Source organism: Phycodurus eques, chromosome 4 (genome assembly GCF_024500275.1).
Source record: "Phycodurus eques isolate BA_2022a chromosome 4, UOR_Pequ_1.1, whole genome shotgun sequence".
Lineage (NCBI taxonomy): Eukaryota > Metazoa > Chordata > Actinopteri > Syngnathiformes > Syngnathidae > Phycodurus > Phycodurus eques.
Window position 1 is genome coordinate 10,846,447 of NC_084528.1, and position 71,045 is coordinate 10,917,491.

General features: G+C 40.4%; 6 protein-coding genes across 11 annotated transcripts in view; 4 read left to right on the plus strand and 2 right to left on the minus strand.

Moving 5' to 3' along the window:
- cmtm8b (CKLF-like MARVEL transmembrane domain containing 8b) overlaps positions 1–7,000 on the plus strand; it is a 9,630-nt gene extending 2,630 nt beyond the window's left edge. Inside the window, exons 2-4 of the mRNA XM_061673923.1 lie at positions 1,345–1,518; positions 1,810–1,929; positions 6,503–7,000. Of these exons, the coding sequence (XP_061529907.1) occupies positions 1,345–1,518; positions 1,810–1,929; positions 6,503–6,589 (381 nt within the window). The 3' untranslated portion in view covers positions 6,590–7,000. The remainder of the gene's footprint in view (positions 1–1,344; positions 1,519–1,809; positions 1,930–6,502) is intronic.
- On the minus strand, positions 6,879–8,651 carry LOC133401921 (zymogen granule membrane protein 16-like). Its single transcript, XM_061675451.1, has 5 exons — positions 8,634–8,651; positions 7,498–7,616; positions 7,347–7,383; positions 7,068–7,160; positions 6,879–6,963 (listed from the first exon to the last, which is right to left on the minus strand). The coding sequence occupies exons 1-5, from the start codon at positions 8,649–8,651 to the stop codon at positions 6,889–6,891; spliced, it is 342 nt and encodes a 113-aa protein (XP_061531435.1). The 3' UTR covers positions 6,879–6,888.
- Positions 8,652–19,461: 10,810 nt separating this feature from the next.
- LOC133401219 (nuclear receptor coactivator 7) lies at positions 19,462–23,440 on the plus strand. 2 transcript variants are annotated; one of them, XM_061673924.1, is made up of 7 exons: positions 19,462–19,576; positions 20,500–20,665; positions 21,418–21,567; positions 21,695–21,847; positions 21,940–22,035; positions 22,125–22,198; positions 22,383–23,440. In XM_061673924.1, exons 1-7 carry the CDS (start codon positions 19,551–19,553, stop codon positions 22,519–22,521), a joined length of 804 nt encoding a protein of 267 aa, XP_061529908.1. In that variant the 5' UTR covers positions 19,462–19,550; the 3' UTR covers positions 22,522–23,440. The 2 variants fall into 2 exon arrangements, with proteins under 2 accessions (XP_061529908.1, XP_061529909.1); XM_061673925.1 differs by lacking the exons at positions 19,462–19,576; positions 20,500–20,665 and adding an exon at positions 20,929–21,156.
- Positions 23,441–25,710: 2,270 nt separating this feature from the next.
- hint3 (histidine triad nucleotide binding protein 3) lies at positions 25,711–31,848 on the plus strand. The gene is made up of 5 exons (XM_061675552.1): positions 25,711–25,882; positions 26,204–26,321; positions 27,683–27,752; positions 29,376–29,502; positions 30,024–31,848. Exons 1-5 carry the CDS (start codon positions 25,745–25,747, stop codon positions 30,069–30,071), a joined length of 501 nt encoding a protein of 166 aa, XP_061531536.1. The 5' UTR covers positions 25,711–25,744; the 3' UTR covers positions 30,072–31,848.
- A 101-nt stretch (positions 31,849–31,949) lies between these two features.
- Positions 31,950–33,231, minus strand: si:dkey-29b11.3 (actin-binding Rho-activating protein-like). The gene is made up of 2 exons (XM_061675553.1): positions 33,102–33,231; positions 31,950–32,927 (listed from the first exon to the last, which is right to left on the minus strand). Exon 2 carries the CDS (start codon positions 32,914–32,916, stop codon positions 32,410–32,412), a length of 507 nt encoding a protein of 168 aa, XP_061531537.1. The 5' UTR covers positions 32,917–32,927; positions 33,102–33,231; the 3' UTR covers positions 31,950–32,409.
- Positions 33,232–33,672: 441 nt separating this feature from the next.
- On the plus strand, positions 33,673–52,928 carry trmt11 (tRNA methyltransferase 11 homolog). Of its 5 annotated transcripts, XM_061673929.1 has the most exons (13): positions 33,673–33,779; positions 34,350–34,415; positions 38,521–38,594; positions 38,758–38,839; positions 38,923–39,015; positions 39,372–39,506; positions 41,478–41,634; positions 41,711–41,791; positions 41,957–42,121; positions 42,348–42,420; positions 42,497–42,631; positions 45,351–45,471; positions 52,361–52,928. In XM_061673929.1, the coding sequence occupies exons 1-13, from the start codon at positions 33,702–33,704 to the stop codon at positions 52,505–52,507; spliced, it is 1,407 nt and encodes a 468-aa protein (XP_061529913.1). In that variant the 5' UTR covers positions 33,673–33,701; the 3' UTR covers positions 52,508–52,928. The 5 variants fall into 5 exon arrangements, with proteins under 5 accessions (XP_061529913.1, XP_061529912.1, XP_061529911.1 ...); XM_061673927.1 differs by lacking the exons at positions 33,673–33,779; positions 34,350–34,415 and adding an exon at positions 34,434–38,440; XM_061673928.1 differs by lacking the exons at positions 38,521–38,594; positions 38,758–38,839; positions 38,923–39,015; positions 39,372–39,506 and having other exon boundaries at positions 33,697–33,779.
- Positions 52,929–71,045: the final 18,117 nt, after the last annotated feature.

Sequence of the window (71,045 nt, forward strand, 5' to 3'; positions counted from 1 at the left end):
ATATAAACAAACAACCATTTGTGCTCATATTCACACCTACGGGTAATTTAGAGTCTTCAATCAACCTACCACAAATGTTTTTGGGATGTAGGAGGAAACCGGAATACCTGGAGAAAACCCACGCAGGCACGGGGAGAACATGTAAATCCACACAGGTGGGGCTGGGATTTGAAGTCCGGTCCTCAGAACTGTGAGGCAGATGTGGTAACCAGTCATCCACCGTGCCACCTGGGATTTCTTCAATGTTATTTTATCATTTACTTTCACCACATGGGACACAATAACGAGGAATCCAACTGGCAGTGTCTTTGATCACTGCTGGGTGGGGGGGGTGATCATTTTCCATTCATAAGGAGTAAGTGACCATGTTCAATTGTTCAACAATCAACAATCAATTCCTTCCCCCAGTCGCATTGTGGGAGTCATAAGGAACTTGCAGACTTTCTTGGTCATCCTGGGTGTCTCCACAGTGAAGACTTCCTTCTTAGGTTTTGCAAGGGGAGAAAGACCAAGCTTTATCTGGATAAGTGTCAGTATGTCATCCGGTGACACGGGGCTCTTGTCCAAAGGAATAGGTCAGTCTTTGTGTTCATGTTCATGTCATTTTTGTTTGTACTTCTCAGTTAGAATCGCATATGTATGTGAAACACCATTATGAAACTAAACTACGATTTTGAACAAACATAACCTTAAACAGTTAAGAATTGTTAAATCAAAATATGTAAAACTGTTTGAAACTGCACTATTGTGTCAAGATTTGGCATCTTGAAGAAAAAGGGAAATTCAAACTTTTAATTTTTCTCAAGTTCAGCACATTATTGGGAGACGTACTATCTATTTTTAATAACTTGCTCTTCTTGTGAAATGCTACTTTTATTTCGTAAATGAGAGAACATTATTAAGAGAACAGAATTTTATTGTGGTTAATGCTGTAAACATACTTCCTGTGCTCGTGTACTGTATTAAAAAAAGAGACTGAAATAACACTACAAATCTAATGGTGACTTTCACCTTTTTATCAAAATAGTGTATTGTTTTAAAAATCGGTCCAAAAACGTGAAAAAAGCAATTTCTGTCTTGGTTGGCTGTTTATGAAATGTTGTGCTGGCACGACATTCGCCTAACCCCTACATCCTGTGCATTGCCTGGGGGCTAAACCACACCTATCCATAAAACGTAGTGACACACCTGACAAGGCATTTAAAAAAAATATATATCTAATTATTGGCTCTTATGGACTAAAACTTGACTGTTACGGGTCCACCTGGGTCCAAATTTTGTTCAATTTTCTTCAAGTTAAGATGACAACCCAACAGTCTCCTCCTCTCCTCTCATTTCCTGCAGGTCTGTGGGATGTTGGTGTGGATTCTGCTAGCAGGCACAGAATATTTTCAGCTCTCTGCTCTCTGCTGGGTTATGTTTGTTTCCATCTCATGCTGGGTCATGACCATTTGCCTCTTTATTATCTATCTCACTGGAGTCCAAAACAGGACACCCCAAGTGCCCTGGACGACACTGGTAAAACACAATTAACTAATTCACTAACAGAGCATCTGTGACGTTTATGTTGAAATCCAAGACTGCAAATGATACAAAAAAACTGTGCAGCTTCGGAATATGACTTTGGGTTTATGTTATGGTTATCATTCTTCGGGAGAAACAAAATGTACGATTGTTCTAAGACTAAGCTGCATTCAGTCAGTCTAATAATATGTTGAATGATATACTTTCACAGTGATTGATGGTCCTGATTTGATATTCAAGACTAGTTTTGCTTTTCATCTGTGTTTTTATGTGTGTCCTTTCTAGTCTCTGTGTTTAAACAGCAGTGCCACAGCTCTGTATCTGCTGACAGCAGTGCTGGAAGTCCTCTCGCTGCAGAGTAGCGTTGCTGGGCGACACACCTACAGCTGCTGGACTGCATCTGCAGTAAGAGCTACTGTGTCATAAACATTTGAATGACCACGCTATACGCCATAGTCTACATACTGTACATAGCAATAGAGTCTGAAGAGACAAAGGCAATCTTTCAACAAAGGTTTTCTCAAAGTGGATGTACAGTAGATGTATTGGATCGCTGCATTCATTTGCTGCTATTCAAAGCAGTTATTGCAGTGAGAATAAAGGAATTCTTGTTAATATTAATCAGGGCGAGCAGTGTTTTAATATCGTTTACCAAAGGGCCGTGACTTAAAGGAGTAGTGGAGGGGGTCCTAAGGGATCAGAAAAAAACAAAAACAAACAAAAAAAACAAAAAACACTGTGATCATTGAGCTACTGTACAGTACAGCTCGGATAGATGTGTTTGTGGTTAGTTAACTATTTGGTTGGTTTGATAATTTCGCTGGGGAACAATTTGAAAAAAAAAATTGTTGTTAGCTTTTCATGCTGATTAAAACTAAAAATTTGGTATGCTGATTCCAAAATTGCAGTCAGTTTTTTTTTTCGAGCACGTCGAGTCTTTTCTCCACATCTTACCCTCCAGATAAGCAAAATTCCACTGATTAACTGTAGTAAGACTTGCCAGCTGATTACGATTGGACTCAGCAACAGCTACATGGCAACTTGTTTGTGCAGTCACAATTGAGACAGTGCTGTGAGAGGTGTGTGCAGCTCCCAATAAGTCAGTACTATCAATATCTGCAAACAGAAAGCTAGCATAGTAGGAATTAAGATAATTAGTGCTGGCCTTTCTCTTAACCTTGTAACCATGGGCATACCGTTGTAAGTTCTATTTTGTTTTATGCTTTTTTTTTTATTTTTTTTTTTTTTTTTTTAGTTTTCAAAGCATTTCCATCTTAGTGTTTTATTTACATAGAGTATGTATAGACTGTATTTCCTTTGTTCCACTTTGTTCTCACTTTGTTCAAAAACTTGACAAGATAGAGAAAAACTGAGATCAGTTTTGGATATCGCACACAAAAAAAATTGTTACAAACAGCTGTCAGACCTAACTGAACAAAAAATTGGTTCCCCAGTGTAATCAATGCAGGGCAGTTTTCTGTTTGATTTTGAAGAAGTTCTATTAGAATAAAATGTTGAAAGTAAAAATACATTAAATCAGTGACCTATGGAGGGGAAAAAAAAGTCTGGAAAAAAAAAACCTTTTTGTTTAACTTTTTTTTTTCCTATGTTGCCTTGGGGTCCCCACAGTGGTTTTTGTAAGCGGAGTCGATATGTTGTGTGAATGAGAATTGCATACTGTAAATATTCACAAAGACTGTTGTGAAAAAGCCTAAGCCACCGTTGGATTTGTTGTTTTAGCAAAGCTACAGCAACATTGATTGTCTATACCTGAGAATAACGTTTCCATTGGCTTAAGTGACAAGAGAAAGTATTAATATAGGGATAATGACAAAATGATGGATTGCCTATGACGTCACCACTTGGCACGCTGCCAGCGCACGTGTCCGATGACATCATCACTTGGCACGCTGCCAGCACACATGCGCAATGACGTCACGTCCGATGGACACAAAATGACGTCACATCAGCTGCAAAGAATGAGGTCATCACGTGACTTGTGCACGTGACATTGGGTGTCCGAGATTTTTGAGGGTAGTGTCCAGAGGTCACAACCCCACACCTGTAGAGAACGAGGTACTCACGTGGCTTTAGCAGGTGACATCGGGTCTCTGAGATGTTAGAAGATCTGGAAAAAAATGAGTATTTAGCCACGAACATGTGTTTTCTCTGAAACGCTGAGCGGGCCATCAGTCTCAAAAAGCATCACTGAACAAGCCCAGACATGTTCTCATTTTCAAGGCTCTTACCAAAAAACATGTCCAAGTGTAAAGCATTAGGTGATGAACATAAAAATCTAAAGCATAAACATGTCAGTTCTACATTTCATGAGGGAGTTTCCGAGGTTCTTATCAAAAAGCATGCCTAGACATGTTTTTGTTTTTCAAGGACATCTTCTCATTCTCAAGGCTCTCATCAAAAACAAGTGCAGGTGTAATGCGTTATTCCAAAGGATCTAAAGTATAACATTTCATGAGGGAGTTTCCGAGACTCTTATCGAAAACATGCATAGACATGTTTTTGTTTTTTGAAAACATGCCCAAACATGTTGAATCTTTTGGGATTCATCCAAATATCTTCACTCTGTTAGGAAGAGGGTCTCCTTTTTTAAATTGCACATGTGTGTGTGTGTCTCATTTTCTTTTATAAAATGTTGAAACAAGTTGTTTTATGTATTTAGTGAAGATACATTCCAAAGTTTAAAGTATAGTTTCATTTTTTGCACTTCATTACCACCCAGTACAAAACCTGTGTGTGTGTGTGTGTGTGTGTGTGCGCGCGCGTGCGTGCTTGTGCGCGCGCGCCTGTGCTAATCGAGATGTTTAGATTTTGTTTTTCCTCCATGAACCTGTATGCATCATCTCATGTACATGTATGATCCGAAAGTCATGTTGAGTGGTGCTTGTGCTTACACAAGGTGAAGCGCAAACATGAACTAACATTCACGATAAAACACGTAATTAACTGTAACTATTTACAAATGATGTCACTGATGGTGTAGTGGTGCACACGTCTGACTTTGGTGCGGGCAGCGTGGGATCAGTTCCCACTCAGTGACGGTGTGAATGTGAGTGCGAATGGTTGTCCGTGTCTATATGTGCCCTGCGACTGACTGGCGACCAGTTCAGGGTGTAGTCCGCCTTTCGCCCGAAGTCAGCTGGGATAGGCTCCAGCGCCCCGCGACCCTAACCAGGATAAGCGGTGTTGACAATGGATGGATATTTACAAATGGGCGGCACGGTGGACGACTGGCTAGAGCGTCTGCCTCACAGTTCTGAGGACCCGAGTTCAATCCCCGACCCCGCCTGTGTGGAGTTTGCATGTTCTCCCCGTGCCTGCGGGGGTTTTCTCCGGGCACTCCGGTTTCCTCCCACATCCCAAAAACATGCATGGTAGGTTAATTGAAGTCTCTAAATAGTCTCTAAATAGGTACGTAGGTATGAATGTGAGTGTGAATGGTTGTTTGTTGATGTGTGCCCTGCGATTGGCTGGCAACCAGTTCAGGATGTACCTAGCCTCCTGCCCGATGAGAGCTGGGATAGGCTCCAGCACGCCCGCAACCCTTGCGAGGAGAAGCGGCTTGGAAAATGGATGGATGGATATTTACAAATGCAGCGAGGCATGCTGGGAAAGTCCTTCTACTCTTCAATTTCAAATGTCTGACAAACTAGTTGCATTACCGCCACAGCCACCTGTGAAATCTTGATGTAAGGTACTGTAAAGCAGTTAACCCAAACAATTTCTCATATTTAAACTACCGCATTTCACGACCATAAGGCGCACTTAAAAGTCTTACATTTTCTCCAAAATGGACTGTAGATGTCGTTGTGTGACTTGATGAGCGCTCCGCTTTACTGACTGGGAGCATTTCCTGCCGACACGCTGCTTATATAGAGGCGTGTTTGTTGGCGAAATTGCCCAGCTGTTCATTTCGGATACAGAAGATGAGGACTTTGATGGATTTGTGGATGAGGCTCGATAAAAAAATAATAACGTGAGTACATTGTTAAATTCTTCAATAAAGTACAACCGAACCCAGTTTTGCTCCCGCTGCCTTTTGAAAAACATACGCTAGCATGAATGCTACCATATGTTTTCATCTAGCGTATGTTTTACCATGCCTGCGCCCAATAATATGGTGCGCCTTATGTATGCGTTAAATACAGAAATAGACCCCGTAACTGAGACTGCACCTTTTAATACGGTGCGCCTCATGGTCGTGAAAATACGGTATATATTGCAAAATTTTAATTTAGTCAAGTTTCATTGGTTTAGCAATTCACAGAATTATGCAGGTTTTAAGGCATCTGGATACATCATTGAACTGAAATTAAATGCGTAGATGTAGATACTTAAAAATAGACGATACCAACATGATGTCATGTTCGATGAACACTCAGGCTCTCTAAGTTACTGTATTTTAATGTGGTACAATATAGTGGTAATGCAGAACTAGGTTTTTTTATGGTGGTCAATGGTGTAAAAAGGTTGAAAACCATTGGCATATTAATATAAAAATGTAGAGAAATGATGGTGATATGTCCAGAAAATATGTATCACACACAATGCATAGATGCTTTATACAGAAAATCAAGAGCAACTGGTAATAAAAGATTTTGCATCAACAACTTGGTCTAGAAAACGATTGGGAAATTGATCGTGCAGGTTATGATTTTGTTTGTTTGTTTTGATGAGCGAGAATAAAATGGTTCAGACAATAGGGTTTTGTGTTTTAACCGTTGAGAAATACTGTATCGGGACAAAAGTTGTGGGCTACCAAAAGTGAAACTACAGAACAACAAAATATAGGAATGATATTTTACAGACCTGGCTTAATGCACTGGGGCTGAGTCATGTGGAAGGAAAGGGCATTTTCCAAACTGATCCTCACAAAGTTGTCTGCATAGAGCTAGTATTATTAACAGGAACATTGTATTGTTTTCTTAAAATAGTTTCTTCATTTTTACCACTTTTTCAGTGTTTTGCCATCCTGACTACCGTGTGCTATGGAGGTAGCAGTCATCTCAGCTACCAGGCCTGGAAAACCACCAAAGAAGAGCTCTAATGTCATGTCTTCTTTTCTGTCTTTGTCAGGCGTATCATAGTCTTAACCTTAACAGCTATCATAACTCATATTTACTGATTGTTTTATAACATTATGATGTAAACATTATTTGTACCAGCATATTTGGTAAACTATAAATAAAAGTGAATTTATGCAGTGATTATGTAATTAAACACGAGGTCAAGTTTTAAAAGCATGATTATATTTAATGCCTGATGGACAAGTATACATTTTATTCATCATTACTTAAGTCAAGCTGGCATACTTGTTTAGGTTAGTGGCATTTATCGGCATGCTTGTCACTCCCCAATGAGCTCCCATTGCAGTAATCCCATTTCCGTTGAAGCGGCCACTGAGGAGTCGGAGCTCGGCATCTGGAAAGATTGGATAAAAGTTAAAGGAAGTCTGCAAAAATACATCAAAAGTTAATATGGAGTTGTTGAGATTAATTTTAATACTGTGTTTTGTTAATCATCACCTTCTCCTGTCCCCGCTGGCAACAAATCAAAAGGCGGCCTTTGCTGGTCACGAAGATCAACTGCAAGCTGAAGTTAGAGTATTTCCCAGACACCTAAAATACGGAAACCAATGTCAGCATTTCAAACATGTGAGCCCTGAATAGTAATGGAGAAGTAGTGGATTTTGAAACAAGTTTGAACCAGGGCTTCAATACAAAGTTAGTCCATGGAAAATGAATCTGTGAACAATTGTTTCTCCTTTGTGCAAATGTATTTCTTGCGGGGTGTGTTTGGCCCACCACATTGGTCCACACGTATTCACAGCGCAGCTGAATTCTGGAACAAAATACAAATACATAAATAGAAACACATTTAAACACAATTGGGATGTTATCGTACAGATAAAACTGAAGCGCAAATTTTGAGTCAATTGAAGGAGAAGAGACCTACCCAACGATGAAAGCTTTGAACGCTTCCCAAACCCGAACTGCTGTTATTCTGCCTATTCCTTCTGTTACGAATGTGTTCCCACCACCACTTCCAACAGTAGGGGAAAATGAGTGGTGGTCCTGGACAGTTGCAGGGTGAGTTACACAATCGAGGCGTTAAACTATTGTTGCGTCTTGACACAAATTCATTAACATCCATCAATTCATTTTCAACACCGTTTATTCTGGTTAGGGTCGCAGGGTGCCGGAGCCTATCCCAGCTGACAACAGGCAAAAGGCGGACTACACCCTGAACTGGTCGCCAGTCAGTCGCAGGGCACATATAGACACGGAAAACCATTCGCACTCATAGTCACGCTGCCCACACCAAAGTAAGGCGAGCGTACCGCTACACCATCGGTGACCGTTCACTAACATTAATAACTATTTTTAAAATAAATTAAAAATATATTTTAAAAAATATTTTAACATTCACTTTGAGAAAAGTGAGGACGTGCCAGGCAAGTTCCACAGAGCATGATAAGGAACATGTACAAAATCATTGTGGTGGTTGCAGCGGCTCAGCACTGAAAGAGTCAGTAAACATCACCTTTAGTAGAATAAGTAAAATAATCCTTCAATAAGATCCCAGAGTCATTCAAACAAACAAAAGCAAGCATAGTTCGAAGGAACAGTGAGATGCATTACAAACAATAAACTATATATTCATATTTAAATATATACATGTATTACAAAGTTTAAATTTTACCTTTGACTCACGTGAATAAAAAATACAAAACACTTGAAAAAAAGTGAACCAGGTGGCAGAACAATGGGCTCCAATCAACTGCCTCAGTACAGTTAATGCGCACTCTTACACCTCAGACCCTTTCAGTGCAAGAGCATACACAAATCCAAACATAAATACTTTACCACATCCTGGGAAAATATGCTGTAACAGGAAACTATGAACTGTATGACAGACGAAGGAATTTAACTCAGGCTTTTGTTGTACCTGGTTCTACTGGAATAAGCATCTTGGCCTGTGTGCATGATTCCACACACCCAAGTGGAATTCTTTAACTCCTGCTTGCATTCTACTTTACAGTCATCCTTGTCATATGTCACGTGGCCTTTGTCATCGCATGTTATCGTTACCTCCTCAGTGGTTTTCATTTATATAAAAAATAATAATAATAAAAAAAAACATTTCAATGCTTTTCACAAGACGACTCTAGAGGTCAGTGTTTGATCATTGTCACTAGAGATTGCATGCAAATGCATATCTGGGGGGGCTGTTACTGTCACAATACTGACACACTGCAAAGAGAAAAATAAGTTTAAGTCTAAAACCCTGGTTAATACCTAACAGCACATCATGGCAATTCGCTTGCAATAATGTTCCAAGTGTACTGGTGGGCCAAGACAGAAGTCTGATTGGATGCTTGTTAAGTCCCTGGCAATGCTGTGACATCATTGCTGCATCAGTTTTCTAATCTTCTTGCACAAGTCTAAAAGTTTGGTACCGTTAAGAGTTTGGGATGAGAGGAATAACAACTCAAGTTACGCCTGACAAGTGACACATTTTGTTGTTTTACGATGGGGAGGAAGACACTCACACAAAAAGACATTGTCCTGAAGTCCTATTAGCTGTTGCGTAATGCAGCTACAGTAATCACCCATATAGCATACTAATCTGTAGTTCTTCCTTTTGATCACGTGGTGTCAGTATAAGGAGCAATTCCTCCAGAACAAAGCAGCCAATAAATATTTCACTAACCAACACGTTTTTTTTCCATCTTCGAATAGGGCAAAGAACAGAATGCGTTTCACCTATAAAAGGAGTAGGTTTACTTCACTGTTTCATCGCTGGAATGTTTTATTTTAAAAACGGAACAGAGCTCTCACTTTTTAAAATGGGAATAGTAAGTCATCTTATTCTTCCAAATACATTCTAATTGCATCGTTTTGATTATTTCCTACAGGTCATTCTGGTTTATCACGGTACGGCAAACTGACATCAAAAACCCATTTTCACACGGACACAGACCTCTCATTCTTCCAAGACGAGGAGAAATCTGACACCCCATTTCCACGAGTTACATAAACGAAAAAAAAGTGATGTTGCGTCATTGCATGAAAGTGTTTGTAACTTTGGCGTCTAAAGCAGACCGCAACATATTCAAGATCATTTATCCCATCATCTGTCCTGTAGGCAAACCTTAACAGGATTTAAAATGGGGCAATAAATGAACCAAATGTTTATTCAATGTTCAGTCAGTGAGTTTTGTTACCATGATTATATTAATGCGTTGACCATTTTAATCAGGTTGACATATTAAAGTAGTTTTGTTGGTAAAAAAAAAAAAAAAAAAAAAATTCTCAAAGTTCTGGGATTTCAGATGATTTGATTTGACTATGATGTCTTTGTGAGAGAATTAAGAAAACGCAACAATTTGCTTGTTACAGATCAGTATGATGACAAGAGATTCTCCATGTTTTCCTTTAATAACTCTGTGAAATGAGGTACGTATTTATTCTGTGTCTATCATAAATCAAATCACATACAGGGAGTGGGTTTGTACAGGGAGTGGGTTTATCATAAAGTTGTACAATCTAGTGCCATATTAGGACTGGCCTTGGTGGGGACAGCATTGTACGGTAGTGGGTAGCACCTCTGCCTCACAGTTGAGAGGTCCTGGTTGATAATCTCAGGCCCTCTTTTGAAAGGTTTGCATGTGTCCGCATTTGAGTGGGTTTTCTCTGGTTTCCTCCCACATTTCCAAAACACCTATATGCACATTCAGCTAATCAAATGCGACCAGCATCTGTCACATTATGAAAGCGGAAAGAGGTGCGTCATCGTCTTTTAACCAATAAATTAGAAAAGAAACACCTGAAACAGAATGTCCCTGTGTTATAAGGAAAGAAGACTTTTCTCCATTGAGTACCTATAATCTTCCTTGTCTTTCAATTAGTCAATGAGCAATAAACTGTTGTATTTATCCATCCATCCATCCATTTTCTGAGCCGCTTCTCCTCACTAGGGTCGCGGGCGTGCTGGAGCCTATCCCAGCTGTCATCGGGCAGGAGGCGGGGTACACCCTGAACCCGTTACCAGCCAATCGCAGGGCACATAGAAACAAACAACCATTCGCACTCACAGTCATGCCTACGGGCAATTTAAAGTCTCCAATTAATGCATGTTTTTGGGAAGTGGGAGGAAACCGGAGTGCCCGGAGAAACCCCACGCAGGCACGGGGAGAACATGCAAACTCCACACAAGCGGGGACGGGGATTGAACCCCGCACCTCAGAACTGTGAGGCTGACGCTCTAACCAGTCGTCCACCGTGCCCCCTGTTGTATTTATTTAGTGTTTTATTTCTTTATAATAGTGTGTTTTCACTCATTTCTATATAGCACTATATTTTTACCCACACACTGATAAAAAAGGTAAATATAATTTAATTTTGGGCCTGGAACGGATTAATTGCATTTCCATTAATTCCAATGGAAAACATTACCTCTGGTTCAGAACGTTTCGGGTTACAAACGGGGTCATGGAACCAATTAGGTTTGTAACCCGAGGTTCCACTGTAAATTTAATTTCATATTCTTAGTGGTTGTTCATTTAACCTTAAAACGTGTGGATATACTTCTTTTGTGATGTGATCACTGAAAAAAAAACGATCACTCCAATATATTTTGTGACGAAGCAAGACTATTTACGACTCGCTTAACCCAAAAAAAAAAAGACCTGACTCGACTTGTTTGAAATTTTGTGGGAACTTGACTTGCTTTTTTTTCCCATAGTAAGTTGAAACTTGAAGGTTAAGACTTGAGACGACTTGCAACAACACAAAGTGACAACTCCCACCTATGCAGAGAACTGTTTCTAAAATGTCTGATGACTGTCTGGTGGAGCTCAACAAGCCAAACTTTTAGAAACGACGATCACTGTGATGCAGTGCTGCTCTTCACCGGTGCATACAACACTTACATTAATAAAGATTGTTAAATTACAACCTCTTCGATATCATTTTAAATGTTCTTTTACCTTTGTAAAGGTAAACATTATTATTATTTTTTTCTCCCCATTGAACTCTTTTTGGCGCCACGGTGGACGACTGGTTAGAGTGTCTACCTCACAGTTCTGGGGACCGGGGTTCAATCCCCGGCCCCGTCTGTGTGGAGTTTGCATGTTCTCCGTTCTTCGCCTGCGTGGGTTTTCTCCGGGCAGTCCGGTTTCTTCCCACATCCCAAAAACATGCATGGTAGGTTAATTGGCAACTCTAAATTGCCCATAGGTGTGAATGTGAGTGAGAATGGTTGTTTGTTTCTATGTTTCTATAGGAGTAGCGGCTCAGAAAATGGATTGATGGATGGTGAACTCTTTTCAATTGTGTAAGTGGTCATAAGCTTGTGACCGGTTAATGTATGATGAAGCAGAAGCAGAGTTCACCAGATCAAATACGTATATGACTGTATCACACAGGACGCAAATGTAACAAGACTCCCTTTTCCTGAAAGTTACATTTCATCAAGTTTGTGGCACAATAAGCTCAATTATTTACCTTGGGCCTTTGTTTTATTCAAGCTGCTTATATAGGAGAAAAGGGTTTGCGGAGAAGAACGGATGAGACGAATATAGAAGTTGAATGTAGAGTATGTTGCATTACTTTATTTGGCCTGCTAATGCAGTATCTACTTAATGTTTCTGAATGGCTGTATTTTTAGAATGGCAGAAAATCTTTACCGAAATTGGAATTTTTCTACACTTTCAACAGACACATTTTTTTCCACACTAAATGCCTTCTTCAACTTCAATAAGTTGATGATAAATTGAACAATAGTTACATACTTCTATATTTGTAATGTAATGTATAGTTGTACCACAAATCTGTATGAAATATAAAAAAACAAAGAAAACCAGCACTGACCTTTGGAGAGGATCTGGTTAAATTTTAGCTCTCGTGGAGCAAAGCAAAGCAAATTTATTTATATAGCAAATATCATACACAAGGTAACTCAATGTGCTTCACATGATTATCCATCCATCCATCCATCCATCCATCCATTTTCTGAGCCGCTTATCCTCACTAGGGTCACGGGAGTGCTGGAGCCTATCCCAGCCATCTTCGGGCAGGAGGCGGGGTACACCCAGAACTGTTTGCCAGCCAATCACAGGGCACACATAAACAAACAACCATTCGCACTCACATTCACACCTACGGGTAAATTAGAGTCTTCAATCAACCTACCACGCATGTTTTTGGGATGTGGGAGGAAACCGGAGTGCCCGGAGAAAACCCCCGAAGGCATGGGAACAACATGCAAACTCCACACAGGCGGGGCCGGGGATTGAACCCCGGTCCTCAGAACTGGCTTCACATGATTAACAAAGAAAAAAAAGCATCTTAGAAAAAAATAAAACAAAGAGAGAGTTTATAGACCCGTAGAAGAACTTTAAATCTATTTTAAAGCTGACTGGGAGCCAGAGTAAAGACTTTAGAATTGGAGTAATATGCTCTGACTTCTTTGTTCTGGTCAGAACCCGAGCTGCAGTGTTCTGAATGAGCTGCAGCTGTTTAATGCTCTCTTGGGGTATTACAGTCAGAAGACCATTACAACAGTCTAGTCTACTTGACATAAAAGCATGGATGAGCTTCTCCTGGTCTGCTTGGCACATGTAAGCCTTCACTCTGGATATGTTCTTCAGATGGTAGAAGGCAGTTTTAGTAATTGATTTGATATGACTGTTTAATTTATCAGTACACCAAGGTTTCGGACGTGGTCTTTGGTTTTTAAAGAGAGTCACTGCAGGTATTTACAAACAACAATCCTCTTTTCTTTCTTGACAAAAAAGATTATCTGAGTTTCGTTGTGGTTTAATTGAAGAAAAGTTCATCCATTTATCCGTTCATCTCTTTTAGACAACGGCACGACACCTCAATTGGACTATAGTCATCTGGAGAGTTCTGAAGCATTTGACCCAAGGGTAGCATCTAGAGGCTGAACAGAAGGGGTCCAAGAACTGACTCTTGAGAGACCCCATAGGTCATTGCCATTCGATGAGATTGAACACTTCCAACGGTTACAAAATAACTCCTTTCCTCCAGGTAGGACCTGAACCATTTAAGGACTGTTCCATTTAGTCCTACTCACATTTCCAACCTGTTCAGCAGTAGATTATGACTTACTCGAGGCTGTAGACTGGCACATCAGGAAAACACGCTTCTGTAAATGTTTAATAGTTTTACACATACTTAACATTTATGAGTGTGGAAAGACAGAATAAGATCTGAAAGTATAACAGCCTACGTGAGTTTGGAGTCCACTGCATCCCGCAAATGGGTCACAGTCTCTCGAAGACTGAAACCCAGCACACAAACACACACAGACTGGAAACTCTCTGCTGACTGCTCTAATTAATTTGGCTAAATACTTGGTTTTGTAATCCCCTTTAAGAATATGGAAAGGGGAGTGTACTAATTGGCTGCATGTGCTAAGAAATTTCTTTGGTAAAACCACCCTTTTATCTGTAGCCACAAACATTTTCTGTGAAGCAGAGGCTGTGAGAATACGACATACTTTCTTTGTGTCACTGAATAAAATTGTTCTGTATAAGAGTCAAGTGGTTGCTGCTGCAAAGGTTTTGTAACATTGTCATGACATAACATTCATTAAAGTTCAGTATCATCGCAAAGTGCCAAGTAAGCAGTTTATTTCAGAGGGTGTTAGGGGTAACCTTGGGACGCAACAGATAGTACGGTCCATATAGTTTTCCGTTACTGAGAAGAGTCATCGCAGTCCCATCCTGTTTTTTACCCCCCAAATTCCTGTTGCATAAACCTAAAGCCTGCCAAGTAGGACAGCCTTTCTGGCTGACTTCAGCTTTACCACAGATGGTAGCAATTATCTCTCTGCACTTCATTCTCCTGCTCCAACAGAGTGCAATTTTCGACCGGACTGCACTGACAGTATGTGCACGAATACACTTTGTGAGTTTTCGGTGAAAATCAATACCCCCCACAAGCTTCAACTGTGGTAATTTATCTTTAACCTTTAAACTGACACGTGCAGTCTAAAAAATAGCGTGTACAGGACATTTGTGTTATTGCACGATCAAATGCGAAAGCATGAGCTGCATCCATATTCATATCTTTACAGTCTACAATGCAATTTGACTCACTGTGTTGTAGGTATCACATTTATGTTGCTCCAAAATATAAGTACAAACCAAATTGCTTACAGCAAGTGTTTAAGCACCAGAATGTGCACAAGCATCTGTGCAATCCTAAATTGACTTCTGCTTTTGTTTTTTAAACCTGCATGTGCGTTTATCAAATTAGATTTATTATAACGATATCCTCCACCCAAAAGATGTGTGCTAATCCCTTCCTTGTCATTCACAGAATGAGACAAGTAAGAACCGGTTACAAAGGATTACAATACCCTGAACGAGAGCCTATGTAAAGTCTTATTCAGACTGATAAAACCTCCCAAATTATCTTTAAATACCCATAAATTATCATACTTAAAAGCACATAGAACAAATTTACCACAAAACAAAGCTTCCATTTTTGTAGCTATTTCGATTTTGTTTTTTTGTCATGCACCTCTCAAATAAATAATGGTTAACTTAATGTACAAATCAATGGAAAACAGTGTGTTTTCACGACAGGGTCCAAAAATCAAATTCCTGGGAAAAAAAGACAAATAAAATCTAAAACATTGAGGGATGCCAATGTGGATGTGTGTGTGCCAGCATGTCTGCCCTAGTGACTAGTGTGTCTTGTACCCAGAGTGGTGCATGTGTCGTATTCCTGTAATAATTTTTTGTTGATGTTTGATTGACTGTGTGCATGCAAGTTAGGGAGGATTTGCAAGAATTGGAGAAGAGTACAGAGAACACAATGATCCAGTAAGATCTGCTCCCAAAACCTACTGCCAAGGACATTATGAGTGAGGGTGTGTTTTTCCCAGAGATCCATATTAAAACTATATTTGCTGAAACCATTTTGTTGGATGCATTCATTTGTATGAAACACATTTACTAACTTCAACTTAAGTGACTCAACGTGACTTTTGTTACAGTTTGTACATTTTGGAAATACAAACACAAACAAATAATAATAATAAATCTGTTATGCCTGACAACCCTCAAACAGTATGCTTCTTTGAGTTTAATATAGGGTTTCAACAGCAAAGTTACAGGTGCATTTCAATAAATGTTGAATATCATGTAAAGCGTAATTTAGTTAGTTAAACTGAAAACGTGCAACTCATGACACAGTATATAGATGTATATGTATATAGATGCATGAAAAAATATGTGAACCCTTTGTAATGCTGCACAAATTGATCAAGAAATTTAATCACAACAAAAGACAGACAGTATTCCGTTTCCATGTTTTGACGCGACCCTTGTGAGGATAAGCGGCTCAGAGAATGGATGGATGGAAGCCTTAAAGAAACCAGTGGTCCGTTCACCAATTCTTATCCTTTTTTTATTTTTTATTTTTTTATCATCAGTGAGGTAGAGAGTGAGGCAGAGTTGAGCAATATTTTTGAGGTGATGAAGGAAAATCTCGCTGAGGCATTTGATACGGCCCTTGACTGTCTGTTGCAGGTCATATCTAAATTCAAGGCAGAGTTGGCACTGGGTCATGGAACCAACTTGCCAATGTGGCTAAACCGTATAAAAATCTCCTGGCCACACTTGTGTGTAGTTAGCCACAACATCATGTACAGTATGTTTATGTGGCTAAACCTTTAGCCATACTTAGCTAGTCCTTGTCACTAGGAAGCCGAACAGCTTTTGGGGTAAGTTCATTTTTCAGGATGATTCACTAAACACAACAAAATAAATTATTCTACAGTGTGACCAACACGACATTGGATATACAGCCAACAAATAAACAACTCTTTCCTGTTGGCCAGCACGAAACGGTATGAAAAAAAAGTCTTTATTTTACCAGGGGCTTTGTCTTACTGAAATAAGCAGGGGCGTCCATGAAAAAGACGTTGCTCTAATGGCAGCATATGTTTCTCCAAAACCTGTTGTATGTACCGTTCAGTATTAATGGTGCCTTCACAGATGTGTAAGTTACCCATGCCATTGGCACTAACACAGCCCCATACCATCACAGATGCTGGCTATTGAACTTTGCGTCCATAACAGTCCGGATGGTTCTTTTCCTCTTTGGCCCGGAGGACACGACGTCCACAATTTCCCAAAACAATTTGAAATGTGGACTCGTCGGATCACAGAACAGTTTTCCATTTTGCATCAGTCCATCTTAGATGAGCTCGGGCCCAGAGAAGCCGGCGGCGTTTCTGGGTGTTGTTGATAAATGGCTTTTGCTTTACATAGTAGAGTTTCAAGTTGCACTTATGGACGTCGTGCCGAACTGTATTTACTGACATTGGTTTTCTGAAGTGTTCCTGAGCCCACGTGGTTATATCCCTTACACATTGATGTCGGTTTTTGATGCAGTGCCGCCTGACGGTTTGAAGGTCACGGGCATTCAATGTTGGTTTTCGGCCTTGCCGCTTACATGCAGTGATTTCTCCAGATTCTCTGAACCTTTTAATGATATTTTCTACCGTAGATGATGAAATCCCTAAATTCCTTGCAATTGTACATTGAGGAACATTGTCCTTGAACTGTTTGACTATTTTCTCACGCACTTGTAAACAAAGAGGTTAAGCTCACCCCATCTTTGCTTGTGAATGACTGAGCAATTTAGGGAAGCTCCTTTTATACCCACTCATGGCACCCACCTGTTCCCAATTAGCCTGTTCCCCTGTGAGATGTTCCAAACAGGTGTTCGATGAGCATTCTTCAACTTTCTCAGTCTTTTTTGCCACATGTCCCAGCTTTTCTTTAATGTGTTGCAGCCATAAAATTCTAAGTGAATGATTATTTGCTAAAAACAATAAATTTATCAGTTTGAACATTAAATATCTTGTCTTTGTATTGTATTCAATTAAATATAGGTTGAACATGATTTGCAAATCAGCAAACAATAACACAATGTCCCAACTTCATTGGAATTGGGGTTGTACTTTATCTGTTGTTGAATTTCAATTTCTTTGTAATTTCATTTTAATTTTTTTTTTGATCTTTTGGCTGCCTTCATTTTGTCAAACAGGTTCTATTTCAGTGATTTCTTGATTTAACAGGTTGGATGAGTTCAGTGGAAATGAGCCAAAATAAATGTGAATAGCTGCAGTTAATTCATGGTTCAACAAGAGAGGGAATTACTTTTTCCACACAGGGCCAGGTACCTTTGAATATTTTTTCCCCTCAATACTTTACTTAGATTGTATTTGTTTGATGATCTAAACATTTAAGTGGTAAACTATGCAAAAATATATGAATTTGAGAAGGAGACCCATACTTTTTCACAGCACTGTAGAGTGATATGGGTTACTTGAAATCACAGTAGATTCACTAAATCAAAAGGGGCTATTAAGAAGTGCAGTGTAAATATAGCAGCATTAATGACTGAGGAGTAAAAATGTTGTGCATTAGTAAAGGAAAAGAGGAAATCATACAGTGTGAATGACCAAAATGGAAATGGATCAAATTGAATACAAGCAATTTAGCAACAGTCAACACAACAGTTTTCTGCTATCTCGCATGGAAAGGGGATTGTTTGAACTTTTGTACACTAGTATTTACTTTAACAGTAGATAGAACGTGAACAAGTACACGTATCTCTCGTAGTCCCATCCCCTTTTTGCTCCCCACCCCCCCCCCCCCAAAAATATCATGAACCTTACATAAGGTTAAAATAAAAGTCTCTAAGGCTAGCACTCTGAGCTCTGTCTTAGGCTGCAGACCTCAGCCACCACCCTCTCTTCTTCTCCAACAATATATCATTTTCAACAGGCTGATCTTTTCCCCCATGCTTCCTTTGGGTCCTTTTTCAGCCTGAAAGTAGGACAGAAAGAACTTAGAGACTGCAAGAGAAAAAAAAAAAAACACAATGAGAAACAGACGTGCTCACTCGTTACAAATTACATAGTATGGTGTTTTTCCTATAATTGGAAACCAGGGCATGTATTTTTTGAATATTGTTTTTTAATGTATCATACACCTCCTGTCCTTCCTGGTTGACATACTGTATCTGTGTGTTTACCTGTACTTTGATTTTCTGGTGAAATCACAAGCATCTAATACTACACTGCGACTATTGTCACTTAAAACGAGTCTGCTTACTGTGAAACCTCCCAAATTATTGAATGCACTGAAAGTATTTTCTAACATACATGAGTCTGAGAGAAGAAACCAAAGAAGAGAAAGAAAAATTGACTGTTGTTCTGTCTAACAGAGCGGAATTACCTCATGATGTAAGGACTTGGCTGTAACACTTATCTAAGTCTTGACTTGGAGAGTGGAAAGAGGCTAGTATAAAATCCCACTAGGAACAAAAAATGTGTAAGATCCAGAGGACTACAAGATCGACTAAAAATTCAGAAATTGTGATTGCTTGCTGGAGTGGTGCCAGTTCCCTTTTGCTGCGGTTCCCATGAGCAAGCCGTTCCCAAATTTGACTACTTGAGGGGTTGGTTTCCAGCCTCCTTACTCTAAAATGTGTTGCCCTCTTAGTACATGGATGTGTCGATTCTGGTAAGTACATGCATGAAGTAAAACAGATCTTTCAATGTAAATATGATGTTAAAAGTATTCAGGGATTGTTCGTCTTTACCCACTACACTCTCGCTTTGCAATGTCACTCAGTCCCTGAGCCACAACCTTGACACATTAACTGACTGAACTCCATTTTACGGACAGCGCATGTCGAGTTAATCACTAACATATGTTTCGAGCCCCCATTGTGAAATACTTGTACAAAAACTCAAGTGGGCCAAGTACAGCTTTCAGGGGGAAAGGGAGGGTTTATGGTAAAAGGGGCTTAACTCAGCAATGGTCCAATGCTATAAAATGGGAGCTCCCACACAAGCACAGTGTGGACATGCTGCTCCAGCATTGAGCCTCCAATCACCATCTTTTGCCTTCTCCTCTTTCCACATCACCGTCATCTCTACTTTTCCAGTCAACCATGGGAGTTGCGTACAGCGTTGGAGAGTAAGTGAAGAGCATATTTGAGGACAGTGGAGACATTTTTGATGGACTCTGAATACTTGTTGGGAGCATCTGTGGATCAGAAGCACATGCAAGTGGGAGTTATTTTTGCCAGTGCAAGGTCGTTGCAGAGCACATTGCTTCTACGGAATGACGATTGCATGCATATGCGCACAACCAAAGAGCTCTCTTTTTTCAATGCGCAAAGTATAATTGCCATAAAACGTTGCAATTGTTTCCTCAAATGGGTATGATTCATTCTTAAGGCATTTAAGGCGTGCCAGATTTTTCTGCAATATGCATGTCTCAACAGATGTTACAGTCAGTTTTAAATTTTTTTCTACCAGTTTTCATTCAATAGGTTGAGAGCACACTGTCATCATTGCTTTCACATTTGAACGGTAGTCACTGTAGTTTAATTGTTTTAATTCACACATGTAATAGGTTATGTCACTTATAATTAATGCCGTATCAAAGTGGTTGTTTATAAGAAAAAAAAATGTCTCCGCCATTTAAGATGAAATGTATATTGCTTTGTGAACAAACTTCGCACGCTAGTGGCCACAACATTAGGTACACCTGCAAACGCTAATGAGAGCCAATGCAATAGCTGCCTCCAAAATTCTGTCTTTATCAAGAGAATAATGTGATATGTTTAGATATGTATTGATTCATAAATTAATAAATGATGGATTATGTTCATGTTTGTAGTTTGCAGAGGTGTGAGATATTTTGATTACCTTATTTAGCTACATGACAGGAGTAATATACTAGAGTATTAGAAATGCCTATTATCACTGTACTTCATGTTATGGCTGGAAAGTGTATACCATAATGGCTACTACTTATTTATTTATTTATTATTATTAGGAATATTCTGTGTTTCCAGTGTGGTAATCAGGCCCATTGTCCTTTTACCTCTATAGGGTTGACCACCTCTTCACCTTCTTTGTACAATGGTCACCAGATATGTGCACAAACAGCAACAAGAAGAACAGCAAACCCCACTTTCAGAATTGGTGCCATGTAGGAAAGAAGAACAAGGGGGCTTCAAGTAAACAGCTAAGCAATCCCGTAGCAACAAATTGGGGGGTAAGGGTTTGTGCAAACACGTTTATATGTTACTTAATGTTTGTTTTGTTACAATGAGGTCAGGAGAATAAGCACTCACACTGTATTTGCTTAGTGTGTACCAGTTATAGTGCCTTTAGGCATTGTTGGCTTGGCATTAATCTGAGCAGTTGCAACTCCCACTCTCTCTTAATATGGACATCCTTGCTCTTGACTACTTCCCATCATAGACAAACGACAACCCCCCCCCCCCCCCCCCCCCCCTTCCTGGTTTACAGGAAAAAGCAACTGTGTAGTGTGGCTGCAGTAACCAATGATATGAGCCCTCGTCCTTTCATTTCACCAATGATGTACCACTCTGAAAGATAAATTTATTGAGAGAGCAGCACATGGTGGGTGCAGGCGTTTGGCGTTTCCAGCATTTGACAAAGAAATCAGGAGCTATGAACTCATTGCCAGACAATGTCAAGGTGTTTTACTTTGCCAGTGACCATATGGAGCCCTATGTACAGGTACTGGATTTTATCATGTTTTGGGTTAAACCCTGTTCTTCAATAAAAGAGGAAGGGGCATATTTTACAAATGTCTTACTATTGGTTTTTATCATGTATACGTCATTTTGGAATGATATGTTACATCTTAGATATTAAGTTTTTAGCTATAATGTGAGTGGCATACAAGGGGGACTGAAGACAATACAAAACTCATACAAGCTACGACAATATATTTTAACAACTACTTTAAATGACTTTCTGCCTTTTACTCTGTTCCAGATTCTCACAGGAAAAGAACCAAAACGCCGTTTGAGTCTGTGCAGCTCCGACTCTGAAACAGAGGAACCTGAGTACCGGGGGAAAGTTAAGGCTATTCTTCCTGTCCTAAGTGACTATAGCGACCTCCTGGATGACAGACACCTGATAAGTGTAAGTGTTACCTTTCACAGACCACAAACTGAAGCATAAGGTAGTTATTGGGACCATTAAGAGTATTTTTCTGATGTGTTTTAATTATAAGCATTGCCGATTTGATCGATGCCCTATTTTCTCACAGCTGGCATCTCACATGCCAGAAAGGACACAAGGCTATCGGTGGCAACTGGTCTACAGCACTGCTGTCCATGGAAGCAGCCTCAAGACACTCTACAGAAATATGGCAGGTTTGGACAGTCCTGTGCTGCTGGTCGTCAAAGATATGCAGAAAAAGGTTTGTACCAGGGCTGTGCTCTTCAGATAATTTAAATACACAGCAGCTACTGTAAAAACTCCACAACCTGCTGTCTGTCTGATGATCTTCAGGTTTTTGGAGCCTTTTCGTCCGATCCGTTTAGAGTAAGCAAATACTGCTATGGCACAGGAGAAACTTTTTTGTTTACCTTCAACCCTGATTTCCAGGTACAAACTCCATTTTTAATTTTACCAGACTAAGCGGTGAATGGCACGAGTGCAAATGTCCCATGTCTTTCAATTTACCATTCATCCAGGCTTATAAGTGGACTGGAGAGAATTCCTACTTTGTGAGCGGCAACCTGGAGTCTCTTCATCTTGGAGGTGGAGGGTAGGTTGGCATTTCCTATAACATACAGTAGGTGAAAAGTTCTTCAAAGTAATAGGTGCATATGATAGCATCACAATTGAAGAAACATGAGTGAATAACAATTATCTTTGATGGCTATCTGGGAGGTGTCAAAATATGAGTTAAATGTCAAGTCTAACCAGATAATTTCTATTTGCTTTTATAGGGGAGAATTTGGCCTATGGATAGATGCTGATCTATACCGAGGTTCCAGTTTTTCATGTCCCACATTCCACAATGCTCCACTCTCCACACAGAAGGACTTCATCATACAAGACCTCGAGGTCTGGACAGTACGGAACTGAACAAGAACATCTGGGGGGAAAAAAGGGAAACAAATTAGAAAAATGTGTGGGTGCTTCCACCACCACAGCTCTATGTAGCCAGCAGTAGCTAAATGTCTGTGGGTGGCACCGAATGAGCAGGGCTGTTATACTGCCTCTCAGGCTGGTGTTTCCGGTCTGAGGTTATTGCTACTAAAAGAAAAGGGGTTGCATAAAATCTTGTGATTCTGGCCGCTGTTGCCTTAAACTACTGCCTGCCATCAGAAGCCTACACTAAGCTTTAAGCCTTCCTTGTCCTGTTTTTTTGGAGAGCGTTGCAAGTCATAGTTCCGAAACCTGTTGGGTAAGAAACTTCTTGAAAACAAAGCACCTTGAGGATGAAAAGAAATGATGAATACTGCACTGTATGTTTAACAGGCATATTAGCGTGTAACTTGTTCAAACTGTGTTTACAATATGTGGACATGAGCTTACTGTTTTAAAAATGGATTAACCCTTTCAAGGGAAAATGATACATGGTACAACCACTGTAATGATGTGCCTCAAAGTGGTTTGTTTTACACACTGAGTGTCATTCGAGTATCAGTACCAATCTGCATTTAAGAACTACACTTGCTGGTGACGGCCTATAAAGTCAGATTAAATAATAAAAGTTCTCAATTTCACAAAGACAGTATATTATATGTGCTGTGTGCCATTTGAATTGGAAATGTATCGCACTGTCGATAATTTCTGCATTTGTTGTTTTTACTGTGACCTTTCTGTGGGTAAAATGTTGACAAAACATTTAATTTCTTACTTACTGTCTTTTTGCATTTGAACAATTAAGGAATATTCCCTGGTGGTGCTGGTACTGCCAGTGTTTTTGTTTAGAATTACTATCAAAGCTCTGTCTTTACTGCTGACACTGAATAAAATAGCATATTTATTTGGACCACAACTTTTGTATATATCTAACTGAACTGGCACTGCCACATAACACCTGCACCATTAATAAAACAAGCCCCATAATACACTGGTTTCAATCAGTTTAAGAGTTTTTTTCCCCTAATGACACAAATCACATTACCATGCGGGTGGTGGACGATCGGAGATGAATAACACACAAGGAATGTGTTTCGGGTAGTTGGAGCCGCTCTAGTACAACAACAGACAGCCATTTGACAGAAAATACTTTTGCAACATAAAAACACAGTACAGAGAGTCACTGAGCAATGAAAGGTTACCTGTAATTTGGTAATGTCGATACATTTATTTATTTATTTATTTTTGGATAATTGTGCAAATGAAACTGAGTCCAATTTAGATCAGTTTGAAAGAACTAATAGAGCAATAGTCTGGTACAGTGACCATTGTCCAAATGGCAGAAAGACTTCAAGAAATTGAAGCAGTTTAAAGTGACTAGTGTTGCGATAATCTGGAACCGTGTCAATTGTGCAAATGTTGCAGATACTTCTCAAGCACATGAGTGGCCAGTATTGGTCAACAACAGATATGCAAATAGTGCTGAGTGACAAGACTCCAACAGTGAATGCACGAATAAGGTATAACTGGCCCTACAGAGATTTGACAACAGTCTCAAGACAAAATTGGCACCATGTTACAATGGAATTGTAATTTAACTGTTTAAGAAGTTATGGCAAGAGGGAAGAAGCTGTTGCAATGTCTGCTAGTTTTAGTTTACATTGTTCGATCGCGCCTACCTGAGAGAAGGAGCTGGAAGAGGTGGTGACCATGGATGTGGCAGTTCCAAGAGAATTTTGCATGCTCTTGTCTTAGTTCTGGCAGCGTGCAAGTCCTCAAGAACAGGTAGGGAGGTACCGACACTTTTTTCAGAAGGTTTGATTGTCCGTTGCAGTCGTAGTTTGTCGTTTTTTGTTGCAGCAGCAAACCAGACTGTATGAAATAATTGACCGACAAGGGGAGGTGTTGCCCCCCTGCCAAATGCTCAGGGTCCCTTAACATTGTCAACTTTTTACTCCCTGTTCAACGCGCCTTTTACCACATAGGCCTACTCTACTGTATACAGTGGCACCTGGAGCTACGAGTAACTTGACTTACAAGTTTTTCGAGATACAAGATGTCATTTGGCCGAATTATTGCTTTTACTTGCAAGTGCAAACTTGAGATACAAGTGCTTTATGGTGGCAGTAAACTCAATTCAACTCACTTCACAATAAGCACCACTTGAACAAATGATGAACATTTCATCAAAAAAGAGAGGTTTCAAGCTGTTTAACGCCACTCCACAGGTTGATTTTGAAAGTGACATTGCAATGTGTTTTTCATTGAGGTATTAAACTATGCCCCTTGCGAAGCTCCAGGAGTATGGGGTCCAGAGCCTGCTACTACAAACCATTCAACCCTTTTCAAACCGGAGTATAGAAGCTTGGATCACATTGCCATGTTGGACATGTTCTCAGTAGATGTTGGACTCTGCCAAGACTGTTCATTAACTTCCATACATTTTCTTTACCACTTATCCTCACTAGGGTTGTGGGCTGCTGGAGCCTATGGGCGGGAGGCGGGGTACACCCTGAACCGGTCGCCAGCCAATCGCAGGGCACATAGAAACAAACAACCATTCGCACTCACAGTCATGCCTACGGGAAATTTCGAGTCTTCAGTCAACCGACCACGCGTGTTTTGGGGATGTGGGAGGAGTAAAACCACACAGGCACGGGGAGAACATGCAAACTCCACACAGGTGGGGCCGGGATTTGAACCACGGTCCCCGAAACTGTGACGCAGATGTGCTAACCAGTCGTGCCGGCTGTTCATTAACTTTATGGACAGAATTTATTGGCAAAGCCAGAGTGTAGAGTTTCCAGTATGGTGTCATGAAGATGTTGTCTCTAGAATGCGAAATGCAAGAGCGAAATCTTGCTTTGCGTCAAGGAATTTAAGTATAGTGTTGTCCCGTTCACAAGTGAGAGCAGGATAGAGCGAGATAACAGTAGACACATTGGTGCACTGTCTGCAGTGATGTGGCACTGGTGGCCTCATCAGACATCTAGTAAAGGACGATAATATTCCGTTTCCTGAAAACCTATGACATTAGTTTCTTTCTGCTTCGGCTGTAACTGGTACACGGTTCCATTTTAAAGGCTCGTACTTATCGCCCTCTGGCGGTGACATTGTATGATTAAATCCATACCATTCGACTATCTGTGTTGTGTGCTTCCCTTTCTTAGTTCGATGACTTCTGGGATCGACTGTGTTGGTTTTCTTATCTGACACAACAATGGAGGGAGCCAATGTCACCGTGACACAATCTGTCCAGGATATTTCTAAAGCTAACGTTTTAGCTGAAGGATATGACAAAAAATGTATTTTTTGCAGGATCGTTAATCATGAAGTGGACACGGAACTTCTCCACTGTGTGAGAACATTTGAATGGTATACTTGACAGCTAGCATGTCGATAATAGTCTCGTTATCGCACTCGACACTAAATTGCGTCAATTGTAAACTGTAATCCACATTACCTTTTCATTTTACGATTTATTACAAACAATGTCTGGCTCATAGTCTGTCCTTACATTCACTTGGGGGGTTAATGCGCGAGTAGGGACATGCTAGCCCTCTCTTGTTAAAATACAGTTAGCGTATTGTTCCCACTGTAACAAGTATCTTTCTGGTTCGAATGCAAGTTGTAATGAAGTTATTATGGCTCTGTCTGCATGCTGCTGCATTTACCACAGGATGAGGAGATCTCATGTTTCAGAGACATCAAGCCTGGAGCGCCGCACCATTACCTAGTTGTCCCGACTAAACATGTTGGAAACTGTAAATCACTCCGCAAAGAACACCTGCCTTTAGGTAAAGTGACATTTTTGTGGTGTAAAAATGCCTCAACTCAAATTATAGAAAAGCAAAATAAAAACGTGCCATAAGCTGGTTTCATAAATATGCACACCCTCACACTAAAACTTTGTTGCAGCACCTTTCGCTTTTATTTCTGCACTCAGTCCTTTTTGGATAGGAGTCAGTGGACCTTATGCATGGTAACGCATTAAGCATTTCCGGTGGAAACGTCTGGTGGCAGAGCAGTTTCCGCTGTCAATGTGTTACAAGCTACTGGAATTCCATCTGACTGAAAAAGGACCTTTTTTTGTCGAATGTGTGACAGCCTGGGGTAGTGGAATAGGTATATTGTATAGTTTGGTGCAAGTACTTCAGGTTTTTATGAGCAAAGACAAGCAAACACTGCAGTAGGGCGCTGTCAGCCTCAACTCGGTTTTGAGTTTTAACACATTTCTCATGTTGTCACTATGTGTTTACATACTGCCCGGAGGTTAACATGCCACCTTACACAAAAATGCTGTGTCATTGCGTGCATTGAGTCCCTCAGTGTGGCACAAATTCTCCCACTCTTTGTTGCAAAAATGCTCCAAATCTATCAGATTGCGAGGGCATCTCCTGTGCACAGCAAACTTGGGATTACTCCACATATGTTCAGTGGGATTCCGGTCTGGACTTTGCCTTGATCGTTCCAAAACTTTAATCTTCCTCTGGTGAAGCCGTTTTGTTTGATTTGAATGTGCGCTTTGTGTCATCGTCTTGCTGTAAGATGTAGTTCCTTTTTCCTTCTTCAGCTTTCTAGTAGAAGCCCGAAGGTTTTGGGTGAACACTGACCAGTATTTGGAAATGTTCATAATGGCACCATGTTACAATGGAATTGTAATTGAACTGTTTAAGAAGTTAATGGCAAGAGAGAACAACCTGCTGGAATGTCTGCTAGTTTATTGAACATTGTTCGATAGCACCTACCTGAGGGAAGGAGCTGGAAGAGGTGGTGACCAGGATGTGGAGGGTCCAAGAGAATTTTGCCTGCTCTTGTTTTAGTTCTGGCAGCGTGCAAGTCCTCAAGGATAGGTAGGGAGGTACCGACACTTCTTTCAGCAGTTTTTATTGTCCATTGCAGTTGTAGTTTGTCCTTTTTTTGTAGCAGCACCAAACCAGACTGTGATGGATGAACACAGAATCACAAAAATGTCACAAAACCTGGTGTCTGAACAGTGTAGATTTATATCCACTGTACCCACCATTATCAGCCTACTGTGTTTGTACTGAATTGAACAGCTTGGTAGTTTAAGGTATGTGTTTGTTCAAAAATAAGTTTTAATGGTCAGTCATGTGATTGAGGACAATTGTGCTTGTTGTCAACTTGTCAAACGCAGTAAAACGCATGGTGGAGATGGGAAAGGAAATCCTGCAGAAAAATGATGTGACTGATCTCAATGATGTCAGGTGAGCTCCATTTAAGCACTCAATTTTTACTCTACACGGTCAAATGTAGTCCATGGTCTTCAATCTTTTTTTAAGAGTGCTTTTAACGTAAAACTAATGTTTATGGAAACACATTCATTCATTCATTGATCTTCCGTTCCGCTTATCCTCACAAGGGTCGCGGGTGTGCTGAAGCCTATCCCAGCTATCTTCGGGCAAGAGGCAGGGTACACCCTGTACTGGTCACCAGCCAATCGCACGGCACATATAAAAAAACAACCATTTGCACTCATATTCACACCTGCGGGCAATTTAGAGTCTTAAATTAACCTACTCTATATGTTGGGTGTGGGAGGAAACCGGAGTACCTGGAGAAAACCCATGCAGGCACGGGGAGAACACGCAAACTCCACACAGGCGGGGCCGGGATTTGAAACCCGGTCCTCAGAACTGAGAGGCAGATGTGCTAACCAGATTACAAAAAATAAATTACGAGGCAGCACGGTTGGCAACTGGTTAGCACATCTGCCACACGGTTCTGAGGACTCGGGTTCAAATCTAGCCTCGCCTGTGTGGAGTTTTCATGTTCTCCCTGTGTCTGTGTGGGTTTTCTCCAGGTACTCCAGTTTCCTCTCACATTCTAAAACAATGCATGGTAGGTTAATTGAAGACAAAATAATCCGTAGGTGTAAATGTGTGCGCGAATGGTTATTTGTCTTTTTGTGCGCTGCGATTGGCTGGCGACCAGTTCAGGGTATGCCTGGCCTCTTGCCCAAAGTCATCTGAGATAGGCACCAGCATACCCGCGACCCTAGTGAGGATAAGCGGTACGGAAAATGGATGGATGGAAATTAATACAACTCACCATTACTCAACTTGAAGCAGTTTTGAATGTATTGTGGTCTCACTGGTTACCTATCTAGTTGCTGCATAACTAGTGTTATTTCTTTCTTTTTGTTGGTTAGTGTTATGGCAAGCGATTTGAGTGTTTATTCGCTATCCTTGATATGGATCTTAAGGTTAATGTACGAGTACGCTCTCTAGTAGTACGATCTGTCCAACTTTGTCATACAAGTACCCGGTAGTTCAACTCCATGTTACTATTGAGGCAAAACCGTGCACAAGTTAACATCTGCTTGCTACTAGTGCTACCAGTGAAGCTCTAGATGTTCACTACTACTAGACGTTCACTAGTACTGCTATTACTATGCTGGTGGCAGCAAGTGTGCAGTTTTGTCTAACTAGTCAAATGTAGATGTCCTACTAGTTTACCTACTAAGGACAAAGAGTGTAACTAGTTTGGTGCACAGTAGTTTACCAGTAAGGTGTAATTGAATAGTAGTAGCCATAAAGTGGGATGAGGAGTCGGTAAAAAACATGACTTATTTCCTAGTTCATCCTAGTCATTCTACTACTATGCAGAATTGTCTTACCAGTGAGGAAAAAGAGCATACTAGTATATGGACAGTAATTTTGATCAAGGATAATGAATAAATGCTCATACAGCTTTCCATAATATTGGGCTTTTTAGAAATGGTCTGCGACGTTATTGTTGTTATTATTTTTACAATTTAATTATGTGTGGCTTAAACACTGCATGACACCAAAAATGGAACTTGTTTTTTAAAATCCAATTCTCTACAGGTTTGGGTTCCATTGGCCCCCATTCTGTTCGGTCACACATCTACACCTTCATGTTCTGGCACCTGCCAGCCAGATGGGCTTCATGTCTCGCCTGTTCTACAGGCTGAATTCTTACTGGTTCATTACGGTAAACTATCCTCTACGCAACTATGCTATGTTCTTTATCAGATTTGGACATGTGAGATTATTACATTAGTATTCCAGCAACACATAGGGGTGGGGTTAGTTAAGTTCTTCTTTGGCTACTCCAGCTTTCTCCGACATTCCTATAACATGCATTTTAGATTAATTGAATGCTCTAAATTGCCCATGCAATAGTCCTTCCATGAATGGTTGTTTGTCATCATGTGCTTTGCAATTGGTTACCAGTTCAGCTAATCCACAGTCAGTTGCGACTGTTGCCCAAAGCACCCTGACCCTGACCCTGACCCTGATAAGAGGTAGTTAATGCATGGTTGGTTGGATGGATTATAAAATATGTATCTACAATGTGATGATTCTCTAGTACCATTGTCATATTATTAATAGCAATTTTCTCTCTGACTGGACACCTACTGTATGTTAATATACTCTCATATGCTACTGGAGTTTTACTGTTAAGCAGAAAGAAGTGGCAACTATGCATTACTTTATTTGCATCTTTTCCAGGTGGAGCAACTGATAGAGCTTCTCAACTCTAAAGAAGAAACCAGCTGATTATGTACTTGGGATCTATCACAGAGTTTGTTTCCATGTGCCTACTAATAATCAGTGTTTAAATTGAGGAAAATGATTAGACATTATATCTGCATCCCCCCCAAACATAAACTAGTTGGAACGGAAATGAAACCAACTCTGGATTTTACACCAGGGGTCATATCTGCGTCATTAGTAGCATCAATAGTGGCAATATTGTGTTATAGAAATGACTCATGACATTGTTTGAAAGTACTGTTATATTAATGGTAAAAAGCTTTAAATAATGTGATATTTAACTGTGGATCATCAGACTTAAGCATGACATAAAGTAAGTGTCGAACAAAAACAATGACTACCTCAGCTATGTGGCATAACTGCTGGGTATTTTGTAACATTGGAAACAAGAGTTGGAGCATCGAGTAGCATCTGCATGAACTATTTATGAGCAAGTAACTTCAGGTTAAGGACAGTATTTCTAATAACCCTTACAACCAGTAAATAATCAAAAGCTTTTATATGTGTAAAGTTTAATTTATTTTTTTCTCTGTAAATTAGTGATATGGTGAGTAGTTGTATTATACAGTGCTCAACAATATACAGTGCTGTGAAAAGGTATTTGCCCCCTTCTCATATTCTTACTTTTTTTTGCAGTTTCCCCACTTTGTGTAAGATCATCAAACATATGTAAGTATCAGACTAAGGTAACCCAGGTAAACATAAAATGCTGTTTTTAGATGGTTATTTTATTTATTAAAGAAAAGAGGAAAACATCTATTCACCTACTTTTTCTCATCTGTTTGTGAATTTCTTTGGATTGTGGCATTTTGTTACAGTTTTTAAAAAAAAATTTTTTTTAGATCTTTTGGCCAACTTCATTTTGTTAGACAGGTTCTTTTTAAGTGATTTCTTGATTGAGAAGGTCTGGAGGTAATCAGGATTGGATGTGGTCATTGAAAATGAGCTCAACTTTCCTAAAAATGTGTTTAAGCCACAGTTATTTCATGATTTAACAAAGGGACCATTTACTTTTTCCACAGAGGGCCAGGTAGCTTTGAATAAATTTTTTCCATTAATAAAATCACCATTTAAAAATTGCATTTTATGTTTACATGGGTTATCTTTGTCTGATACTTACATTTGTTTGATGATCTTAAACATTAAAGTGGGGAAACAATGCAGAAAAACAAGAATTTGAGAAGGGGGCAAATACTTTTTCACGACACTGTAAATGAGTACACGGCCTTTAAAAAGTAAACTGATCGATTTTGAGTGATTCTGATGAGTAGTTGTATTAGTGCTTAACAACATAAATTAGTACACGCCCTTTGAAAAGTAAACTGATCAGTTTTGCAGGGAACATGAACAATTTTAAAAAATTGGTGATTAGACTCATCTGTGGTGGAATCTTAAAAAAAAAAAAAAAGTGATTCAAATGTACAAATTTTTCAATATTTGTAAGAAATATTCTACATTTAGTGTTCACGTTGGCAAATCAATTTTTTTTACAGCATAGCAATGGACCAACATTTGTGGAAGTTTAGTATTGTATGGCATAGAAAAGATTTATTTTTCCAACACCTTTGTTGTGGTGTAGCCTACTTATTTACAGTATGAGCGCTGCATGTTAACAGAATGTAAAGGCAGGGGATCATACTCTCTTTTGTATCAATGTATGCACTTTAAGAAGCATTAATATATTGGGATTAAATATTTAAATGCACTCTTCTTACTGGTTATTTAACATTGGCGCTCACAGTCACAAAACAAACTGCATTTTCGATCACTATTCAAGCATACATGATTAAATGATTGAACTTCCACTAATCCTCTAACAACCGAAAAATCCACTCGGGTCCACTAACTAGCAAGACAAATACTTGCTGCTTTATTCAGCAGTTATTGGGTTGTAAAACATTGCATGCCTAATGTACAAACTTACAGTAAAATATAAAAATGTAAATTGTAGCACCAAGTATTTGTTACTTTGACTTCATTTAAAAAGGTAACGCATCTACAGAACAGATAGGAACCAAAGTCTAGTACTGTGTGTTTCATGCATGAAGCATTGCGAACAATGCTGGCAAATGAGAATTGGCTTTGACTGCTATCATATATAAACCATCTTATGATGTACTGTACAGTATTAGTATTTGGCTTAACACCTATGTTGGTATGCTTGCATTTGTTTTAATGATATAGCAATCATGATAACTACAGATCTAACCATTTTGCACACTTATCTTCCACTATGATTTTCAGTCTCATGAAGAAAATAAAAGCATTTCCATTTTAAACAAAGTAGTTTTGTGCAACTACAACAAACAATGGCAACATGCAACATGACCTTTTCTGCTCATCACAATAACGTAATCACAACATGATCATCCTTCCCTTGCCACAGCATCTCCCCCTCAAAGTCAACCAGCTTCTGCTTCCGGGCTCTTAGAAGAATACCCACCAGTTTGTTTGAGATAGTGACGTAATGCTCAAACAGCTTGCCAAATTCTACCGAGATATTGCTCCCACCCCCATCTTTGTTTGCCTGTACCCCAATGTCTTTTATCACCTCATACAACTCCTGAACCTCTCTGCTGATATGTGTGTGAGCATCTTCCCCACGTTGTGCTGTCATTGAGCCCTGCAGGGGCTTCCCATAGTCATTGTGACCCCTATGAGGGACCACTGCCACGGGCCTGGTGTCATGACTGAAGGGGTTATGCTTCTGGAGTTCCTGGTGATTATCAGACCACTTCTGCCAGTTGTTCTTCATGCGTTTGACGGATACGATGCACACTGCTTTGTCATCTGTGAACTGAGCAGGAGAATTATCTTCATCCATGATGTTGGGTCTCATCTGTGACATTCCAGGAATTGCTTTGTTAAGGAGGAAAACATGTTTTAGTTAAAACTTAAATCAAAGTCAAACTTACAAGACAGTAGTAGTCTTATATCATTTGAACATTCATCCCGTTTTCAATGGACAAACTACCTTATTATAACTAACCCTTTGAAGGATTCAAAATGGTAAACAAATGTGATGAAACTTACATCTCAAGCTGTAAGCGTCCCGTACAATACAAGTTGAGTTGAGCTAAAGTGCATAGTGCCCACTGGTATTAAAACCAGCGCCTGTAAACAGTGCAGTAGCATTGCTGACAATAGCAAGTGTACAGCTACTTTCCTGTGCCAAAGCAAAACCGCTGTGATTGACCGTTCTTTACCAATGAGCTCTTCCAGCTGACCCGTCTAGCCAATCGCAGCGGAGAGAGGGCGGGGCAGACAAGGCGCCTGCCCTGTTACGGTAAAGCAGATTACAACCCACAATGAACTAGTTGATCTTGACACAGAAGTGGAGGGCAGTGTTAGTTACTTTGGTTATTAATAACGTATTAACGATCAAATGACATGTCTTGGGGGAGCAATTCAAAACCACACGTTTACCCGTTATTAAAGTTAAACCCCATTATACACCAGTTTGAATACACATCTAATTGGTTTCCACTTGTTATCATGTTCGTACAGTACGCATTTACAAAATCACATGTGGCATTGTAAAACGCACAGAGAATTATTCAATTCTTCCCTGCAATGGGTCGTTCTTTCCTCGACTTTGTTTCTAGCCGGACGTATTTTGAATCAACAATAAACATGGCAGCCCCCAGTAGACGATCAGGGCTTCAATATTTATTGCATCTTGCTCAAGATAACTTGGAGTTCAGGTTACCGGTAAATCTGCATAAACTGGCATCAATTCCATCCCGATCTTTTCATGAGAGACAGTACATGGATTTATAGAAAAGAGCAAAGCCATAGACGACATCCTTCTGTCGTGTGTTAGCTGTCCGCTAATACAATCGGAAGCTTTTAGGGAACGTTGGAATCAAGCTTGAAGGCTTTGGTTATGAGCGTTAGTGTATGATTACATAACCCGAATGATCTTAACACATAGAAGTAGGAACGGAGCAAATCCGTTGAGAAATAAGGAAGTTTTAGCTACATTTGTAAACATTTTTAATTTCAGGTTAAACTTTTTTTTTGTTAGCTAAATCGGTGAGCTCTTGAGGATGAGAGTAGCGCTTTATCTAAGTTGATCGGAAATGACATTTGCACATATTTTAACAACAGTGATTTTGTTCTCATGCAGCAGGATCTAAGGACAGAATAGTGCAGTATGCTTTATATTTGCGAAAACAATGTCTTGTGTTTTTTCATGATACGGATTTGCTACTGCTGCAGCATTAACACTTCTAAAATATGTGTAATTATAAGTCATTATTTATGTGTTCATTTCTCCAGGAAATCAAGGCACTGCTGGCTCTCAGAGGAAAACCTTTCAGTCCTGGGTTGAACTTTAAAGAAAAGGTATCCATAACAGTAGCAATGTGACAAAATTACCCAAAAATAGCAGTCTGTAAAAAAAAAAAAAGTCTGGTTGGAATGGCCAGTTCAACCTGAGTACAATGCTGCAAGAATTTTGATAATCAGATGATGATTTTTTTGTGTGTCGGAACAGGGAACGTTTTTGAGTGCTATTTGCCTGTAGAGAATTTACTCAAAAACGTACTTAAAATTAGAATAAAAGAGTGTGACTTAATTACAGTGCTTTGATAAAGTATTCATACCCTTTGAACTTTTTCACATTTTGTGACCTTACAATCACAAACTTGAGTGTATTTTGTGGAAATTTGATGTGATAGACCAACACTAAGTAGCACATAATTTTGAAGTGGAACAAAAAAAAATGATACACAGTTGTTAAAATTTCAAGCAAATATAAATCTGAAGTGTGACGTGCATTTATATTCAGCCAACTGGACTCTAATTCCCCTGAATAGAATCCAGTGCAATCAATTGCTTTAAGTCACCAAGTTAGGAAATATAGTCCACCTGTGTGTAACTTACTCTCAGTGTAAATACACCTGTTCCGTGAAGGCCTTAGTGGTTTGTAGGAGAACACTAGTGAACAACAGCGTCATGAAGACCAAGGAACTCACCAGACAGGTCAGGGATGAAGTTCTAGAGAAGTTTAAAACAGGTTTAGGTTATATATTAAAAAAAATAATAATTAGCCAGAGCATTAGTGATGGTCAGATGAAGCTTCATGAGGCATGTTAACGCTTCAGTGAATTGGCTGGAGTAATGGTTAATTTCTTGATGCTTTATGTGCACACGAAACCACCTGCTGGCCATGCGCATAACCACAGGAAGCTGTTCTTAACCACATTATGTGGGACGCATTGCATTTCTGCCTCTGTTTTGGCCCTTGTCAAAGACATTGTATTACAAAACAATTTTTGACCAAAGAATTTCTCGGCACAAAGTGTATAATAGATTATTTTTAAGCATATTCTCTGTGTGCGTAAAATGTTTCCAAAATGGTAGTATCATATGCTATGTCAGGTTGTATCATGTTTTTCTGTCACTTTAAGCAGACAGGACTGTGAAAGTGCTTGCGGAACCAGGACGAAGGCACTGCAATTGCTTGTGTAACTTGGACAATGGCGTATAGAACGGGTGAATTTGTATTCAGAAATAACAGCTTCTCAACAGTTCTTTTGTTTCAAGTGATTCACCAAAGAGCAGGATTATATAAATTGCCGTACGGTAATTTTTCCTCTCCCGTAGTGTTTCTTCTACCCATTTGCTTGGAACAAAATAGACACATCACCTTTGAATTAAATAAGAAATTGTAGGAAAATACAGTTCTTGATAAACAAACGTAATTTATGTTTGAAGTAATGATAGTTATCTATCCTGCACGGTGCTGCCTGAGGTTCGAAATTGCACGACCACTGAGTGACATCTGGTACTGTGCGAGCTGTAATCCGTTACAGTCGCTCGCTCTCTCGACTGTCCAAGCTTTCCATCCATCCATCCATTTTCTGAGCCGCTTATCCTCACTAGGGTCGCGGGCGTGCTTGGAGCCTATCCCAGCTGTCATCGGGCAGGAGGCGGGTTACACCCTGAACTGGTTGCCAGCCAATCGCAGGGCACATCGAAACAGACAACCATTTGCACTCACAGTCACACCTACGGGCAATTTAGAGTCTCCAATTTATGCATGTTTTTGGGATGTGGGAGGAAACCGGAGTGCCCGGAGAAAACCCACGCAGGCACGGGGAGAACATGCAAACTCCACACAGTCGGGGCCGGGGATTGAACCCGGGTCCTCAGAACTGTGAGGCTGACGCTCTAACCAGTCGTCCACCGTGCCGCCTGTCCAAGCTTTCGCCAAACACAAAAAATAAACACATTTTAAATGGAGAGCCCGCATGAAGGGTTTATATTGCTGTCAAACGTCCCGGCAAAATCTGAAGCACTTCCCGAATCGGTCACGTGGTATAGCTGGGAAGCGAGGTTTCAGACGTCATCATTTCCGTCTCCTCGCCTAAATGAAGCAAGCCTCGATACGCACTTTGTGGAAACGCCCCATCCATTACCTGACACATGCTTTGAAGCGTAACATCACTACCAAGCTTTGAACATCTCAAAGGGCACCGTTCAAATCCATCATACGAAAATAGAAACAATATGGCACAACTGTTAATCTACCAAGACATGGCCGTCCACCTAAACGAAAGCGAGCGAGGAGAGCATTTGTCAGAGAAGCAGCCGAGAGGCCCAAGGTCACTCTGGAGGAGCTGCAGAGGTCCACAGCTCAGGTGGGAAAAATCTGTCCACAAGTCGTGTACTCAACAAATCTGGCATTCATGGAATAATGGCAAGAAGAAAGCCGTTGTTGAATAGTGCCGTTTGCAGTTTGCTACAATCCATGGAGGGGTCACGGCAAACAGTGACGAGCAGTGTTCGTTTTCTGCCACACATTATCCCCACTGTGAAACATTGCAACATCATGCTGTGGGGATGCTTTTCTTCAGCTTGGACAGGAAGGCTGGTCAGAGTTGATGGGAAGATGGAGTTAAATACGGGGCAATCCTGGAAGAAAACCTTTTGGAAGCTGCAAAAAACAGGGAAAATAGATTAATCTTACAGCAAGACAATAACCCTAAACATAAAGCCGGAGCTACAATGAAATGGTTTAGATCAAAGAATATTCATGTTACAATGGCCCAGTCAAAGTCCAGAACCAAATCCCATTGAACATTGTGGCAAGACTTGAAAGACAGACGCTCTCAGACGCTCTCCATCCAATCTGGCTGAGCTTGAGTAAATTTGCAAAAAAAGAATGGGCAAAAGTATCAGTGCCTAGATGTGCAAAGCTGGTAGAAAGGCAAAGCGGACGGGGTGTCGAACTGTGGGAAAAAGGGAACAACAGTCTCAGGGCCATGAGCATTTGAGGGCCCCTAGCTGTCCGGCAGCCCCACCACTCCCCTGTCGACATCAAATATATGGTGGGAAAACTATGTCCAGCCCCGGTTGACAAGTATCTGGAAGGAAAATTCTCCAACCCCCCCGACGACTTGATGACTTTTGGAGGGGGTTCTCCATGAAGGTGTTATTGATGCAGGGGGCTGAATACAAATGCACAACACATTTTTCAGATTTTATATTTGATAACCCAGGATAGATACTGTATGCTCATCCCTAGTTTATGAGATTAGTCGGCAACTGAACACAAGTACCTGCGCTTAACATGGGCTTGCTTTTGGCGAGCTGTGACCTTTTTCGGGTGGCAGCTGGCTCCTGCGTTTGGCCCTTTTGGTGGTTGCTCTCCAAGGTTGGTAAAAGTGGTGGCATCGGTGGGGTGCGCGGGGTGTGGGGAGTGGTGGTCCGTTACCCTTGGCCCTCCCTTTTGGACTGTTCGGGGCGCTTCAGTTGGGCTGGGGGACCGCCCTGGGTCCTGGGGAGTGAGTGGCGTTCCCCTGCCTGGGTCCCCCGCTGGATGGGCTCACTGGCTTGGCTCTCCCTTGCAGGTGGAGGGGGCTGGGCCCACCCTTCCATAATGTGGCGGCTCAGCAACTCTGTAGAGGTTATGGTTTTAATTCATTAATTAGTTTCATAGACACGCTATAGGTTTTAATTGCTTGTTCTGGGACCACGAACAATAACACAGGTTATATTAAGATATCAAATCATAGGTTCTTTCAGATGTTTAGAAACTATAAAAGTATCCCTCTGCACCACTCATCAGTAGCACTGCCTTGCTCATTTCCCACATCCTGTCCTCCCCTGTCATTTTCTGTTCTCTCTCATCATGTCCTATTGGGTGTTGCATTGTCGAGAAGAGATGACAGTGCATCCATCCATCCACTTTGTATATTACTTGTCCTCGTTAGGGTTGCGGGTAAGTTGGAGCCGATCTCAGCTGACTGGTAATCTATGTGTGTCCTGCGATTGACTAATGACTAGTCCAGGCTGTAGCCTTTCCCCAGTAGTCAGCTGGGATAGGTTCCAGCTCCCCGTGACCCTGAACAAGATGATATACGGTAATTTTAATGATACAAAACAGCAAAATATAAAATTTTAAGTAAAGTAGAGAGTTAACAGTACTTTAACTCTCTCCAAGTGTCCTTTCTGGTGTCTAGATGATTTGACAGAGGACGATATCTGCTGCGTCATGGCCCGATCTGTTTGTGCAAAGTAAGAATTTTTATGCTTGCAATCAAGAAATCAATATTTTTCATGATGTACATATTGCACCCAGTACAGTGTTTTCATGTATTGCCGTTCATGAGGTATTTTTGAATCATTCTGGGGTTTTATGCACAGTAATATTTGTAGTTATTATTAAACATACATCAAGGTCTGCGTTTGAGCTATGGGGCCATGGACCAAACCACAGTGAGCTCAGAACATCCTTACTGAGCTACCCAGAACAGAACATGGTCAGTGGTCAGTTTTGCTGTATAATGTTAAACAATCTTTATGGTTCTACTAAAACCTTCATTCTGTGCTTTCTCTTTGGCAGTTGCCATTCTTGCACAAAGACTCAACATACAGAATAAATGTTTATACCTTCAATAAAACCTTGGACTTCACAGAAAGAATTAAACGAATTGATGTAAGTGACGGAATTGTTACATGAGAGTGTACATTTCAATGAAATAGGTTGCATTTCGATCAACTCAACCATTCACCCAACACTTTGCTTTGTTCTTGCGTACACCAGTACAATCTAATGTGATCCAATACAAGATTTAAAAAAACAAAAAAGGCATGTACAATGATTATAATACTCAGATGGAAAGTCTGTTATAGTTAGCTGCTGTTATGTTCAAGTAAAGTACAAAACTACATTTATTTTTTAGATCATTTTTGACACACCTATTGTGCAGTATTGGATCTCATTAGAGGTGTGGCTGTACCTAAAGTTAAAGTGACTGCATGTTCACAATATCATGTTTATTCCCTGTGCAGGCAATGGATTACCTGCCATTTCAGGGTGTTGTAAATCTAAAGAACCCTCAGCACATCTTCTGCTTACTGGAAGATTATGGCACTGACCCAAACAACATCCCTGAGCATCCAGATTACATTTATTTTGGCCGATGGGTGAGAAACTGGAGAGGTTTGACGGCAAATGACATCGACAGTGCTGTGAAAAAGTATTGGCTCCCTTCTCTAATTCTTTTATTTTTGCATAGTTTCCCCACTTCATTGTTTAAGATCATCAAACAAATGTAAATATCAGACAAATATAAAATGCTGTTTTTAAATGGTGATTTCATTTATTAAGGGGGGGGGGGGCGGAAACTATTCAGTTACCTGGCCCTGTGTGAAAAAGTAATTAGCCTCCTCGTTCAATCATGAATTAATTGTGGGTAATCACAATGTTTGGTTAATTTTCACTGATCACACCCAAACCTGATTACCTCCAGACCTGTTCAATCAAGAAGTCACTTAAACAGAATCTGTCCCGACAAAATCAAGTTGGACAGAAGATCTAAAAAAGCTGCAACAAAATGACACGATCAGAAGTAGATTCCAATACATCCATCCATCCATTTTCTACCGCTTATCCGAGGTCGGGTTGGGGGGGCAGTAGCTTTAGCAGGGACGCCCAGACTTCCCTCTCCCCAACCACTTCAACCAGCTCTTCCAGGGGGATCCCGAGGCGTTCCCAGTTCCAGCCGAAAGACGTAGTCTCTCCAGCATGTCCTCTAGGACAACTTCTAAAGAACTGCAAACCTCTGTTGCCTCCGTTAAGGTCAGTGCTCATGACACAACAAAACCACTGCTAAACCAAAAAGAAGATAAAGGCTCCTCTCACTTTTGCAAAAAAAAAAAAAAAACATCTGAATGATTCCAAATATTATATGGACTGATGAGGTGAAAGTTGAGCTTTGAGGCGGGTGTGTGTCTTGTTACATCTGGCGTAAGTGTAGCACAGCATTTCAGAAAAACATAATCAAACTAACAGTCAAACATGGTGGTGGTAATGTGATGGTCTTGGTGTACTTTTCTCCTTCAGGGCCTGGACAACTTGCTGTGATTGATAGAACCATGAATTCTACTCTTTAGCAGAAATGTTCAGCCATCAGTTTGTGACGTCAAGGTGAAGCGCACTTGGGTTCTGCAGCAGGATAACGATCTAAAACACATCAGCAAGTCAACTTCTGACTTCTGAATGGCTTAAAAAAACAAAATGGTTTTCGCGTTTTTCTACTTAAAGTCCAGACTTGAATATGATTGAAATGCATGACCTTAAAAAGAGCATTCATGTTCGAAAACCTAAATTTTTTGCTGAATTCAAACAATTCTGCACGGAAGAGTCGGCCAAAATATCTCCACAGAGATGTGAAATTGTCAGTTTGTAGAAAATGGTTGATTATAGTTGCTGGGGATGGCTCAACCAGTTATTAGGTTTAGGAGGTCAGTACTTTTTTTTTTTTTACACAGGGCCAGGTCATTTTGAATAGTTATTTTTCCCTTGATAAATGAAATCACCCTTTAAAAACAGCATTTTATTTTCAGTTGGGTTACAGTCTGATATTTACATTTGTTTGATGATCTTAAATATTAATGTGGGGAAACTGCAAAAATATAAGCATTTGAGAAGGGGGCCAATACTTCTTTCACGGCACTGTATATTTTAACAAACTGATTGAACAGTGATAATAGTGAATTTAAATCAGAGAGGATCTAAAACAGTAAAGGACATCTCGGACATCTGAAAGTGTAACAAGGAAAACAGTATCTCTGTCATTGCTATGACGTGAACCATGTTGATATAATTTCCCAGTAAATGATTATTTCAATAATATACAATGTTATATTGAAAACAAGGTGTTAGCTTGCTTTCCTTTTCTTTTATAAAATTGTATAATTTATCAAAATATTTTTACCACAGTGGTTTACAAATACATTATACTACCCACCAGAAGGTGAAGTCTGGGAGCCAAAATTATTGACACCAATATATCAAATTGCAAGGTTCCATAAATGAGTTGAAAAGTAGCTATAAAATGTGCAGATCTGATTTTCATCTTGATGCCACACCACTTGTTATGAACCTCCACACAGATAGCGGATGGTCAGCGAGAATTGATTCGTTCTCACAGTGTGAAGAACAGACACTTTATTGGAAACACCAGTATGGATGCCGGCCTCTCCTTCATCATGGCCAACCATGCCAAGGTCAAAAAGCATGATCTTGTCTTTGACCCATTTGTTGGCACTGGTGAGTTAGTGGGCTACTATATTACTGATATATTACAGAGTATTTAATGAAATAGTGCTCTTTTGATATGTTAAAGGAAGCCTGTTGGTTGCTTGTTCTCATTTTGGAGCGTACGTGTGTGGATCGGATATTGATTACAACACTATTCATGGCAAAGGTATCCCCCTCCCCCCACCCACCCATAATTATAGTCTTAGTCATTCTGTATTTTAATTAAGATGTGGAGATGTTGTAACAGGTCAAAACTGGCACTAGAACACAAGGTCTGAATTTGAAATACCATTCCGTTGTACCACTAAATGGTATTTTATTTTTCTTTCAGGAAGGTCAAGCCGCAAAGATCAGACGTGGCGAGGACCTGATGAGAACATCCGTGCCAACCTGCGACAGTATGGAACAGAGAAGATGTATGTGGATGTGATGGTGTCTGATGCATCCAAGCCTGTTTGGAGGGACGTCGCTCTCTTTGATGCCGTCATTACCGATCGTATGTTAATTTGTCATCGTATCAACTGTGTCATATTTCATAATGTGTCATTTGGCGCTACACATTGAATATTCTGCCATTACAAAAATAACAATGCCCATTTTAATTGAAACTCTCAGAAAGGTATTAGCTTAACTAATCTATTTAATATTGTGAATGTACTTTGCAGTCTTATATACGTCTACTGTTTGTAAAAATGTCACTTGTTGGTTTGTCGTGTGTACAGCTCCATATGGTATACGTGAGTCCACAAGAAGAACAGGCTCCCAAAAAGAAACTACAAAACCTGCAGATGGCATGTAAGTTTGTTATTCTATGACCAAAAAGGTAAAGGGACACACTACAGGTAAATGCTAAATATTTTGCTCATTCTAGCTATGCCGAGTCGCATGTGGCCGTATCCCAGTCCTACCACCTGAGTGAAATATTAGCTGACATGCTAAACTTCTCTACACATCGCCTGGTCATGGGAGGGAGGCTGGTCTACTGGCTGCCCGTTTATAGGCCAGAGTGAGTAACCATCAAAATGCTATCATTAGATAATAAGTTGGAGCACATCCATTATAGGCTATGTCAACCATTTTGTAGAATATTGGATCATTTAAAACGCGAGAGTAATGGACCAGTAATATCTCAGAGACTGAAAGGAACCTTCACCTCCACGGGCAGGCAGTGATAAATGATAAATGAATGTCATTCCTGGTTCCTCAATGGAACTACTGCATTTCAGACAGTCTACTTTGCCTGTAATATACTCAGGTTCACTGTGATTCACTCCTTGTGAGGTAATGCAATTGGCTACCAACAGGGGGCATCTTTGCACCAAAAAACAGCATAGAACACGTATTACACAGTTCAACACTGCTTTTGTATAGTAAAGGCTACAGACTTGTGAAATTCTGTTATGTTTCAACAGTTTTAACATCTGTCTCAGTTTGTGCTGTTGACCAGAACCACAAAGGATTGTTCACCATAATTTCCCATTGCCTTGCAGAATACCCTCAGGCACTATTCCATTCCAATTCTCGAAAACATTGTCCTGTATGTGCGTACTTACCTGTGTAAATGACAGTATTTGTAGTGAGTGGTACACAGGTGTGTTCCTTCAGGTCCCAGTAAACCACAACAGTAAGCTTCCTTTTACACTTGACAACGATAGGATGTACTGTAAGACATGAAACAAAAGTGTTTATTATTGAAACGTCCTTGCAGACGTAGTGCTGACTGCATATGCAAGTGTTAACCGGTAAAGGTAAGAACCACAGCAACAGCAACGACGGCCATTGTAGAAGAACACCCTGCAAGGGACATGGGGATGAGATAATCTTTTATCCTCGTGGTTTTACTGCAAGTTTGTCAGGAAAAGTTACTAACCTTTGAAGTGTACTTTTGTTCCTGCTTTTGTGTAAGTGGTGGCGTTCACACAGTTTGCGTGGATGTGTGTGGCCTCCTCTACAAGGATATGTGTACACGTGTGTCATCATGTTCACACATTTGTCTTTCCTGCTCATCTACCAGTGCTTGCCTCCATGTCTGTCAGAGCCCTGCCAAAATAAACGTCTTGAGTCCAGGCACGTCAGATGTATGTCAACTGTCTATCTGTGTTGTGTGCAGGCTGACCCCTGTGTGCTTTCGAATGTGTCTGTGTGGCAGCCCAAATGTAGTCTGTCTCTTGGGTCCAATCTGAAGCTATCAGGTTTCTGTTACTTCCCAATTTGTGTACATATCTGCAGCCGTGACTGGATGATTGGAACAATGGCAATCATATGCGTCTGTCTGCCTTCTGTGTGCTCCGGCAGATGCACATGCGTGTGCTCAGGTTTGTGTGAGTGAGTTTCTAAGCTTGACAGGTGACACAAAATCATGTCAAAAAATCAAATCATAACAAGCTGAATAGAATGATCAAGAGAGATTGTTGTATTTTATTTAATAGATTACAATCTCGACTCTGGCTTTCTGTGTGCAGTTTGCATGTTCTCTCTGCGCTTGCGTGGCTTCCTCCCACATTCCAAAAACGTGCATGGTAGGTTTATTGAGGACTCTAAATTGTCCATTGGTGTGAACAGTAGTGTGAGTGGGGGGTTGTCTATATGTGCAACCAGTTCAGTGTGTACTGCCGCCTCTTGTCTGCTGGGGTAGGCTCCCCAATGAGTACAAGTGGTATAGACAATTGATGGATGAACACCCAAATAACATTAGCTGTATTTTGTGTGAAATGGCCCTTACCAAAGACGCATAGTTCTAACATGTGACTTCTGATAGACGTGAGAATTGTATGCTCCCTGCATCACATCTAGTTACCGTGACAACTAAATATTGACTGTTTTGCACTAAATGTCGTCAGGGCGACAGGGCCAACAAATAGTCATTAGCGAACCGAACCTCCATCTGACTTTGCTACCATGTTGATTGGACTTTTGTCACTAATATGCAACACACACTTGAACCTTGGGTCAAAGTTGGTCTAAAGCTATTACTGTACTTGAATTTGAATGGTTATTTGATGAATAGAAAATTAAAACTCAGTGCCACCCATTTTCAGAAAAGACCACCCCGAGTGCCAGCCGTTTTTGAGGGTTTTGACTGACTTTTCAAGGTTTACAGAACATTGTTCTGTGATTATAATCATACAAAATCTACCAAATTAATGAAATTAATCAATGAAGGGATGAACTCTCTTCTGTCAGCACTGGAAAAAAGCTAGATCCTACCATTTTCCGTTCTTTAGTTATGTGCAGTGAAACATAGGTAAATTTTACGTTTTTTGGTTACGTCTCAGAATATGGAGATAATTAGCTTTTTGTGAAAAGCAGCATTTATGCAGCAGTAACTTCGATGCTTGTACTGTATATATTTTTTTGCTTTTTGTCACATCTCGGACATCTGAAAGTGGTTTCATTGTATAATACAGCTAAAACAGCATTTAGGAATGGCTTTTGATTGCAAAATAATCACATATTTAGCTGTATAATGCGCTGTGAGTGACGCAAACTCACTGAAAATCACGTCATTCATGACGCTTCGTGTTGTTTCATGGCTGCTGACATGTCAACCAGGATCCTCGTCATAACATAACATAACATTCAGTGCCAAACACGTATTACGTGTTTGGCACTGAATGAGTTAAATTATTGTTTCTGTGCTGTATAATGATATATCATTTCTGCAGCCTTTAGGTCCCCCTTGCCTGACTAATTGGAGACGAATTAATGCTTTTGTTGGTTTGCAGATACTGTGAGGAAATGGTTCCCCTCCATCCATGTCTGCGGCTCATTAGCAACTGTGAACAGATGCTATCAAGCCACACGTCCCGTCGCCTGATCACCATGGAGAAGGTCAAAGAACCAGAGGTGTGTGTATGTTTTTTGGAGGTTGAAAATTAATCAATCAGTGCTCAATTATATATAAGTTTTACATCATGTCTTTATTGAAGCTCACAAGAGTCTGTGCATGATGTATTTCCACACATTTCATGTGTACTTCTTGTATACATAACATTTCTTCATGGATTCACTGTTGTGAAAATGTGCTGATGTGATGTGAATTATTTGTCTGTAAGAAAATCTGAACGGTTTCAAGAATATTGTTTCCTGGTGTGACTGGAGTTCACCTTATAATCGAATTTAATTCAGATCGCAGTTAAAGTCAGGACTTTTTCGAGTGTGCTGCTCTAAGTTATGTTTTGTGGTTTCCTAATTATAAGTGAGAGGAACACATCTGCACAGTAACAACTTGTGTGTTTACTACACTATGTGTGAGCATACACAGCAACAAATACATGACGTAATTCATGTAAAATGAGAGCATGTGTCTTAACTGACTATCCTCCCCCCTTTTATGGCTTTACATCAACTTTATTATGTAACCACATGAGTATGTGTCATATTATACATGTATGTGCATGTGTAATGGAAGCCACGGTGTCATGCAATGGAAGCCACAGTGTCATTCTAAGCTTCACCATCTGGTAGTGCTCAACTTATTTTTCTCACACTGGAAACCCAAATGGCTTAATCACACTTCATACGGAAAACAATCCATCTCTCTATCTGATATCCCTTTCACCCAAAACACTCAAACGTTGTAGAGTAGAGCTGCCACGATACAAATGAATCTTCTTGCTGAAGCGTTTTCTCTTTTTAAGGAGGCCTCGTTCCACCCCCATCTTTAGTCATTCACCAGCATGCCTTGCTTGGCCTGTGTCATCACACATACAGAGGTGGCCAAATTGTTGGCACCCCTCTGTTATTGAAAGAAAAGCCTACAGTGGTCTCAGAAATAACCTGAATCTGACAAAAGTAATAATAAATAAAAAAATTATGAATATTTATGAATGTGGTTCAACAGAATTATTTTAAAAAACAAACTCATGAGACAGGCCTGGACAGAAATGATGGTACCCATAGAAAAGATAATTAAAATGCAGATAGAAGGAAATAATTTGACTACAGGAACATGTTCAAACAAGGTGTGTCTTTCAATTCAGGGATTCTCTAGTCACTAGTTTACTTTGTAAACAAATACATTGCAGCTTAGCCTTTGGCGAGCAGTAGCAATATGCTTTTAGCAGAATGTCAAACGGATTTGAAAATGTAATTTTAAAATACAAGATACTGTACATATGTTTTCAGAGTCTATTTTTTAATTAAAAATGCTTTATTGTTAACTTCTACAAAAGTCAGTTGCGACTTTGCAACAATAAGAAAATGCAGGTCCTGCAGTGTGGCAGCAGTTGAGAACCACTGCTCTATTTAGCGCCATAAGTCTTCAAACTTGTAATCAGTCAGTTGGCCTAAGTAATCACTGTGCTATTTGGTGACATGGTGTATCACACTAAACATGGGCCAGAGGAAGTGTTGTTGTCTCAGGAGGTTAGAAAGAAAAATTATTGACAAGCACGTTAAAGGGACACTGTGAAGCATTTTCGGTTGTGTACTGGCCAAAATCGATTTCTGCGTTTATATGTGTTGTCATTGGTGTATTATGACCTCTGTTAATAATCTGATACATTCTTGTTAGCAAATAATTGTATATTTATTCATACATAAGAGTGCTGACCCAGTAGGGGAGTGCCATGACAGTCTGCCAGCTTTTTAAAGGGATGCTGAAGTTGCCAGCGTTCTCCTCGACAAGTAAGGGCTTGGAAACGTGTTGCCATGCTGCGTTGCATTGCCATTTCGGGCACCACAGGTCTCTTGTATACAACTGAAGATGTGCTTGGACACAGTGTTGCCTCACTGTTAACTTCATATTTTCCCAAGAGCACAGTGTCCTCCATAATCCTTAAATGGAAGATGTTTGGGACGACCAGAACCCTTCCTAGAGCTGGCCGTTCGTCCAAACTGAGCAATCGGGGGTGAAGAGCCTTGGTAAGAGAGATAAAGGAGAACCCAAACATCACTGTGGCTGAGCTCCAGAGATCCAGTCGGGAGATGGGAGAAAGTTCTAGAAAGTCAACCATCACTGCAGCCCTCCACCAGTCTGCTTTATGGCAGAGTGGCCCGACGGAAGCCTCTCCTCAGTGCAAGACACACGAAAGCCCGCATGGAATTTGCTAAAAAAACACCTGAAGCACTCCAAGATGGTGAGAAATAAGATTCTCTGGTCTGATGAGACCAAGATGGAACGTTTTGGCCTTAATTCTGCACGCATGTGTGGAGAAAACCAGGCTCTGCTCATCACCTGTCCAATACAGTTCCAACAGTGAAGCATGGTGGTGGCAGCATCATGCTGTGGGGATGTTTTTCAGTTGCAGGGACAGCACGACTGGTTGAAATCAAAGGAAAGATGAATGCGGCCAAGTACAGGGATATCCTGCACGAAAACCTTCTCCAGAGTGCCCAGGACCTCATACTGGGCCCAAGGTTCACCTTCCAACAAGACAATGACCTTAACACACAGCTAACATAACGAAGGAGTGGCTTCAGAACAACTCCGTGACTGTTCTTGAATAGCCCAGCCAGAGCCCTGACTTAAACCCAATTGAGCATCTCTGGTGAGACCTGAAAATGGCTGTCCACCAACGTTCACCATCCAACTTGACAGAACTGGAGAGGATCCGCAAGGAGGAATAGCAAAGGATCCCCAAATCCAGGTGTGAAAAACTTGTATCATTCCCAAAAAGACTCATGGCTGTATTAGCTCAAAAGGGTGCTTCTACTAAATACTGATCAAAGGGACTGAATACTTATGGCTGTGTGATTTTCAGTTTTTCTTTTTTAATAAATCTGCAAAAATTTCAACAATTCTTTTTTTTTTCTGTCAATATGGGTGGGGTGCTGTGTGTAAATTAATGAGGAAAAAATTTAACTTAAATGATTTTAGCAAATGGCTGCAATATAACAAAGAGTGAAAGATTTAAGGGGTTCAGAATACTGAATACTTTCCGTCCACACTGTGTGTATATATATGTATGTATATATATATATATGTGTGTATATATATGTGTGTGTATATATATATATATATATATATATATATATATATATATATGCATATGTATATGTGTTATTTTTTCCTACCCTCCAATGTTGCTCGGGAGCCAAATAAATGCTAAAAATAAATGTAGATGTGACAAACGTAAATGTGTTGGGATATGTAGTTTTTTTATGTAAGATCACAACCCATTGACAGCGCCACAAACAAGCATTTGTTTGTGGCTACTTTACCCAGAGTTCAACACTGGCTCAGGCACATCTACGAGTGGGTTTGTAAATATCCTCGTAGTGCGCTCTACTACACTCACACACTTTTAATGTACATATTCTGAGTAGTGTTGGGATGTCAAATAGCATTTACGAACGCACCTTATGGGCACCTCCGCAACCACAGGCGCCGCCATATTTGCTTCTATTAGCGGTGTTAGCGCTGCCTTAAGATTCGCTCACTGCTTCGCCATTTTAGTAAAATGAGAAAAAGAAAAAAAATAGAAGTGCACGTGCCTACATCATGTTGCATGATGAAGTTTCTCCTGATTAGTTTGGATGCATTCTTCTGTAAATTGCCAAACAAAATAGTTTTGTAGACTTCAGAATTCATTCTGCGGCTACCATCATGAGTTACATCATAAATAAAGATGAGTGAGCCCGTTCCAGAAGCAGCCATACTAGCCCAAGCCATGACATTACCTCCACCATGCTTCACAGATGAGCTTGTGTGTTTTGGATCATAAGCGTATCCTTTCTTGCTCCATACTTTGGGCTTTACATCACTTTTGTAGAAGTTAATCATAAAACTTTGTTCTAAAACTTTTGTGGCTCATCTCTCTACTACTTTGCAAAATCCAATCTGGCCTTCCGATTGTTTTTGCTGATGAGTGGTTTGCATCTTGTGGTATGGCCTGTATATTTCCTCTCTCGAAGTCTTCTTCGAACAGTTGATTGTGATACCTTCACCCCTGCCCTGTGGAGGTTTGCAAACCATTTTGTCTGGCAACTAAAAGAAAAATGCATCATAATCGGGAGAAGCTTCATCATGCAACATGACAATGACCCAAAACACACTGCCAACACAACAAAGGACTTCATCGGGGGGGAAAGTGCAAGGTCTTAGACTGGCCAAGTCAGTCACCGGACTTTAACCCAAGAGAGCACACATTTTACCTCCTGAAGAGGAGACTGAAGAAAGAACCCCGCAGAAACAAACAAGAACTGAAAGAGGCTGCAGTAAAGGCCTGGAAAAGCATTTCAAATGAAGAATGCAACATTGTGGTGAAGTCAATGTGTCGCAGGCTTGATTCAGTTATTGCAAGTCAGGGCTATGCCACCAAATATTCAGTGTTATTCACTTTTAAGTAAATTGAATAATGTCTGTTCCAATACCTTTGCTCACTTGAAAAGTGGGTGGGCGTCAAACAAAAGGTGCTCTGTCCTGAGTTGTTTCACACATCTAGATGTAAATACCATGAAATAAAAGCTGGAATTCTGTATATACAGTGTTCCCTCGCCACTTCGCGCTTCACCTTTTGTGGCTTCAGTGCTTCGCGGGTTTTTCCAAAATATTCATAAAAAAAAAATAATAATAATAATAAAAAATACAGCCATATCGGCAGCCACATTGCGGAAAGACGCGTTGTTTCATGTTGATGCGCTCGAGAGGAGGTTTCCCTGCATGCCAAACAAAGAGATGAGTTGACTGAGGCTTTGTACATGCCTGTACCGTATGGGCACTCATACAAGGCGCGTGATTGGTTCCCGGCGCGACATCGACCAATGAGAGCACGAGTGGATTTATCCCGTGAACTGATTGGCTGTGCATCATCGCAGCCTCACCCAGCATCTTTCCTTGTTGTGTCTCCCCAGTCTCATCCATGCTGTTGTGTTCGCAATAACTTTTTTGTTTAAGCGATAATTTTTTTGATTAGTTAAGCAAGCCTTTACAATGCCACCGAAGCGCTGTGCCCCTGCGAAAGCTTCCTCTGGGGCGCCCAAGAGGAGGAAGAAGATGATGATGACCATCAGCGAAAAAGTAAAACTTTTAGATTTGATCAAAGAGGGCAGAAGTTATGCATCTGTGGCACGCCATTATGGCAGTGAATGAATCTGCAGTGCGGTACATAAAGAAAGAGGAAGCAAACAGTCAAAGCAAAACCGCTTCAATAACCTTCAATAAGGAAGCGAAACGTGTGGTAACTCTGCGTAATAAGAGAATTGTGAAAATGGAAGCTGCATTGGCATTGTGGATTGCTGATTGCAGGGAAAAGATACAAAATTACTGTATAATAAATGTTAATTACTGTATAAGGTTTTATAATTGAAGATTTAAGTAAATACGTGTACTGTTGTAATCTTTTTCTCAAATATGTAAAGTATAAATCCTGTTTACATATTTTAAACATTGTGGTACCCACATACACATCCACGAAAATTCCTGGGGGGGGCGTGGGTGGGGGGGGGGTGGGTTTCGCTGTTTTTCACCTTTCGCGGGGGGTTCTGGTGCCCGTTAACTGCGAAAAACGAGGGAACACTGTATACAGACCCTTTCCAAATAATGAGAATATAATGGAAACATTTATTTATTTAAATAATTCTATTCAAAGTTAAACTTTCATAGATTATAGATTCAGTATTTATTTGTTTATTTTTACATAATTTGGGCTTCCAGCTCATAAAACCCACAAAATCAAGAATTTAAAAAATTGGAATACTGTTAAGAAATCAGCCATAAATTTGCAGGCCATAAATGTTTTAAACTCAGTGACACACACTAATCATCTCCTAAACACAAAAGTACCTGCACAGGTTTCCCCAGGTGTCGTTAAATTGCTTCAGTTTAGTTCAATTATCTCTGTTGGGTTCAATATGGGGAAGACTGCAGACTTGAGAACTGGCCAGAAGACCATCATTGATACCCTCCATAGGATGGGAAAGCCACAAAAGTTCATAGCTAAGGAGTCCCCAGCAACAGCCCCAAAACATCACTGCTCTAGAGGAGATCTGCATGGAGGAATGGGCCAAAATACCAGCAACGGTGTGTGAAAACAGAAAACGTTTGACCTCTGTCATTGCCAAAAAACGATACACAACAACAAAGTATTGAGATGAACTTTTTGTTATTGACCAAATACTTCCACCATCATTTGCTCATAAATTCTTTCAAAATCATATAATGTGATTTTCTGGATATTTTTTCTTTCTCATTTTGTCTCTCAGAGGGGAGGTATAATACGTATGATGAAAATTACAGGCCTCTCTCATCTTTTTAAGTGGGAGAACTTGCACAATTGGTGGCTGACTAAATACTTTTTTGCCCCACTGTGTCTGTGTGTGTGTCTATCTATATATATATATATATATATATATATATATATATATATATATATATATATATATATATACATATATACGTGTATGTGATTTTTTTTTTTTTTTTTTTTTTTTTACTAATTTGTTTGTAATTAATTGTGATTGTGTTAAAGGTCCACCCTAGAAGACAATAAAACACTACCTTGGGAAGATTGGGGCATATAATCATTTCGGACTCAAATTGCATTTCAAAATCTGAAGTCGGACGATCTCAAATGTAATTTTCAAGTGAAATTTTGAAGGAAATTGCTTTATTTGACACTGCCACTGTTTGTCCACTCCAGGGTGTACACTGTCATCTTAAATTCAGCTGGCACTGGCTCCAGTGCACCTGCGACCCTAATAAGGATAAGCAGTATAGAAAATGGAGGGATGGACGCTTTGTTGAGGGAGTCCTGCAGCATATCTCCTGTAACCTCTGTCTATCATTCCATAGGAACTAGATGGTCTGGCTCATCTGTCGGACCCTCGCTTCAGTGCCTACCAGGGACACAACACCTTCAGAGAGAAGTACTTCAGTGGACTCAACAAGAGGCTTAGCAAAGAGAACAAATCTGATTCCAATGGGGACTCAATCATTTGAACAGAGCAAGGCTCAAATAATGACTGTTGGCAGGCTCCAAAAGAAAGCAAAGACAAAACACCCGCCAATTCATTAAATTCCCCTGTAAAATAACCAAAAGAAGAGGTGTAGAAAAACTCATGTAATTATTCTTCGTTTCGATTGACACAGAGGTATGGAAGGTGAATATCATACTGTGAGGTGTTTGAGCAGTTTGACCACAAAATTAGACACTTAATGAATTCCTATGACAGTCATGACACAAACAGAATTACTGTGTTACCTTCATAAAGGCAGTATTTTTGAACAGTTTTTAAAGATCAACTGATTGTGCGGCTGTATGTATTGTTGTCCCATGTGAGTGTAACAAATCTGTAATACATTTTTAGTCTGTTTTTATTATTTGTACTATTTTCTAATAAATCCGTAAGCACACAGCATATTTCCAAATAATTTACTGCCGTCCATAGCGGTGTAAAACCTTCCCATACTCTGTTTCAGATTCTACAAACAAAACCTTTTAAGGTGTTTTGTTGACTTCTCTGTGCACATTTATATTGGATAATGTCACCTAATTTTCCAAATTAGAATCTGGGAGATGTGGTAATGGAATATTTTATGTCTAAATCACTGAATCACACTTGAATGACTAAAGGAAATGTTCATTTATTTTAAATATTTCCTTACGCTTCTGATAGCTAAATGATTTTCTAGCCCATGATCAACGTAAGAACTCATATTACCTGGTTTTGACAGGGAATACTTCGGAGTCTGAGAGCAGACAAGCAGCAAAATGGCGTGGTGTCCACCCTTCACCTTCACCCCGCACACTGCAGTCCAGTTAGTCGGCAGCTTCTGTTGTTTGGCAACCACAGTTGGCATGCAGTCTATCTCATTATTCATCTCCTGAGTGCAACACAGCAGACCCTCCTGTTTATCAGCCTGACCACCACAATCCCTTGTTCTTTTTTTCAAAGGAAGCGAGTCCTTGGCACCTTCACATCAGGCCGGGCTCGCATTATTTGTGGTGCACTTTGTTTATTGTTCCCACCGTGATCTTTTCTTGCACATCTTCATCAAGGGCAAACAATTGGAGACCTCACACTTATCACTTGTCTTGTTAAATATAAACAAGTCCCATGTTTTCCGCTTTGAAAACCCATCGTGTTGAGTTTAAAACCTCCTTGGATTTTTCTTTGAAGCGAGCTGTGTTCATGTTTCTTGGCAGTGTCATAAAATAGTGACAAACCCCCACAATCTCCATAATTAGAGACTAGAGACTACAATTAAGAGTGAGTTTGGTGGAGGGGATTCCTCTCTTCAGCACATAATTCCATCCAGACATTGCGGAAATTTTCACTCTGTGTGCATTTAAGTAATAATCTCGTATGATTCAATACCTAACATGATCTTGTGCCTAGCCTCCCAAGTGTCAAATCCCAGTCATCAGTTGTTCCTGACTCACATTGACCAATAAAATGCCCAACCAACCTTCCTCCTCAGCTCCACTAGTACATACAGCCTCCTCTTCACCTCCTCCCCCACTTCACCTCTGCCCTCAAGCCCCCCCCCCCCGATTTGGAACGCTCACCTCGCTTGCCCTCTCCAAGAAAAACACAGTGTTGACTTTTGGCCGCTGTTTCGGAACAATGACTCCTGATTAAACTCCCATCTGTATGAATGTCTGCTTGACAGTGCTGAGTCAGATGGTGCCACCAGACGACACACGTTTTGCTTAATAAAAAGAAAGTTTGCAGTGTTAAAGCTGCAAGCGAGATTTGAACGTAGCCTTACTTCACTAAGCCGTCCCTTCCTCGAGTCTCTGACCGATGTGCACAAGGCAATTCTCAAACATGGCCATTCATAATGACATGCGATTGTGAAAGTGCATAGTCGTGAGAGAACACATATCCAGCTGCAACAATATAGCAGTGTTAGCAATACTATTAGCATGGTAAACAAGCCGATGTTACCTACAGCTGCTACATTGGGTGCATGACTTAATTGTAATGGAGTGTTACTATAACACTAAATGTAATTGGTTTTGAACTATTATTTTTTGGAATGTATCAAATCAACAAAAAATCAAAAAGGTGATAATTGTACCTGTCGAGTAGGAAGGTTCCTAATTCAACGTCGGTTCGGAATCCTTTCTGCTGCCTGAAGTCCCTTCGCTGTGCTTCTGTTTGCTAGTCTAATGCCAAGTTGTTGGCAAATGAGGGATGACCATATTTTTATTTTGTGGAGGTGGCAATTTCACCGTAGTTTTAGGAAAGCTCCTGAAGCCCAAATTAATAGTTCAGTGCAAGGCTGCAGGGTTGTGCCCGCTATGAGTGTGCCTGCAATTACACGGCAAATAATGACGTTTTGTAAGTCACACCTTCTTTCTCTGACTGGTTCTTTTTACTTTGGGTCCAGAGAGGCTTGATATTTATTTATTTATTTGTTTATTTTTCTTCTTCCCCATTTGACTCATCAGGTCAGACTGACAGCGAATATAAACATTTACGGTACAGTCACACCCCAAGCGTAATGACAAGTCACACATTTGCAGACTACAGGGGGTCGACGGTTTATGACTCTCCTGACATACATACAGTATTTACAGTTTTTCATTTGATTGTTTTATATTTATCAACTGCAAGGGTCTTTAATCCAAGTATTGACTATAATTTTGCTATTTCAAGGTTACAAAAGGCGTTTAATGAAATAGTGTCGCAGCGGAGATATACGTCGTCACACAGCATGGAAAGGCATGCTCAGTTACCACATACTAGTTTTACTTTGTTTTATATTTATGGCCTACAATTGATTCATACAAATATTTATGGTATTGACATTTTGAGGCTACCATAGGCACATAATGAACTAGTTAGTGCAGCAGCGTAACAATATGTTATTATGCGGCATGAGAAGACACTAAATTACTGCTGTATTTTTTTATTTTTTTTTTAAGTATTGTTTTAGATTTATGGCCTGTGTTTTAGATTTTTGATAGAAGTAGCTTCTGTAATTATGACTTTAGAGCATTCTGACTTGCATACCAATTCGGGCTACCGCCGTGGAGTCGAAACAGATGTCGTTAACCAAGGAGACCCCTGTATTGGTTTAACCTTCGCAAGGCTACAGATGAAGTCATGAAAGTGATCCATATTGATGAGCATCTGAGGCTCGGTGTTCGATAGATACATGTCATATGTTAGTCACTCACTACTCACAAAAAGTTAGGGCTATTCAATTTTCGGATTACATTTCACCGTGAACCTAAAATGCATTCCTACCTTTACAGGTGAACTTAATTAGACCTTTTCTAACTGTTGAATAAAAATGTCGGACTGTTGAATGTTTTAATACTTTACGCATAACTTGCTGTTATTTAACAAGGAGCTGAACAGCAAACAACAGGTGTTTTATCCATGAATCGACATCGATATCCATGGACGTCCGCTTCTTTGCCTTTCTGTGACTCTTCCAGTCTCTTTGTACCTCTGTTGCAACTTGCTTGATGACCCTCAGTGACATTGTATATTCAGTGGCCACTTCCCTCTGAGAAAATCCTGTTTGAAACCTTGCAATGGTATGGTACTGTTCATCAGTTGTTAGGTGTCGTCTCGGTCTCATGATGTCAAAATGTGAACAGCATGATGAAGAGGACTCTTTAAATACCAATTCTAATTCATCCATCCATCCATTTTCAACACCGCTTATCCTGGTTAGGGTCGCGGGGCGCTGGAGCCTATCCCAGCTGACTTCGGGCGAAAGGCGGACTACACCCTGAACTGGTCGCCAGTCAGTCGCAGGGCACAACCAATTCTAATTGATTGATGTATTGGTTGGTTCATGGAACAAACACCTGTTTTAAAAATTTTATCCTTCAGCTGTTTGTTAGAGAACTGCAAGGTGTGTAAAAAGTACTAAAATATTGAGCAGTTGGTCAAAGGTTGACAGATAGATAGATAGATAGATAGATAGATAGATAGATACATTGATTGATTGATTGATAGATTGATTGATTGATTAGAGTGGCACAGTGGACGACTGTTTCGAGCGTCTGCCTCTCAGTTCTGAGGACCGGGTTTCAAATCCAGGTGGAGTTTGCATGTTCTCACCATGCCTGCGTGGGTTTTCTCCGGGCTCTCCGGTTTCCTCCCACATCTCAAAAAGCATGCATGGTAGGTTAATTGAAGACTCTAAAATTGCCCATAGGTGTGAATGTGAGTGCGCATGGTTGTTTGTTTGTATGTGCCCTGCGATTGGCTGGCAGGGTGTATCCCGCCTCCTGACCGAAGATAGCTGGGATAGGCTCCAGCACTCCCGTGACCCTTGTGAGGATAAGCGGCTCAGAAAATGGATGGAATTAATTAATTAATTAATTATAGTGTGTTTTTCCACTGAAAGCCCAATAACTAACCCTAACTAGCCCTAACACTTTGTGAATAGTGAAGTGCATGTGGCGCAGTGCACCTGTCTGTAGCCAGGGGACTTTGGACGCCTGCAGGTTTCCTTCCTTTCCCACCTTGCTCCCCTTAAACTTAGATCACCAGAATACCCTCGGGAAGTTGTCCGCAGCCCCTCACTTGCTGATCATGGTAAGGTGAGAACTGTTACCACCATGTCTGGGAGGAAAATGACCCTCAAAGTTGAACCATTATGGGCAACAAATCACAAAAACAGTCTCACCTCGCGCAGCTGTATGAAACTCAAGCCATGTTCACAGTAAAAAAGAAAAAGAAACATAAGACATCTGGGGAAGAGCCCAGACAATGAGTTCCTGCTGTTTTGCATTCATTTTCATTTTATTCATTTATTTATTTATTTTAGAAAAAACTTCTATTGCAGTACTGAATGCAAGTGCCACTAGATGACAGACTTGAGCAAAAGAAGCCTTCTCTGTGATTGTAGGGGTCCCACTCTTGAGTTGTATGTACTGTAGTCCAGGCTACAGACCATTTATAATCAGTGCTGTGCGGCTTTAAACAAACAGTTGAGAGGCCACGCTTTGAAGTGATAGAGCTGCACTTGAGGGAGTGCAGAGCAGCCCTGAACACGCAACATCCGCTTTCAGAAACTTGCCTGGAAGTGGCAAATAAGGTTGTTAGCCTCGGAAGAGAAAGGGGTGACTGAACGTCCTGTCACCCAACTTCCTTTTCCTTCTTTCATCTCGACAATGTTTGCACTCAGTGGCCATTTTTAACTCTTATAATAATAATAGCTTTATTTATATAGCACCTTCCTGCAGTGTTTATCGTCGGAAGCTACATCCACTGATGCGTTATGTTAAATAAACCAATACTTAGTTTCTTGTTTGCTATTGTCGTACACTGTTATTGCCATCAAAAGAAGGAAGTGTGCTCAATTTGCATGCATACTGCATAGCGCTCATGTTGGTGTATGGTCAGCACTGTTCTTCATTCAATAAGTGCATTCCATTTACCATTCTTTGACAAAACCTTTCCCTGAAGCCCAACTATGATGACTTGTACTGTAATTCCCAAGCGGGCTGACACACGCACACAGGCAACATGGCAAACATTGGAGTTTGTGACACTTTTCCTCTTCTCCCTATAGAATCATGCACAAAAGATGTCTGTAGTTTGGGTCAGATTTGAAATACAAATGAGGAAATGGACACAATGACAGCATTTTATATTCATAACAGGCCAGACAGATCATCATTCTGAAGAGGGTGAATTCGTAGACTCTCATCCTGGCATTCAATCACACTTATTGCATGTAAATAGATACTAGGAAGATCCTGATGCTTACCAAACACATATTTCAAATAAAGGGAGTTGCATCCACAGGCTGCAAGTTCAACAACATCAGTTCTGCTCCAATTTTGAGTGACATTTTCAACGGTATTAATTTGTGTAGGAACGGCATCCTTCTGAGAGGTGTTTCTTTTGTGTAATTAAAAAGGTCATTATTATTATTATTATCATGATTATTATTGTTACTATTATTATCCCTGCCCCAGAATGCAGATGGTACACTATCCAGCATACGATATCAATCATGACTTCACATAACTTCCCATATAGACTCTACATTGAAGCACCTCACATCACATTCCTTTCTATTTTTTATGGACCATGAGCTTTTGATGTGAAGTGCTTGATTATTTCATAAGTCTCGCAGTAATATGAATTAAATATGCAGTTTCATTGTTCTTTGCCAGAATTCATTTCGGTTGCTGTGGAGACCATAATCTTTCCACCTTGGTGCAGGTCTATGCTCTACTGATTGCTCTTCTAATATGATTACATCTCTCATTGCGCAGGTGTAGCTAATGTTGTGGCCAGTGAGAGTATATACCATTTGTGCGAACAGCTTGCCGACTGCTATCATGGCTCTTTAGCTGAGTGGAATGTCTTATCCATGAGGGTATGCGTATGTTGGTTCCTTGGGGCTAGGGTATATGCATGACATATTGTATGTTCAAATGTTTTCTCCTCCCGTACCCTGTGGCTTCTATCACCCGTATCAATGCAGGGTGAAGTGGATCCTGGCTACCAACACTCTCACACCTGTCTTTTCTGTACAGGTGAGCCTGCTCAGAACTACCTAGGCCCAGCTCACCAGCATGCACGTGTTTGAATTCCATACAGTGTAACAGAGACAGGAAACCCAAGTTTGGTTGGATCTCTTCACACTTCTATTGTTCTGGGGGTGGTATAAGGCAGTTTTGATGTTTAATCCGTCCCCCTTTCACGAACGTCGTAAGGTCATCCAAGATCAACTGGGGCCCATTATCAGTACTGATAGTGATAACATCAGGCACACCCCAGAACCAAATACGGAGGAAAGGAAGTCCGTGACATTCTTGGTCGTAACGGACCCGGCAGGCAGCACTTTGGGCCACTTGGAATGGAGTTCGTGCCCCACCAGGAGGAAGCCCTGGTATTGAGGCATGACACAGAAGTCTCCACAGATGTTCACCTAGATGTGGGTCCACGGGGCACTTGGCTGCAGAGGATGAGGCGGGGGTTGGCCGGGCTTGCCACTGGTGAGGCAAGCTGTACAGTCGTTTACAATGGTTTCCACATCTCAGTCTATTCCCGGCCACCAGACCCTGGCCTCTGCAGCGTTGTTTCAACCTCACAATGTCCAAGGGCCCATCGTGAACCATGGCTAAAACACAGGCAGCGAGGCAACAGCTTGAAAGGGTTGCGTGCAGCATGAGAACTAGCCCCTGTTCCACTGTGTCCTGGATAATGTCTGGTGCCGAGTTGGGGGTAACTCAGGAGAGTAAGTCCACCACCACATTATCTCTGCCAGGTGTAATATGGATGTAAAATTCTACACCTGCAGTTTCTCAGTCCACATGCAGCTCCTTGTGCCCTGATCCACATTGTTACCAACAAGGTTGTGAGAGCTTTGTGGTCTGTCCGTAGTATAAAGTGCTGTCCACACAGGTACATGTGCCACTGTTCATGTGCATAAATATTGGCCAGAACCTCACTCTCCCCAACAGAGGACTGTTGTTCAGCAGAAGTAAGTGACCTAGATGCAAACGCCACTGGGCACGCAGTCCCATGTTGGAGTTGGGATAGGACGGCCCCGACTTCAGTGTTGGAAGCTTCACAGGTCACCAATGTGGGGCTCTGCTGATCAAAGTTAACTGGTGGATGGCAGCGAAGCATGCAGGTGTCCAGTATCAAGAGGTTTCTTATTTCAAGAGGGCACTCAGCAGTGCGGTGGTGCTGACGGTGGCCAAGCACCGTAGGTCAGCAAGTGTAGAGCTTGCCCGTCTCCTGCCGTCGCTGGCGAAAGATATCCACCGGACTATAACTGTGGAGTAGCGAAATACGTCCAGCCAACAATTAGATTATTATTTTTATTTTTTTTACTGTTTTTATGATTAAAAAAACAACAACATTATACTTATTGGTGTACTCAAAGAGAAACTCGAGGCGACACAGTGATACTATGACGTCACCCCAAAGCAGAAAAACATTAACGGCTCGAGGTTGCTTTAGATCATATTTATCTCCATTTATACTTTCTAATCCAATGAATAACATACAAATAATTGAAAATGAAGTACTTGCCTCAATTATTTTTCCACTCTGCTGTGTGGCCAAAAGCCGTACCAGCAGCACGGATTAGAAATAATGCATGTTTTTTATTTAGCTTTTGACGCCAAAGCCAATTCTTATTTCCATCTAGAAAGATTATTGCTCATAAAAATAAACAGCAATAAATGCAGTTTGTTTTCTTTTCTTGTTGCTACTAACTATTGTTACTGTAATGCTCATTTCCTTCATGATATACAAATATGAAAATGCAAAAAACAAACTTAGTTTAATTGTTGGGCAGCCAGGTTGCAGGAAGGCTCTACAATGTGTGATCAGAATTGCATATTGTTCCAATTTTATTTGCAAAGCTCGTACTCCCATTTTAATCAGTGCATACTGTAAATACTTGTAAGCATGTGTGCATTAGGTGTTTGCACACATGCATTTGTGATTCTCAAAATTTTTTTACAAAAAGACTCCCTTTTGTTTATAACTTTTTCTTAGCTAGTTCCCCTATGCCAATTATCGCATAAAAAAAGATATAGTTGTAATTTTTCCTCTCCCTCAGACTCTTGTTTAAAATACTGTATAGAAATTAGGGGTGCGACATTAACGCATCAATCGTGATTAATTACAAACAAGAATTTGTTTAAAAATGAATTCATTTTAATCACATTTTGTGTTCCAAACAACATGGAGCCTTCGCCAGTACACTATTTCCTGGTACACCAATTACACTGACACAGCGCTCGGCTACCAATATGAAGGAATTGGATGAAACCGCGTTGCAAAGACTCATGGGAGGCAAATTTAATTTAAAAAAAATAAATACTAAATAAATATAAATAAATAAAAAGCCTGAATAAGCGTGGTTTTGTCCAAGTTGTGCAAAAACAAGTTGTCATACCCCTGAAGCACTTCAAACCTCCGACATGTGATCCAACTATAACTGCCACACAGAAACCATTTACTGTTCTTAAAAAATAAATAAAAATAAAAATAAGTCCTAAAATGCCACTTTAACTTTAGGTCTGTTTAATTTTGCCCAGTGATATTTAGTTTTTCTACTGTTTTGTAGTGAAATACAATTTAATGTAATTTTACAGAGTCTGCGTCAATTATTTTATTCAGTCGTCCACTAAAATCCATGTAAATATATATATATATATATATATTAATGCAAATATTGTTTTACAATAAATGTGATTAATCGACTCCAACCCCAAATAGAAAAGTTTTTAGCAAATTAAGTTTTTTTTTTTTTTTTTTTTCCCCTTTATTTTGATCAGCGCTAGACAGTGATGTCTTCCATGATGCAGAAAAGCTGTAAAACCAGTTTGCTGCTAACATCTCTGCATCATTTTGGTGAGGATTTCAATCGTTAACCAACTACAAGCGATCATCTCCCCTGCAGAGAACAAAAAAGGACTGGCTGACGACTTGAATATCTTCTACTGTGATTTGAAAAGGACATTTCAATCAACGCTAACTAGAACTAGTAGACATTCCAACAGCTTCTTCCCTCTTGCGATCAACTTCTTAAACACCTAACCTATAATTCCATTACAACAAGCTGGCAATTTTTTGACTTGAGTTCGTTGTCACATTTCTGTGGGGCCAATTATTTATTACTTGTGCACTCACTGTAGTTGTCTCGCCATGCTGCACTATTTGCATATACTGGCCACTCATGCCAGAGTAGCATCTGCTCCATTTGCACACTGATTGAGGAGTATCTGTAACATTTGCACAACCGACATTGTCCCAGATGATCGCACTACTTGTCACTTTAAACCGCATACACTCCTTGAAGTCTCAGCGCCCTTTGCACAATGGTCATTGCACCGGACTATTGCAATATTAGTCGTTCGAACTGCTCTAAGTGCTAGAGGACTCTGCATCTTTTTGCACAATTGTTTTTTGTCAATGTCTTTATGTCCCCAAAGTGTTCTGTAAATTGACTGTTTGTTGTACTAGAGCGGCTCCAACTACCGGAGACAAATTCCTTGTGTGTTTTGGACATACTTGGCAAATAAAGATGATTCTGATTCTGATTCTGATTCTGATTCTGATTCTGATTTTCACACCCACCCAGACGCACCACCGACGACCACCATCACACCTCTGACTCCCCCTTCTGCATTGACAATTCATGAACAGGACATGAAACATGTCTTTAAACAACAAAAGATCAACAAAGCAGCATGCCCGGAATGGGTGTCCCCCTCTTACTTGAAAGTCTGCGTAGAGCAACTCGCTCCAGTTTTCACACAGATCTTCAATAGATCTTTGGAACTGTGTGAAGTCCCATCCTGCCTCAAATGCTCCACCATCATCCTAGTCCCAAAGAAACCTGCAATTTCAGGACTGAATGACCACAGGCCTCTCGCCCTGACATCTGTGGTCAATGCAGTCCTTTGAATGCCTCGTGCTGGACCACCTCAAGAGCATCACACCCTTGCTGGACCACCTGCAGTTTGCCTATCGAGCAAACAGGCCTATCGATGACGCAGTCAACATGGGACTGCACTTCATCCTGGAACACCTCGACGGCGCAGTGACTCCGCAGGGATCCTGTTCGTGGACATCAACTCTGCGTTCAACACCATCAGCCCCAAACTCCTCTCTCCCAAGCTTCTCCAGCTCAGTGTCTCGCCTGGCATCTGCCCATGTAGGTACAGCTTCCTGATGGGCAGGACAGACCAGGTGAGGCTGGGGCACATCATCTCATCCACATGCACCATCAGCACCGGGCCTCAACGGGCCCGGTTGTCAAATTACGACACCACGATCATCGGCCTCATCAAAAACTGTGACGAGTCTGCGTATCGACAGGAAGTGGAGCGGCTGGAGCTTTGGTGCGTATAAAGAGGCCTTTACTCGCGCTATCCTGGACTCCACAAACAATCATATTCCTATATGTAGATTAGAGCGGCATTGAGTTAAAGTACATGTAGGCCTGTTTTACTCCCGCTTGTCCTATCTCCGACACCACTTGTGTCCTGCTCAAAGATAGGGCTAGGTGACGTTGACCGAATCTGAGGCTGGTGCTGTTTGGGTTCTGCACCGACCAAATGCGACCAGACCTGAAGTGGACCGCTTCCCCCGGACTCATTGCCATGGAGGATTCTGCGTCGACCAACCGGGCCAGGTCCTGAGGCAGAAACACCAAGGGTGTCTACCCTGCGGTGCTGCTTCTCTTTAAATGGACTCTCATGCTGTCTTAATGAACATTGTACAGCATCTTGCCATCGTAATGAATATTGTACAGCACCGGACTGTCTGATAAATGTTGCCCACTCGACATCCATTCCACCCTGGTCATTCTGGAAGGAGGATCACCCCCCATCTGCGGTCCTTTCTAAGGGGTTCTTTTTTTCCCAAAATGGGGTTTTGAGTTTGTCTTTGGCCGATCGGGGGATTTAGATTAGGGGATGTCGTCAATCATTGCCAACTGCAGGCCTGTGAAGCCCTTTTCGACACTTTTGTGATTAAGGGCTATACAAATAAACTTGTCATGTCAAACTTAATGTTTGTGTCACAAGCCCATTTTGATGTTTTATGTTGTGCATAAAACAGTAGTAAAAATGGAAGTTGATGTCGTTGGACCATAAATAAACAGGCATATCTTAATGAAAATATGTAATTTATACAATATTGCATGGATCAGTGTCAAGCAGGTGTGACTATACTGTAAATGAGCTTGGTGGGTGTACCTTACAGAGAAGATTACTGTTCCCTTTTATGTGACTGAGTGTACAAATTGTTATTCTATGCATTTTCTCTTTTTGCATTATTGATGGGTGAGGCACTTTGAACTATTCCTAAACATCTTAGCATTTGTGAGAATGCAGGGCAGTACATTCTACTGCCTGTTCCTGCATGACCATGAAACAAACATGCCACCTATTCCTTATACACTTCTATTTGTGCTACATGAAATAAAGCTGAGTTGTGTTTGCAGTGTATACTCTGATATAAACTGACATTTATGTCAAGTTCTTTTATAGTTCTGTCGGCTAGGCAGGCGTGATCTGCACACTTCAAAATGTCTGCTGATATTTCTTAGAACTGTACCAGATGTGGTGGATTCTAACAGCACAGCGGGATGAGAGGTTGGGATTTTTGACAAAATGTTCAGATGCAATCACATCACATTGGGAAGGTTGGCATTTAAAATATATTCTGTTATTCCTAATTATGTTAATGTTTTGAGGTCATGTGAGGAACTGCTGAAAACAGAAATGACTAGAATTATAACAAAAATGTGGTAACCATGTTCCGCCAGTGAAGACCAGTCTACTAAACAGAGAACAATGTAATGGGTTATGGGGGTTGCCAGGAAGTAAAGTATCTTTGCCATCCACAGAAGATTGTTGCCCCCCCCCCCCCCCCCCCCCTAAATGTTTGCACACTTTGAACCAGTTTTTGGATTTTGTGTGCTGCTACAAAACACTGGGGACATTTCTTGGCAAATGATGAAGAGATTTCCGTAGTTGCGGTGGGAGTCATGTCCTTATTTGAGCAGTTTTATCTCACCTTTTATGAGACGCTTAGCACCTCATCAGAGGTTTTCCAGACAGTTGTTGTAAAAATGGACTACTGGGGGCTTGCCAACCTTTAGCCACGGTGTGTCTGAATGGCAGGTGTTGGTAGGTGTTTCCACTATAATGGCAGCCACTAACAATACACTCCACACCATTGTGAAATCAGGCTGCATCTATTTGGAAAAATACTGTACGATCTTACAGTAAACTTAAAGCTTTTTTTAAAATGTTGCAATATATATGAGGCATACCAATTTTTAATGATGATGGCAAACACATTCTGTTATGTCTTTCGTGTGATCAAAAATGGTTGAACTTTCATTAAGTGCTTATATAGAAACAAACCAGCATCATAGTGTGATTCATGGAAATAAATTACAAATGATAGTTTATGCGAATCACACGTTTATGGGAGGAAGTCAAGTAAGAAATTCCACCCTTATGTCATAAGGGTTGATCTGCTCTCATTCAGTAAAATAAACTGACAAATTTACATTTGAATGACTAACTGAAAAAAAGTATAGAGAGCCTTAATTTTGAAATGGGAAAAGCCCGCCAACATCCTACCTGTCATCTACGCCTCTAGTTCTCATCAAAGGTGCATGCATGTTCCTGAAGTGTAACATTGTATGTGCTTCCAAAAGTAATTTATCATCTTGCAACAGAAGAAAAAAACGTCAATCATTTCGTAATGAAAGCTAAGCAGTGAAAAATGCAATACAGTACTTTTAACATCTAATATAAAACAGACATGCTATTCGAAGGTCTGATTAGCTGCGAGTGGTGCTGGTGGTGGGGATATGTTACATTATGAGGAATGATTCAAGGCATGGATGCAAAGACGATATTGGGCACTTTTTTCCTTCATGAGGCTGCAAGCAGAAGCAAAACTTTGATCAATAAAACAAATTACTGACCACTACTCACTCCCAGAATTTTTAAACTAATGTACTTTTTTACTTGTGAGATTTCCCCAACATAATGAATTTTCTTTGAATGTTATTACATTTGATAAATGCCAGCTGTGTTCAAAACCTCTTGCTCGGAAAAGACAACCATGTCACGGATTAACTTCATATAGTCACGCACAGCCTGTCCAGACAATGTATGAGCACGATCACACCTCATAGACACATGGCTTTTGAATTAAGACAGTAACTGTGCACTCTCTCACTTTAAGGTTTTGAAGTGGAAATAAAGTGAGCAGTGCCTATTAACGTGTGGATTAGTGGTCTACTGCATAATACTGTCAACAGGTCATCTTTATCAAATATGATGTGTGGGCAAACCAAACATATATGTAACGCAAATGTTTTAGGGATGGAAGATGGTAGTGTGCAGGTGTTAGATGTGACTCAGCTGAAAATGATTTGCATGTCACAGTGTACATGTCAAAGAGATGTGCCCTTCTGTTGAATCTTGCTCGGGGGCCCCAAAGAGGTTACAACCAAAGACAATGGCAAATAAATACAGCTTCTGACTGAGGCCTTCCGTCACTCTGCTGAGAACCTGAATGACAGAAATCTATTATCCTCCAGGACTCTGAAAATTTCAAAAAGAGGGCGGTGTCTCATGGACATAACTTTTAGGAAATGAAAACACTTCTGTGGACCATGTGGGTCAACTTCATCCAATTTAATTTTTCCTACCCCCTCCCCCATCGGTAGCAATGGACATGTTTGTACCTTGATATCTATTTTGTTTAATTTTTTTTTTTTTGACAAGACAAACCCATTTTGGGAACAGTTTTGATGAGGGTTAGTTGGTTTTGGTGTAGAAGAGAGATTATTTCAAGCCCTGACCTCAACCCCAATAAACACCTTCAGGGTGTATGAGAACACAGAATGAGACCCAGGCCTTGTCTCGGGTCCAATATAAGTGACCTCTTCTCAAATCTTATTGAAAATATTTTCAAAACAGCAGAAGCTGTTGTTGAAAATGTTCTGCTTATTTTCATTTTGTAGTGGCCAGAAGTCCCAATAATTACCTATAGCACGTTTTTTTCTGTTCTGGCATGTTCTTTTCTATTCTATATCTATATTTACATGATTATTTTAAACCTTTTCCTCTATCTTTTCTTTTATTATCTTTTCTTTCCTATATTTTTCAAAATCAGAAGAACGCTAATAGGTGGTAGCATTTAAAGTCTCGGGTCATTCTCATAAAAGTGACTTACAGTCAGTAAGGTCAGTGTGAACAGATGTGTAATTGTCCTACATGGACTCTGATACCTTGGAAAATGCTAAACAGGTGAGCAGTTGTCTTCCCTGCAGTGTTGCAATGTTTGTGCTTTACAAACACTCACAGATCATGACTGCTTAAAAGGGATTCTGAAGACAGACTCCAGTGTTTTGTAATGTAATAAGCAATGTAGACCGTGGATAAACTGTCTTCAGTCATCTCGCATCCATCCCTATCCAGCACATTCAATATCGCTTCTGTGTTCTATACAGTAGGCCAATAGCTGGTGCACCCCTTTGTGATGCACAGCAGGGAATAGCATACTGTACGTTACAGAAATGAAATATGGGTGAGTTCTTCTGTTTGATGGACATCATTCATGTAATTTACTGCAGTCCACCCATGCCTTCATTTGTTGTTTTTGCAGAGGGCACTGAATGTGCACAGGTCGAGGCTATGCTTATTAGACTAAAATATACTGCCCACATGTGCACAATGTAAACTGGATGTATGGTATGCTAGTGGAGTGCAGACAAAATTTGAATTCAGGCAAAACCTTTGGAGTCCTGCTGGGGCAAAGTTGCACATCGATGTAATTTGTTGCAGGTTTTCTTTCTCTTCAATTTCTCTTCAATTTATTTATGATCTGAGACCCAACAAGCAGGCCACCTCTGCAAGAATGTGAGCTTTTGTTAGATTGGTTTGTTATCAAACATAAACCTCGTACATGACAGATATCCAAGGCGTGACTTGTTTATCCATCCACTAACACTGTGTTGTTTAATTTCAGGCTCAAAATTGAGCCAGACAACAATATTTGTGTTTTGCCTCTATGGCTTGTGTCTATCTCAAGAATTCCACACAAGTATGTCTATTGTTGTCACTAAGTATCAGAGGTCGGTAGGAATGCGCTACATTTACTCCGTTACATTCACTCAAGTAACATTTTGGATAAATTGTACTTGTCGGAGTAGTTTTGATGAAGCATACGTTTTGCTTTTACCCAAGTATTTATCCATCCATCCATTTTCTGAGCCGCTTCTCCTCACTAGGGTCGCGGGAGTGCTGGAGCCTATCCCAGCTGTCATCGGTCAGGAGGCGGGGTACACCCTGAACTGGTTGCCAGCCAATCGCAAGGCACATACAAACAAACAACCATTCGCACTCACATTCACACCTACGGGCAATTTAGAGTTGTCAATTAACCTACCATGCATGTTTTTGGGATGTGGGAGGAAACCGGAGTGCCCGGAGAAAACCCACGCAGGCACGGGGAGAACATGCAAACTCCACACAGGCGGGGCCAGGGATTGAACCTCGCTCCTCAGAACTGTGAGGCATGCGCAATCTATTTTTAGACTTTTTTTTTTTTTTTTTTTACTTCCGCATCAGGCGCCGTTGCTCCAATCCACCGTGATTACCACAGTGATGTTTGACTCATCTTCACCAATCAAACGACACAAGAAAGTCACAAGTCACACAAAGTCTTCTATTGGGCTTCGCGGGCAAATCAAAGTGAGTCATGACAGACGTGCACGACTCTTGTTTACATTACAGACTACGAAAAACGACAGCATTAAGATGCAGCGTAGTTTTCTCCCTGCCCAAACTTGGATATTTCAGCACACTTCTAACTTGAGAAAACACCTTGCGGTAAATTGCAGATGGTTTTGCTGTTGTTTTGGCTGTGCATACGGCAAGATTAGCCCTATTTTATGATCACAAGTAACTGTAAAACATGAATCTTGCCATTTCTTTCGCTCTCTCTCTCTCTCTCTCTCTCTCTTTCTCTGACTCTCTCTCTCTCTCTCTCTCTCTCTCACACACACAGGGAGTGTGTGAGGGAGTTATAAGAGGGAGTGCATCCTTGTGCAACCAGATTTATTTATATTTATTGTATTTAAACTTTATTTACCAGGTAAAAGATCAGTGAAATAAAATATCTCTTTTGCAATGGTGACATGCCAAGAAGGCAGCAAGTTAAACGTCAAGTCCAAGTCAATCACTTTAAAGTTTATCTCAGCTGTTTATTTTCACCTCACCTCTCCAAAAGAGACAAATAAATAAATCCGTTGAGTTTTACAAATTCTAGGTCACATTAATGGGGGAATTTTTTTCTTGGTCAAAATTCTTCCACAACACAAAAACCTGGCATTTGAGGAGCTGTGATTTTACTTTTTATATCCACTCCAGGCATGTTCCTGCGTAGTCTGCCTCGTAAGCCTACAGTATTGTGCTGTACAACAAGTAGAAACAACATATTATAAGACCATTTCTTGGAGCTGAATTTCCCTTAATTTATTTGACAAAGATTTTATTTATACAACCCCAATTGTTAAAGTTGGGATGTTTTGTTAAACACAAATAAAAACAGAATACAATGATTTCCAAATCATGTTCAACCTATATTTAATTGAATACACTACAAAGACAAGATATTTAATGTTCAAACTGATAACCTTGATTGTTTTTAGCAAATAATCATTAACTTAGAATTTTATGGCTGCAACACGTTCCCAAAAAGCTGGGACAGGGTCATGTTTACCACTGTGTTACATCACCTTTTCTTTGAACAACATTCAAAAAACGTTTGGGAACTGAGGACACTAACTGTTGAAGCTTTGTAGGTGGAATTCTTTCCCATTCTTGCTTCATCTACAGCTTCAGCTGTTCAACAGTCCGGGGTCTCCGTTGTCGTATTTTATGCTTCATAATGCAGCACACATTTTCAATGGGAGACAGGTCTGGACTGCAGGCACGCCAGTCTAGTACCCACACTATTTTACTAAGAAGCCACGCTGTTGTAACACGTGCAGAATGGGGTTTGGCATTGTCTTACTGAAATAAGCAGGGGCGTCCATGAAAAAGACGATGCTTGGATGGCATCATATGTTTCTCCAAAACCTGTATGTACCTTTCAGCATTAATGGTGCCTTGATGTGTAAGTTACCCATGCCATTTGCAAGCAATTTGAAATGTGGACTCGTTGGACCACAGAACACTTTTCTACTTTGCATCAGTCCATCTTAGATGAGCTCGGGCCCAGAGAAGCCGGCGGCGTTTTTGGGTGTTGTTGATAAATAGCTTTTGCTTTGCATATTAGAGTTTCAGGTGGCACTCACGGATGTAGCGCCGAATTGTATTTGCTGACATTGGTTTTCTGAAGTGTTCCTGAGTCCATGTGGTGATATCCTTTACACATTGATGTAGATTTTTGATGCAGTGCCGCCTGAGGGGTCAAAGGTCACTGGCATTTGATGTTGGTTTTTGGCCTTGCCGCTTACATGCAGTGATTTCTCCAGATTCTCTGAACCTTTCGATGATATTATGGACCGTAGATGATGAAATCCGTAAATTCCTTGCAATTGTATGTTGAGGAACATTGTCCTGAAACTGTTCGACTATTTTCGACTATATGTTATATATATATGTTATATATATATATATGTTACTATATGTTCGACTATTTTCTCACGCACATATAGACAAACATCCATTAACACTCACATTCATGCCTATGAACAATTTAACATGAATGTTTTTGGAATTTGTCTGTGGGAAGGCCTCAACAATTTGGAAGCTAAAAGTTATTACACCTCTTTTAAGGAATGAGGAAAAGATCATCACTGTGTTACCTTATGGCATGTAGGTGTATTTATTGAATCCACTAACACTGAGTAAATCAGGCTTGTGCAACATATGTATCTGAGAACACCAATAAATCCATACAGCCAAATTGAAGAACTTAAAACAATGTATTGTCTTGTCCAGAGTGACAATACATATAGTGGATGATGCCTCATAACATCCACA

Excerpts from the sequence above, each read along its gene's own strand:
- si:dkey-29b11.3 (XM_061675553.1), bottom strand. The coding sequence starts at position 32,916 with ATGTCACAGATGAGACCCAACATCATGGATGAAGATAATTCTCCTGCT.
- LOC133401921 (XM_061675451.1), bottom strand. Across the intron at positions 7,161-7,346 it reads AATACGTGTGGACCAATGTG|GTGTCTGGGAAATACTCTAA; the intron begins GTGGGCCAAACA and ends TCCGTATTTTAG. Across the intron at positions 6,964-7,067 it reads GCCAGCGGGGACAGGAGAAG|ATGCCGAGCTCCGACTCCTC; the intron begins GTGATGATTAAC and ends CAATCTTTCCAG.
- hint3 (XM_061675552.1), top strand. The coding sequence starts at position 25,745 with ATGGAGGGAGCCAATGTCACCGTGACACAATCTGTCCAGGATATTTCT. Across the intron at positions 25,883-26,203 it reads ACACGGAACTTCTCCACTGT|GATGAGGAGATCTCATGTTT; the intron begins GTGAGAACATTT and ends CATTTACCACAG. Across the intron at positions 26,322-27,682 it reads CAAAGAACACCTGCCTTTAG|TAAAACGCATGGTGGAGATG; the intron begins GTAAAGTGACAT and ends TGTCAAACGCAG.
- LOC133401219 (XM_061673924.1), top strand. The coding sequence starts at position 19,551 with ATGGGAGTTGCGTACAGCGTTGGAGA. Across the intron at positions 21,848-21,939 it reads TCAAAGATATGCAGAAAAAG|GTTTTTGGAGCCTTTTCGTC; the intron begins GTTTGTACCAGG and ends GATGATCTTCAG. Across the intron at positions 22,036-22,124 it reads CCTTCAACCCTGATTTCCAG|GCTTATAAGTGGACTGGAGA; the intron begins GTACAAACTCCA and ends CCATTCATCCAG.
- trmt11 (XM_061673929.1), top strand. The coding sequence starts at position 33,702 with ATGGCAGCCCCCAGTAGACGATCAGGGCTTCAATATTTATTGCATCTT. Across the intron at positions 39,016-39,371 it reads AAAGAATTAAACGAATTGAT|GCAATGGATTACCTGCCATT; the intron begins GTAAGTGACGGA and ends TTCCCTGTGCAG. Across the intron at positions 41,792-41,956 it reads CAACACTATTCATGGCAAAG|GAAGGTCAAGCCGCAAAGAT; the intron begins GTATCCCCCTCC and ends TTTTTCTTTCAG.